We start from the raw sequence: 71,816 nt of genomic DNA on the forward strand, positions 1-71,816 counted from the left end.
TCTGTTATACATATATATGTATATATCTATATTCATTTTTTGGTTCTTTTCCATTATAGTTTATTACAAGATATTGAATATAGTTCCCTGTGCTATACAGTAAATCCTTGTTGTTTATCTATTTTTCTATACGGTGGTGTGAATCTGTTTATCCCATACTCCCAATTTATCCCTCCCCCCCAAGAGAGTTGACTTTTAAACGGAGTGTTGGTGCAATCTGATTTATATTTTAAAGGGATCTTTTTAGGGATCTCTACTGCTGTGTAGAGAACGAACTAGAAGGAAGAGAGAAGGAGCCTATTTCAGTAGTCTGGGCAAGCCAAGATGGTGGTTTGGACTAGGGTGGTAGCTGTGGAAGAGGTGAGAAGTGATTGGATTCAGGACATTTTGCAGGTAGATATAACGTGGAGACTGAGGGTGTGGTAAGAAGTTTGGATTTTATAAGTACAGATGTTTCTATTATAACGATGCCTCTGAAAAGCTTCACATTCTGCAAAAATGTGTGCTAAAAATAATAGGGCTTATGGGAAAATGTAGGGTTAGGGAAAATCACTCAAAACCCAAGGAACATGGTAACCGGAGCATTCAGAAAGCAACAGCAATTCCAACGGTAGTAATAGTGGAGTTATGTCTCTATGGCATTTGTGTCCTGTATCCCCACCAGTTAATCCTTCACAGTATTAAACCCTGGGTCAGCTTCCTCCTCCAAGATGTGAGTCCTTGAGGGCATTCACTTCTAATAAAGACCATCCTCTGTGAAATTAAATAAATGATTCAGGACATAGCCTTTTTATTTTTCATCATTTAACCATGGGAGAAATGCCTCTGCAGCATCTTCCTCTTCGTCTGTACTCACAGCTTGGACAGATAGCTTACCACAGAAAAGACCACAGCCGCTATTGAAAGCACTAAAGCAGCCACACTAGTACTAAAGGAAAGTCTCTGCAGATTTCCTGCTTTTTGCTTAGGGTCTTCGTATATTGCTCAGGCCTTTTTGTGTGCGTGTGCGGTACGCGGGCCTCTCACTGTTGCGGCCTCTCCCGTTGCGGAGCACAGGCTCCGGACGCGCAGGCTCAGCGGCCATGGCTCACGGGCCCAGCCGCTCCGCGGCATGCGGGATCTTCCCGGACCGGGACACGAACCCGTGTCCCCTGCATCGGCAGGCGGACTCTCAACCACTGCACCACCAGGGAAGCCCCAGGCCTTTTTAATGGTGAGGAAGTTGGCCACAGGTCGCTTCAAAATGTTAGCATGCTAGAAAAATGGCATGTTAACTGGCACAACTTCTGTGTTATCCCAACATCAGTCCCCTATTACTTATTAAGTAATTTCCAACACAGAAAAACACACTGTCGGAAACAGGCTATACAAAAGAAAGCCTTTGGAGCTGTTAAGCAAAGGAGTGACGTGATGTGATTTCTGCTTCAGAAAGATCACACTGACTGCTGACAGGAGGACAAACAATGGAGGAAAAGGGCAGCCCTGAGAGACTGTTGCACTGGGCCAGGTGAGAGGTAATGGTGGTTCCGATTAGGCGAATAGCAGTAGAGATGGTGAGAAACGACTGCATTCATTCTGGATATAATTTGCTGGGAGAGGTGATAGCATTTGCTGATTGAGTGGATGTGGGGATTGAGGGCAAGAGAAGAATCAAGAATGACTTTCTAGTGAAATAAGCCAGATACAGAAGGACAAATATTGTATAATTCCAGTTTTATGCAGTATCTGGAGGGGGCAAATCCATAGAGACAGAAAATAGAATAGAGGCTGCCAGGGGCTGGGAGGGAGGGAGGAAGAATGATTGCTTAATAGGTACAGAGTTTTGTTGGGGAAGATGAAAACTTTTGGATATAGATAGTGCCCATGGTTACACAGCATGGTGAATGTATTTAATGCCACTGAATTGTGGTTAAAATGGTAAATGTGAAGTTACGTATATTTTATAACAATAAAAGAATCTCAGCTCACAGACGGCTGTTTCAGGGAAAACATCTGAGATCCTATTATACTCACTCACAGAAGACTATGCTTTTTCTTTCATCACTTTTATCCTAGTTTGTAAATATGTATTTATTTGTGTGGTTTTTGAGGAATGTCTTTCTCTTCTCCAGGACTGTGTGATCCATAATGATTTCCATGTCAGGTTTGCTAACTTATCTCCCAGCAGTGTCTAGCCCATTGAACTAATTTGGTATGAAAGTTTTTATTGAATTAATTTTTTCCAGTATTAAGGAAGGAGACTAAAACGCAACCTTCAGCACCACAGCATCGCAATTATCTAAACCTTTCCTAGCCATGCCATTTATAGAGCTAATCTTAATAGGTCATTTAAAAATATATTTAGCAAATGTGGCATGACTATGCCACACACAAATGCAGAGAGAGGAAGAAGTCTAATTATTCTATTGTTACATCACATAATTATCCATGATCAAATTATAGATTGTAGAAGGGATAATTATTCCTAATGGTCTCCAAGAGCCATCATTTTCGTTAATTGGGATTTGGTAGGGATTAAGTGATTCGGAAGGGGCACGGCAAAACATTCTGATTTTAGGTGATTCACCTGAAGACTGATAATCATGGGAAGTAAACAAAGTTTCCTCTGAGAATCTACATGTCTTGTAACGGGCTTCAAATAAACTAACAGAGTGGGAAATATTATGGACTTATATGCCTAATAACCTGCAATAACTTTTCATGCAATTATTAATAGTTCAAGGGATGAACAACAAAAAAGTGAGGTTTGCTCCTGTTTTTACTTTTCTTTTCTCATTTGACTAGAAAGTTTAAGATTTTAGAATAGCTTCTTTGGCGAATGATTTAGATTCTGAATACCCGGCAGAATACTGACAAAATTTATTCTGTAAGCGTATTTTTTTTTTCTGTAAGCTTATTTAAAAACCAATTCTCCTTCTAGTCAAATGCGTTTTTGTTTTTTAGTAGTAATGATAGTGGTGGTGAGGCTGGTAGATTCAATGCTACTTAAAATGGGAAATTTCTCTAGTTCACATTAACTATATTGAAGTTATTTTACTATGTGCCTATTCCTTCTTAATCTGCTTTGTTATTTATAAGTGTATTCTCCAGTTGTGTCACTTAGTCTATTTTTTCTCCAGTTGTGTCACTTAGTCTATTTTTCCAAATAGAAACAACTTCATGTCTTTGTAAATAAATGATTAAGACTGTTAAAAAAAAAAAAAAGAATGACTTTCTAGAATTTTGTCCCGAGCAACTGAGTGATTGGTAGTGCTATTAACTGTAGAAAGAAAGATGGGAGAAGGAACAGGTTTGAGGAGGGGAGGAGGCCATGTTAAGTTAGAGATGTTCGTATGACATCCATGGAGAGAGGGCAAATGGGCCACTTGATGTATGATTCTAAAACTGAGGGATGACATAGGAGCTGGAGATTTCAACTTGGTGACATCAGCATAGGGATAATATTTCAAGCTAGGGGACTGGATGAGGAGCCTTCAGGAGAGACAGTGAAGAGATGAAAGGAGAGGACCAGACCCAGCCCTGAGACACATGAGCATTTGCAGCTGAGACAGGAGAGGAGGGATCAGAAAAAGAGACTGAGAATGAGTGCTCAGTGATACAGGAGGAAAAGGGGGGGAGGGGTGTGGGTTTCTGGATGCCAGGAGAAGAAGGTATTTCAGGAAGGAACGAGTGATCAGCCGTGATGAGGTGAAAAGGAGGGCAGAGAATTGATCATTGCATTTGGCAAGTTGGAGGTGGCTGGTGATCTTTGTGTAGAGCCATTTCAGCAGAGTGCTGGAGAGTAAATTCAAGTGGAGGGGCTTAAGAAGAGAATGGGAAGCGAGAATGTGGAGACAGCAACCATAGGCAACTATTTTGAAGACTTTTGCTGTGAAGGAGAGCAGAGAATGGGGCAGATTCTGGAGGAGAATGTGAGGTTAAAGGAAGGGTTTTCTGTTTTGTTTCATTGTGTTTTAACCTTCACTTATTCCCTCTCTTCTTTTCTTTATGTACATCCGAGTTTCCTTTTTTATTTTTCTTTTTTAGCTTCATCACACGGCACGTGGGAATCTTAGTTCCCCGACCAGGGATCAAACCTGTGCCTCCTGCAGTGGAAGCAGGGATTCTTAACCACTGGACCACCAGGGAAGTCCCAACGTCTGAGTTTCTGACCTATACCATCTTCCTTCTCTCTAAAGAACTTTTAAGGGCTTCCCTGGTGGCACAGTGGTTAAGAATCTGCCTGCCAATGCAGGGGACACAGGTTCAAGCCCTGGTCTGGGAAGATCCCACATGCTGCAGAGCAAATAAGCCCATGTGCCACAACTACTGAGCCTGCGCTCTAGAGCCCATGAGCCACAACTACTGAAGCCTGCACGCCTAGAGCCCGTGCTCCACAACAAGAGAAGCCACTGCAATGAGAAGCCCTTGCACTGCAAGGAAGAGTAGCCCCTGCTCGCCACAAGTAGAGAAAGCCTGCACACAGTAACGAAGACCCAACGCAACCAAAAATAAATAAATAAATAAATAAATTTAAATAGTTTACAAAAAATAAAATAAAGAACTTCTTTTAACATTTCTTATAAGGCAGGTCTACTGGCAGCAATTCCTTCATATTTTTGTTTGTCTAAGAAGGTCTTTATTTGTCTTTCACTTTTGAAGGATAATTTCACAGGCTACAGAATTGTAGATTGGTAGACTTTTATTCTCAGCACGAAATATTTCACTCCACTCTCTTCTTGTTTGCATGGTTTCTGAGAAATCAGATATCATTCTTATCTTTGCTCCTACTCGTAGGTAAGGTGTTTTTTCCCTCCGGCTTCTCTCAGAATTTTTTCTTTATCTTAGATTTTTTGTCGTGTGCAACTGATATACCTAGGTGTAGTTTTGTTAGCGTTTTTTCTGCTTGGTGTTGTCTGAGCTTTCTGGATCTGTGGGTTGGTGTCTGACATTAATTTGGGGACATTCTCAGTCATCATTGCTTCAAATAATTCCTTTCTTCTTCTGATATTCCCATTACGTGTGTATTACACCTTTTGTAGTTGTCCCACAGTCCTTGGATATTGTTGGGTTTTTCCCGTCTTTTTTTTCTGTTTGCTTTTCAGCTTTAGAGGTTTCTACTGAGATGTCCTCAAGCTCAGGGGTTCTTTCGTCAGCTGTGTTCAGCCTATTAATAAGCCCACTAAAGGCATTCTTCATTTCTGTTACAGTGCTTTCGATCTCTAGCATTTCTTTTTTTTTTTTCTAGCATTTCTTTGTGGTTCTTTCTTAGAATTTCCATCTATCCGCACACTGTCTACTTTATCCATTTAGAGCCCTTAGCAACTTAGTCATAGCTGTTTTAAATTCCTGGTCTGATAATTCCAACATCCCTGCTGTATCTGGTTCCAATGGTTGCTCTGTTTCTTCAAATTGTGAGTTTTGATGTATTATTAATTATTATGTCAGTGTTTTACAGATGCCCTTTATCAAATTAAGGTAGTTCTTTTCCATTCTGAGTTTTCTGAAGTTTTTATTATGAATGTGTGTTGAAATTTATTAAATATTTTTTTCTCTATTGAGAGGATCATTTAAAAAAAAAAACCCAGAAATTGTGTGTTTTGTCTTTTAGTATGCCCTGAAATTTTTTCTTGAAATCTGGACATGATGTATGAGGTGAAAGGAACTCTGATAAATAGGACTTTAGTGGTATGCTGGTAAGGTGTTGGGGGAGGGGAGGCATTCTACAGTCCTATGATTAGGTCTCAGTCTTTTAGTGAGCCTATGCCTCTGGACTGTGAACCTCACAAATGTTTCTCAGCTTTTTCTTCCCCCTTAGGTGGGACAGGATGGCTAGAGGGGGCTGGAGTTGAGTATTTCCCTTCCCTCAGGTCAGTTAGGCTCCGCTAAAAACCCCAGTAGGTTAGGCTCTGGTTAACTAGTCTCTCTTGAGGGTAGACCTTGTTAAGAAAAACAGGGTGCTCTGGTGTATTTCAAAATGGTTCCTTTCCCCCTCCGCCTGTTGGAAGCACGAGGGGATTTTTCTCGGATATTTATTGTGAGAACCTGGTCGAGCTCCTGGAGGTAAAGCTCATAAAATGTGGACACTCACTGATGACTAGGTCCCCCTGGAGTATTTTATCTCTCAGACTTGTCTATACTGAGCCTCCAGCAATTTGTCGATTACAGTTCAGGTTTTCCTGCCCCAGCACCACTTCACTCAGGGGTTTCTGCTCTAGTAAATTGTAATTCAGTCAGTCTCTTCAATTTGGGAGCAGCGGTTTGTCCTGTGACCTCACTTTTCTTATGAATCTAAGAAGAGCTGTTGATTTTTTAGTTTGTTTAGCTTTTTACTTATTGTTAGGATGCAGTGGTGACTTCCAAGCTTCTTACGTGCCAGACCAGAACTAGAAGTATTTTTTTAAAAGTGGGTGTACACACACACACACACACACACACACACACATATCACTTGTATGCTGATGGGATGCTGCAGAGAAATGGATGTACAAGAGAGGAGAGGATAATTACAGGTCCAAACCCTTGAGTAAGCTATTTCAATAGGAGGGATGCAAACAAGTTGCCTTTGGCTGGGCAATTCAATTGATCAACGCAAATTGTAGGGCAGATAATAACATGTTTAGCCTTCCATTGTGACCAGCAGTTACCCACACCTCGAGGCCAAAACACAGTTTGCTCACTTGAGGGACTGGACTAGCTTTTAAGTGGCTTATGCAGTACTATCGGCTTAAAAGTTGCCTACTGAACAGCAATGGAGACCAGGCATATCAGAGGTGAGCAGCTGCCCTGATCAACTCTGGAGCATGTGTGGACACACTCCCAGAAATACTATGGGGAGAAGGGAGCAGACCTGGAAAGGATTTGGGAGTCCTGCAAATGTGGGTGATCGAGGGAGCTAGTGTCATTTGGGCAGTGATGTAAATGTGACTTTATTTGTACCCAGAGACTGACGAGGCTCTGGTCAAGTACACTTAGGTTAGTGCTTCTTAAACTTTAGCGTGAGAAACCTGAAAAACTAGTTAAAACGCTGGGCCTCACCCCCAGAGATTGTGATTCAGTAGGTCTGGGGTAGAGCCTGAGATTCTGCATTTCTAACAAGCTTCCCAGGTTCTGCTGGTGCTGCCGGTCTTGATAGAAGGCTGGCCTGGAAGCAGTGGGGCCATAAAGAAGCAATGATCCTGTCTCCATACGGCAGGGGGTAGTCAGGAAAATCTTCATAGGAAGAGTATGTGAGCTGCAGAGATGCGTAAGTGTCAGGCATGCCAATAACAGGAGAGGGAGGGCGCTTCTCACGGTGGTATCAGCTGAAACTAAATTGATCACGTGGCGATTGACGTTGATTGTTAACTGTAATGAACACATCCGCTTTGCTGGGGAGCATTGCAAAGGAAACACTGATTTTAGATAATGCAGTCTTAATGGATGTGTTAGTTTTACTAAATAAATATGATAGGAAAAGATTTGGATAATACTTGGCTATTATTGGACTGTGAATTTAGATTATGGGAATCCTAATTCGTTAATAAAGGAGCAAAGGAGGAGGGACGCAAGTGTGTTTCATTTCCTACCATAAACTATAATAAAATTTTAATAAATACTTTAGATAAATATCCCCTGGCCCCCCTCCCCCTGAGAATACCTTTGCTTATTTAATAGCTGCAGGCTCTACCCATCCAATAAAAAGAGAATTTTTTACTGTACCTCTCTATAGATCGACATTCTTTAGTTTGGTTTAGTTTAGTTTTGTTTTTAAATTAAGCAAAGGCCAACAGCGTTATCAGTCTCTCTGGAGGTTTGCACAGATGAACAGTGTTCATGTTGAAACTTCACAGTTGACTTGTAGTTATCTCATTATAAATCAGAACGTTGTTTTTGTTAAATGCAAGTTGATCTTTTGAAATAAAATTCACCCTTTTATTTTGTAATTTATTTATTTATTAAATATTTATTTATTTATTTAGGCTGTGACAGGTCTTAGTTGCAGCACTCAGGATCTTCGTTGCGGCACGTGGGATCTTTTAGTTGCCACATGCAGACTCTTAGTTGTGGCATGCATGCAGGATCTAGTTCCCCAACCAGGGATCAAACCCGTGCCCCCCTGCATTGGGAGCATGGAGTCTTACCCACTGGACCACCAGGGAAGTCCCCAAGTTGATTTTTAAATGTCTTCTAGTATTTCTTTAAAATAGATTTCATAAAGTAGTGGTGCTGCATTATAAATCATGTATATATTTTAAACTTTGATTGATTCTGCCAAATTGCCCTATAGAAATGTTGAACTCACAACACCACTCACTACAACGGTGTGTGAAACTGTGCAGTTTCCTCATATTTTTGTTAATACTAAGTGTTATTGACCTTTAAAGTGTTTGCCAATCTGATAGTTGAAAATGGTACTTCATTTTAATTTGTACTTCCCTAATAACTAAGGAAGAGAAGCTTCTGTTCATCACTTGACATTTCTTCCTCTTGGATTTGCTTCTTCATATCCTTTGTCAAGTTTTCTATTGACTTGCTTGACTTTTCTTAAAGATTTGTAGAAGTTCTTTTTCTATTATAGATAGTAGTCATTTGTGATAAGTACTGCAAGTAGTTTATCTCAGTCTGCCCTCGGTCTTCGAACTTTATGTTGATTTTAGTCATGCAGAAGTTTTTGGTGTGTCAATTGGGAAATCTTTCCCTTTATGTCTCCTGAGCTTTGTGGCATGCTTAGAAAGACCTTCCCCATCTCAGTATGATGCTTATTGTAATATATTTCCTATATATATGTTTCTATATATTCTTTTTTGTACTTTAATAGTTTAATTTTTATGTTTCAATCTTTAACTCTTATGGTATTTACTTTTGCATAAAACATGAGAAACAATTGGAGTGAGGGGAATTCAGAGCTCAGTTTTCAACATATGATGTTTGTGGTGCCTATTAAGGGAGAGGGCTGGGCTGGAGATGTAACTTTGTGAGTCATCGTTACATGGAAGATACTTATGACTCTGAGGCTGGGATCATCAAATGAGAGATTATAGCATCAGAGGAGAGAGGCCAGAACTAATCAATCCCTGAGGTAACCCAAGGTTGAGAAGTTGAGCAAAGGAGATTGGGAAGAAAGAGGCAGCAAAGCCAGAGAAAAACAGGAGAGAGCGGTGCCACGGAGGCCCAGAGGAGGATGTTTGAAGAACAGAAGAAAGTGATCAACCCTGCTAAGCACCTCTAAGAGGTCGAGTAAGACAAGGACAGAGAGATGTCCTTGGATTTAGTAACGTTGAGGTGATTGGTGACCTTGACAAGAGCAGATACGTTGGAGTGGTGAGAATGGACACCCTCCTGGACTGAGTTTAGGTGGGAAAGGAAAGGTAAGATGTAGAGATGATGACCAACCATGGACCACAAGTTCAAGAAGTGTTGCTGCGAAGGGGAAGAAAGGAATGGAAATGGAGGTGGTTGGGATAATGATGGAAATGATCCAGTAGAGATTGAGAAGTTGAAGCAGGAGAGAAAGGGGATAACTGAGCTTTAAGATATGCCTCTAAGTTAATTCATTTCCAAACGAATAGCCAATTGTCTTGATACCATCAAATGATTCATCCACCTGTTTCCTACTGATTTGAAACCTATAAAAATATGAAATACTCATTTGTTGTCCATAGTCTGTCCTACTGATCTTCCATGACTTGGCTTCCAAGCTACTAAGACCATTTTCAAGTTATGCCCATTGCGATTGACCTGTTTTATTTCAGCAATTGCTTCCCATTTGTAACTCTGTCTTATTCTCTGACTACTTCTTCTTAGCAGACTAATTTTGTTCTAGGGATGCAATATTCTCTTAGACATCTCTCAAGATATAAGGTAGAATTTTAAAAACATTTTCCACACTAACTTTTCCCTCAGAAGTCAGTTGTTTTCTTGTTCATCCTAGTGTTTCTCCATTGTGCTGTTGATTTTCCTGAAATGTCTGGTGACAAGCCATTCATATGAAGGACTTGGCTACATTTTGGTAACCTGGTTGGAGTCCTCAGCAATTGTGAATCACTATTCACCTGACAGGTTTTCTCTCGGAATGTGACAGAGCTGTGTGGGTGAATGGTTAGGATGTACCAACAGGAGGGTTCCCATTTATGAAGCATGGATGGGGAACAGGTGGCAGTCAGAGGTGGGGAAAGTGTCTTATTGGGTGTATCGTGGTTTAGAGGATTTAACTGCCGTGCCAACATGCCCTTTGTTTCCATATCCTTATGGTGGTCCCCAAATTACCTGGACACACCCCACTTCTCTCTCCAACCACAGAGTCTATGCTGGGCTCCCTTTCTGCGCACAGAAGGGCTTTATTTAGAAAGCTGCTCTCACTGGCTATGGCCAGGGCTGAACACTACAGCAAGACACTGTGCGCAGAGTTGGAGAATGGCCCAGCTGCTTTGGCAGACCTTTAACTTCTCTACTTTCTGTTCCATGACTCACTCTAGCTCCTAGCCCCTGCGAATTCTGAGTTTTTCTGGGGCTCTATTTGGAGGATTCATAATTATTTCTCAAATATCCTTCTCCTATTTCTGTGTTAGCAGGATGTGGGTTCCACAGTATAATTTCTAGAAATATCCTATTGTTTCTGAAAGGTCACAGAATGGTGGTTTAGCGTACGGACTCTAGAGTCGGACTGCCTGGGTTGGACAAGCTCTTAACCTCTCTGTGGCTCTGTTTACTCGTTTTTTTAAATTGGATAATAATAGCGCCTACCTTGTAGAATTATTTAAGTGGTTTAATACATGTAAATTGTTTAGTGCAGTAGCTGGCCCACCGGAAGTGCTGAATAACTTATTAGCCATTATATTTATCTGGTCTGAAGGTGATAACTTTTTGGGCTTTCTAGCACTGCTCTGGATTTTTTTTCTTCTTATTTGTATATTTCTTTGGGCATTTTAGTGGGATTTGGGAGGGAAGATGAGATTAAATACATTGCCTAGGTCCATCACCTTGAACTGGAAGTGAACACTGCATTTGAAAACAATAAAAAGTAAACATTTCAGGTTGTTAATTTTCTACCATTTTGAATTTCACATTCTCTTGATTTACTTAGAATAAGCACAGCTGTAAGAAATCCTAAAAAAAAAAAAATCCTAGAGATCATCTAATAGAGCACTCTTCCTTTAAAAATGGGCAAAGAAATGAGAACTTCCCCAAGGCTGTGAATCTATTTAGGGGAAGATCCTATACAAAAGTCAGGATCTCTTGCCTCCTAGTCCAATTCTCCTCCCACTGAAAATAAGTAGATAAATATCTACCATAGGTACCAAGGTTATAAACTTTGTCTGTCTGGGACCATCCTATGCCCCTTTCCTCCTCTTACGACAAAACAGTCTCTCCTTGTATGTAAAGCCCATCTTTCTACCTGGACTTTGATCCCATCCTCTCCTCTTGCTTTCTCCAATGTTTTATATTATTAATACCTTCTTTTCGTAGTATATTCAGTCTCGTACTCTGAACTGGATCCTTTCCATTGGCCTTTAATCATGTCGAAATCTATCCCTTCAAGAAAAATGAACAACGAAGTCAGTCAACCACTCATACTCTCACTCCCAGATTCTGCTCAATCTTTCCACTCTCTTTCACCTCCAAACTCTTGCAAAGTCCTTCTCACATTGTCCGTACTTTCCTCTTCTCCCACCCCGCTGGAGTCTGCCTCTGGCCTCATCACTCCAGCAAACATCTCTCACTAAAGTCAATTATGACTTGCATGCTACTAAATCCAACAGAAATTTTTCAGGCATCAGATTCTCCCACTTCTCAGCAGCATTTGACCCAGGTGATGGGTTCCACCATCTTGAAACATGTTCTCCTTTGGGCTGTAGGGTCCTGATGTTTATCCTCCCTCCTTTGCCATTCTTTCTCAGTAATGTCTGCTGGCTCATTGCTTCCACCTGGCCGGTAAATGTTGCCGTTACACGAGCAGGTCTTTGTTCTTTTTCTTCCCCCCGTATTTTTAGAGTGGTTTAGTTCTTTTTTATGTCTCACTCTCTACTCTCCCTGGGTGAGTTAGACCGTCTACATAACATGACCGTCTACGTAACATCGGCTTCCAAGTTTATAGCTCCAACTGAGACCTCTCTCCCTACTGACTACTATCATCCCTTCTTAGATAGCTCAAAGATTCCTCAAAATCAACATGTTCAGACAGAAATCTTTATTTCCTCTCGTAAAGAAGACACACCTGCGATGTTTCATAGCTCAGTGAAAGGTGCTCTAATCAATCAAGTTATGCAACCCGCAAACCTAGGAGTTATCCTTGAGACCCCTCATTCCCTATATCCAATTCGGTATCAAATCTGTCGAGTTTATTTTCTAAATACTACATCTTGAGTCCATCCACTTCTCTCTGCTTCCACCTCAACCCCCAGATGCAGCTACCATCATCTTTCCCCTAGACCACGCGAGCAGCCCTCCAACTGGTCTATTCACGGCCATGTGCTCCTTCACGGCCATGTGCTCCTTCATCCTTTCTCTATACTGCGGTCAGACAGAGGTTTTCAAAATGCATATCTGGGGATTTCCCTGGCAGTCTAGTCGTTAGGATTCTGCGCTCATACTGCCGAGGGTGCAGGTTCGATCCCTGGTTGAGGAACTAAGATTGTGCAAGCCGTGGGATATATAAAATATAAATAAAAAAGAAAACAAATGCATACCTGATTATATCACTTCCCACTCCCTCCCCTTCCCCACTCTCCTCAACACGCATCTCCAAAAAACCTTTAAATAGCTTCCTCTTCTTCTGCTGCTTAGGGAAGAGACAAAATTCTTCAGTAGGGCCTGCAAAGACCTTCTCGCTCTGGCCCCCTGCTTACCTTTCCAGCTCACCTTGCACCACGCTCTCTCCCACTGTCTCCATTCCTTTTCCCTGTGACTCATATTTCCCAGGCGCCTCCCGCCACAGGGCTGCTGCACAGGCTGTTTCCTCCGCTTGGACCAGTCACCCCTCCCCTCTTTGCGTGGTTAACTCCTTCTCAGCTTCTTGGATCTCAGCTGGAACATTATTTGCACAAGGAAGACAACCCTACCTTTGCTGATGGAGTCAGGGTTCCTTATCACAGGCTCTCCTGCACCAGATATTGATTCATTACCATTGTGGTTGTCTATTTGTGTCAATACCTGAATAATTTCTCTCCCTCCACTACTCATTCATTCACTCAACAAATATTTACTGAGCCCCTACCATATACCAGGCATGATTTTAGAAGGGGCAACCAACTGTAAATAAATAAATATGCAATATGACGTCCAGAGATGAAAAGTGCTGTGAAGAAATAGGACGTGGGGTAAGAGGACAGAGAGTGGGAGACGCTGCTGACGTGGATAGGATGATGAAGGAAGGCTTCTCGGAAGAAGTGACTGAGCCCAGGTTTAAATGAAGGGGAGGGCAAGTCAGGAGGGTGTCAGGGGGGTGAGCATCCCGGGGAGAGAAAACAGTCAGTGTGAAGACGACAGGGTGTTTAACTTGTTCAAGGACCAGTCAGGAGTGAGTGGGGCTGGAGTGGAGCGAAGGGGACGGTGGTAAGAGATGAGGACAGACAGCAAAGGGGAAGGGGGCGGGTCACGGGCCAGGAACAAACACCACTGGAAGATTTTCAACAAGGAGTGACAGGATTTGATGCGTGTCCTCAAACGATCACTCTGGCTGTCTTGGGGTGAAGGATTAGAAAGGGCGAAGGGTGGAAGTACTGAGTCAGTTAGGAGGCTGTGGTCCGGGGGAGAAGTGATGGGGGTTTGGACGAGGGTGAGCAAGGTGGAGGTGGCGAGAAAGGATGGAAACCATCAACAGGTTTCCTTCTCACTTAGAGGAAAAGCCCACAGCCTAAGCATGGCGGGAGAGGCTGTCTGTGCTGTGGCCCCATCTCTCCTCCCTCCGCCTCTCCAGACGCACTGGCCACCTCGTTCTTCTGTGAACAAGCCAGGTGTGAACCTGCCTTTTGTATTAGATGTTCCCTCAGATATCAGGAAAGCAGGTAACAACATGGTTCCCCCCCCCCCGGGGTTCTGATCAAACGTCACCTTATCAGAAAATTCTTTCCTGACCGCCTTGGATAAATGAGACACTTCCTATTCTCTGTCTCTGCTTCGTTTTCCTGATTAATTTCTCCTTGTACTTACTGCCATCTGACAAGTCCACATAACGTACAAACATAGAACGTGTGTATATTTATTCCAGGAAGGCAGGGATTCGGTCTGTTTTGTTCACTATGGAACAGAACTCCCAGAATAATGCCTGGTATAGAGTAGGTGTTTAATACATATCTGTTAAATTAATATGATTGAAACAGAGAATGGGAGAAGCAAAGGACGGCTCCAGGCTTTGGGGTCTGAATGATGGTGCCACTTACTGAGGTACTATTGAAGATTTTTCAGGACGAGGGCTGGGACTCCTTTGCTCCAAACCTGCAGCTGGAGTCCTGAACTGCTCCATCTCTTGCCGGTTTGGAGAAGTCCTCAATCCCTCTGGGCCCCTGGAAGCCTGAGAAAGTCCAGAATCCTAGGGGGCTGGGCTCCCCTTCTCTTCCCAAGGGGAGAGAGGAAGAAACTAGAGACGAGCCAAACTTCCTCTCTGTTCCAGAGAGTGAAAGTCACATCACTTGGATCCCAGCCCCACCACTGAGGCTTCAGACATTACTACTCTGTGTGTGGTTTCCGGGCAAACAATTGGCCGCCCACTTTAAGAGACAATATCGCTAAGTGCTTTTTTTTTAATGCAAAAAGAAAGAAATAAAAAAAAAGAACTACCTATTTTCCTCATTCCTGCAGGTGCCCAACCCGATTGACTTGTTGGAGTACATTTTCTGCATTCTTAATAGATAGCTAGCAGGAAATGCCTCGTTTAGGCTCTGCTAGAAGGGTAGAAAGTAGCAAGGGGAGGGCACAAGATCGCCAGGCCCTGCTCGGGCCAGCACTGACCTGCTCTAAAACGGGCCAGGCGGCTCCGGCCATCAAAAGGTACGTTTGCCCGGCCATAGCATCTTCCTGTGTCTCCGCCGATGGTCGAGAATTAAGGTAAGAGGAGGTGGGGACTTTGGGGGAGACAGGAGGGATGGGAATTCAACTGGGAAGGAATCGGGGCTGGGGGCGGGGTGGTGGTGGAGGGCATCTCATGCTCTGTTCAGTGAGATACAGTCCGGTCCCTTTGGGGTTTTTGTTCCAGGTGATCACCTCTTTGACTCCCCATCCCACCGCCGGGGTGCTGGGTACCATTTCGCAGAAGGGCGGTAAGCACGTCAAGGTAGGCAGCCTGGTAGAAGTCAGGTCAAACCGTTCCTCTTGGATTCCATGTTAAAATATTTGTGCAGAAGACCGGGCAGTATTTTGATGCCTACTTGGTGTCTTGATATTTTGTGCGTTGGGGAAACTGCAAGTTACAGCGGGCTTTTGTAGTTCTGCTGTTCGGACGGCACAGCTGACAAAGCTTGGACAAGGCCGAGGGTTTTGTCCGCAAGAGACTTTCGCTACAAAGCCAGGCGTCGATACAGAAACATCTTGGCTAGGAAAGTCCCACACTTTCTTCTGCCTCGTTGACCTCCCATTAGTTCCAGCTTTGCGGCCCCCCTTCTAAGTCAGACCCACCCCACCAATTCACTCCCGAATAAAGAAGAGAGCCCTCAAGGAGGCTTCGTGTGGGGATGAAAGAATTAAATCAGATAACAGTTCTCAGAATTTGAATCGCCCGCAAATACAGATCCTCGCCCCTGAGCTCTGAGTACAGTCCGGAGAACTGCTTGTCAGCTGGATCCAGAGACGTAACCCAGGGCTTTCCTTTCGAGTATGTGTCATGTGTTTGGTGAGGAAAAGAGAGGGGCACGGGCAGGTCTTGGGGTTTATTCAGGATCAGCAGTTGTGTAAGGTCTGAGCCCCCCGGGTGAGGGCGCTGAGACGGTGCTCTGACCTGCTCTATCGCTATGGAGCTAGCCTGTGGTCTCTTACCACGGGGGCTGGGAGCGTGCTTCACCGCCCTGATGTCCCAAGGGTCCGGCCGGCTCTTTTCGTGGCTTCAGGGAGACTTAGCAAAGAGAGGTGGCAGGCTGGGTCAAGCCTGAGCTAGAGAAGTGGCCACTGACGAGAGGGTAAGAGGGCAAAACCCACAAAGGCGCCAAGCGGCCCTTGCCGGTACAGGCTTCCAGAAGATGTGTGCGAGAGCGCACGGGCCGCCTGCCAGCACGCCCGACGGGGAGCCAGAGAGCTGGGTTAGGGTCCTGGTGCGAGTCCCGTGGAGGGGAACGGACGGTTAGCCCCACCAGGTGGTTAGAAAGGGATGGGGAGAAAAGGCCAGACACTGAAGTCAGGGAGACCTGAGTTCAAACCCCAGCTTTGCCACCACCGAGCTGCGTGGCCTGGGCCCTCGATTTCCCTTCTCGAAGCCTGAATTTGCTCATCTATAAAATGGGGACAAGAATACCTCCTTGAAGGTTATAAAGATTGGAGAAAGTATATCTGTAGCTTCCGACACAGAGTAGGTCTTCTGTAAACTGCCGCTTTAGAAGAAGGGCTGCGTCCACATTTATCATTACTTCGTCATTCACAACACTGTCGCTTTATTTAGTTATTTATTTGATTTGCTATTTTTTGAAATATATTTGACGTATAACATTCTGTAGATTTAAGGTGTACAACACGCTAATGTGATAAATTTATATGTTGTCTTATGATTGCCATCGGAGCTATTAATTAGCACCTCTATCATGATGCATAATTATCCTTTCTTGTTAGTGGTTGAAATAATTAAGTTCCAGTCTCTTAGAAAGTTTGATGATTATAATACAATATTGTTGTCTACTTTCACTGCACCGTGCAGTAGAACTCTAGGACTTATTCACTACTCATGGCATGTTTGTTTCCTTAAACAACGTTGGTCCTGCCCCCCATCCCCGGGAACGACCATTTTATTCTCTATTTTTACAAGTTTGCCTCTTGAAAGTCTTTGACTTACCGCGTAACGTGCCCAAGGGTTTACACCTTTGCTTTATTTCTATGAGTCCAAGTATCTGACGATAATATGTGCTTTTTCACTGAGGAATAATTTGCCTTCAGTGAAATGCACAGATCTTAAGTGCACAATTTGATGAGTTTTGACAAATGTCTACATCCACGTGTAACCTTCACCCTCTTCAGGATGTAAGACATTTCCAACACTCCTACGAGTTCCCTCTCACCCCTTTCCAAGCCCCACCCCGCAGGCGACCGTTGTTCTTTTATCACCATAGATTATTTGTGCCTGTTTCGTGTAAGTGGAATCATACAATATGTGGTCTTTTGCATCTGGCTCTTTCCACTCAGCTTAATGCTTTAGTGGTTCATCCATGCTGTTGGGTGGATTGGTAGTCTGTGCCTTTTTATGGCTGACGAACATTCCATTGTATGAAAGTGTCACAGCTAGTTTATTTATTCTCCTGGTGACGGACACTTGTGTTTCCACTTTTTGGCTACTATAAATAAAGCCGCTGAGAACATGTAGAAGTCTTTGTGCAGATATCTGTTTTCATTTCTCTTGGTTACATGTGCCTAGAAGTGGGATTGCTGGGTCATATGGTTAAGTGTACGTTTAACTTTAGAAGAAACCGCCAGTTTTTCAAAGCGGTTGCTCCCATGTGTTTTGAAATAAGGATACAGTGGATTCATTTTTCAGGTAGTACCTGTGATGCTTACTTAGCATGGTTGTCACCCGGGGGAAACAGATCGACGTGCTCAATCAGAGGCTTCTGAAGACAAGAGAATCCAGCCGTGACTGAGGCTGGGATTCCGAAAGGAGAACTTTTAAGTAAGGGTCCTCTGCTCACTGCCAGGTTCCCTCGTAATGTTTCATCGTAATCTGTTAGCACTTCTGGCAGGACCATAAAAGAACAGGCTGCAGAATTCATACGCCCCAACCTCTTCATTTTACCCTAGAGGAATCTGAAGCCCAGAGAGGCTCTGTGATTTCCCCCAAAGGCACACACCCAGCCAAGGGCAAGCCCAGGTCCTCTGACCTGTGACTGGTGTGATTCCCTTGCTTTGTGCTTTTACTGCACGAAATGGCATTTCATCACTCAGCCCATTGTTTACTTAGTGTCAGGTGCTAGAGATAAAGAAATGAATAAGAAATGGCCCCCATCCTCGAGGATCTCAGAGGCTAGGGAGGGAGAAGAGCTGTTAAACTCTAATCATTTGCATTATATGCATCAGAATGAATAGATTCAAGGTGTCTTTAGCCAGAGCACAGGGCAAGTCGGATTGGATGGCCAGAGGTGACCAAAAGGACAGCCTCTGCCCTCAAGGAGCTCACAGGCAGAATCCAATGATGGAGGCCAAGTTCAAGGCAATTTAGCCAACGGCTGTTGCGCATTTGTTCAGTATTAAGCTAGACATCAGGCACCGTTCTAGGCGCAGAGGAAGCGTGGTGAACAGAGCGCTTTTCCCCAATGTCACCACAAAATATTAGTGTGAAAAATGTTCTCTGCATTTGCTTCAGGGTATATCTGTCTGGGAGTTCCCTGGTGGCCTAGTGGTTAGGATTCCGGGCTTTCACTGTCGTGGCCCAGGTTCAATCCTTGACTGGGGAACTGAGATCCTGCAAGCCATGCGGCGCGACCAAAAAAAAAAAAAAAGAATATGGGATTCAGAGTCAATTGGACCTGGATTTAAAGCTCTGACATTTTCTAAATGACTCTGGGCAGAGTATATCTGTCTGGAGGCCTCAGAACTGGTGTTGTTTGTAATTGCTAGTTTCTAAGATGGGGTGGGGGTGGGCGCAGGACCCCATCGAACACAGATTATGGCTTCAGAGGGGAGGGAGAATTTGATGTGTTTGATGCTCCTGCGTGGAAGCCGCCAAGGTAGAAAGCAGTGCTTATTAGGAAACCTGAAATTGTCAGTACCCACTGGATTGCTTAGCCAAGCTCTACTGGGGTACTCAGGGCCCTTGTTCAGGGGGATCTACATGTGGTTTTCGTGGGAGGCAGGCACTTCCCCAGAAGGCAAGTTACTCCACTCTTTGGTGTCAGTGTCCCCTCTCTCCCCCTCCTCCCTCCCTCCCTCCCTCTTTCTTTTCTTTTCTTTCTTTCTTTCTTCCTTCCTTTCTTCCTTCCTTCCTTCCTCCCTCCCTCCCTCCCTCCCTCCCTCCCTCCCTCCCTCCCTCTCTTTCTTTTTCATTTCCTGATGCTCTTCTAATCATGCTCCCAGACAATCTTTTTCATTTGTAAGAGAGGGTCGCTTCAGGACTTGGTAGAGCTCTGTCTTGTTTCCTGAACTCAGCAGCTGTGCAGCTACCCAGGGCCCCAGTGAGAGAGCCCGAACCTTAGGAGCAAACTGCTTGCCCTCAAGGACCCTGCTTCTCCAAACTACAGCCAAGCCGCTTGGAAAAAGAGTACCAGTGACATTTTGCGTTTGCTCCGCAGCTTTCCCCTGTGTCACGATGGAAGAAGTGAGGAAGACCGCCGTCCAGATGCAGAGCCCTATCAAGACTGAATGGAATTCCCGCTGTGTCCTTTTCACCTATTTCCAAGGGGACATTAGCAGCGTAGTGGACGAACACTTCTCCAGAGCTCTGGGCAATGTCAAGAGCCCCCAGGGACTCAGCCCTTCCAGCCAGAGCGGAGATGTGATCCTGAGGAATGGTGAGCATGTCGGGAGAGTGGGGCTGGAATTACCTATCGGGCTATCACGGAAAGACCAGTTCTGATGCCCTCAATGCTCTTAGACGTGTGTATATTTCCTGAAGGCACGTCACACTGTCTAGTGAGAAGCCACACCCTTTTCTCAGAAGTTTCACATGAAAATGGACACTGTTTAGGGAATTCCCTGATGGTCCAGTGGTAACGACTCTGTGCTTCCACTGCAGGGGACATGGGTTCCATCCCTGGTTGGGGAACTAAGATCCCCGCGAGCCGTGTGGCACGGCCAAAAAACAAAAAGGACACTGTTTAATCAAACTGATATACCTGTTCCCTTATGTCCTCAATTGTGTTAAGTGCTGAGCTCACTACTCAGTATACAGTAAGAGCGCCACAACTGTTCATTATTAGCACCATTATCTGTACTATTATTATTATTATTACTACTACTTTTGTCTGACAGGTCAGGAACACCAAAGGACTTGTGATAAGAGCATGCGTGTCCCCCGCGTGTACACCCAGCCTCCTCTCAATTAATAGTGGGTGCTCTGGGGAGCAGGGCCAGGGCCAGAGGGAGGCAAATGAACTGTCTGGCGGCATCCCTCTCCCCACCCTTAACAGCATCAGGGGTGTCTATTGCACAAGCTCTTGGGTAATTTTTTTTTTAATAATAAGCATTCTTTCTTTTCAAAACACATTTCAAGACAGCTATGTCAAAAGGTGCCGCGCTCACGTGCTGAATGCCTCCAAGTGGGACCTCTGCTTTCAGACGCCAACACCCTGGCTGGCCAGACTCTTTCAGTCTGGGCAGGGAGTGGGTGTATTAGCTGATATAGCTTTTCAGAATTTGCTTCTCTCCCAGAAATAACTTTTCCAGTCAGGGGACGTGATTTTCTCAGAGACTCTTGGGACTTCAGGAAACATGTGGAAGGGGGTGTAGCAGCAGCAGATCCTAAAGGAAACACTGGGCACCAGGGGCTGGGTGGACAGCGGGGAGGTGTGCTGTCTAACGGTGTGCTGAGCGCTTTAGAGCAGCGGCAGCAATGGCTGCTCTTGAGTCGTTTGGGGAATTGACATGCGGTAAGTGGGATTCACAGGATCTAACTGGCTCCTGGGAAGGGTCAAAACCGCAGGCTCTTCATGCCTAGACAAGTCTGCTCACTTTGGGTATTTGACTCTGGGTTAGTTCTGAACACTTTGGCTTGGATATATTACAATCCCTTCTTTGTCAGCGCCAGCAATTCATAGTCCCTCACTTCTTCTATCCTGCTTGCCTTGTAAACCCAACCTGAGATAAAACCAACTCTTGGCTTATTGTCACATCTCTTCGCTTCATTTTGCAGCAAGACTTACAACTGGTGTCCATGGACTCTCCATCCTCTTCCTCTCCTCTCCTGCTCTCTTGAATCCACTCCACTCTGTTTTTCATCCTCAACACTCCTTGAAACCACTCTTATCCAGGCTAGCCGGGGACCTCCACTTTCCAAAGCCAAATGTTCCTTCTCTGTCCTCATCTTAGCTGAGCCATCAGCAGCAACGTTTGCTGCAGTCGATTGCTCTCTCTTGTAAATACCTCCTTCACTTGGATTCCATAATGTCACACCCTCATGCTTTTCCTCCTGGCTTCCTGGTCACCCTCCTTCTGTCTCCTTTGCTGGATGTCCTCTCCTCTTCAACGCTTCAACTCCTAAACATTTGAGGGCCCCAGAACTCCGATCTCAGACAATTTCTCTCTCTACACTCACTCCCTAGGGGATCCCTTCCAGCCTCTTGGTGTTAAATACCATCTATATAAATACCGTCTATGTGCTGGTCAATCCCAAATGCGTATCTCTAGCCCAGACTGGATTTCAGACCTATCTACACAGCTGTCTACTTGATACCTTCATTTCACAGAGCTAATAGGAATCTCAAACCAAACAGGTCCCAAGCTGAACTCTTAGTTTCCCCGTCACCCTGCTCCGTCCATAAGTGGCAGCTGCATCCTTCCAATTAATTGGAGTCATATTTAACTGCTCTCTTTATCTTATATCCCACATCCAATCCTTCGAACAATTCTGTAAGTTCTACCTTCAAAATATATCCGAGCTCTGACCACGTGTTCTCACCTCCACTGCTGTCCCCTTGGTCTGCGAAGCCGTCTCCACACCCCCGCCCCGGAATTTTTTTTTTTTTTTTTTGAGGTACGCGGGCCTCTCACTGTTGTGGCCTCTCCCGTTGCGGAGCACAGGCTCCAGACGTGCAGGCTCAGCGGCCATGGCTCACGGGCCCAGCCGCTCCGCGGCATGTGGGATCCTCCCGGACCGGGGCACGAACCCGTGTCCCCTGCATCGGCAGGCAGACTCTCAACCACTGCACCACCAGGGAAGCCCCCCCGGAATTTTGCAGCAGCCTTCTCACCAGTCTCCCTGCTGCTGCCCTTGCCCCACTTCAGTCTATACCATTAAATTGAAAGTCGTACCATATGACTTTTCTGTTTGAAATCCTCCACTAGCTTCTCATCTCACTTGGAATCAAATCCAAGGTCTTTAATGGGGACCTCCCTGGCCTGGGCCCCTGTCATCTTTCTGCTCTCATATCTTACCACTTCCCACCTCCCTCACTCCAGTGTAGCCTCCTTTCTCTTTGTAGAACTTGACAAGTACAGTCTTGCCTCAGGCCCTTTGCACTTCCTCTCCCCTCTTCCTGAAATGCTCTTTCCCCAGATAACGGCATGACTTCCCCTTACTTCATTCAAGTCTCCATTGGAATGTCATCTTTTCAGACAGGCCTTCCCTGAACAATCTATTTAAAAAATAGAAGTCCCCACCCTGTCACTCTCTGTCTTACCCTGTTTTATTTCTCTTAGCATTTGTCACCATGTGGCATATTATATATTTATGTGTTTCTTAGCTCTTCCTACCCCCTAGACTCTGAATTCTGTGGCAGCAGGGACTCAACCTGTTAACTGATGTTTTCCAAGTACCTAGCCTAATGTCTGACACATGGAAGGTGCTCAATAAATATTTCGTGAATGAATGAAATTGTGATTTGTAGAGCTCTTTTTTAAAAAAAAAATTATTTATTTATTTATGGCTGCATCAGGTCTTTGTTGCGGTGTGTGGGCTTCTCATGGCGGTGGCTTCTCTTGTTGTGGAGCACGGGCTATAGGTGCATGGGCTTCAGTAGTTGTGGCACATGGGCTCAGTAGTTGTGGCTCGCAGACTCTTAGCGCAGGCTCAGTAGTTGTGGCACGTGGGCTTAGTTGCTCCGCGGCATGTGGGATCTTCCCGGACCAGGGCTCGAACCTGTGTCCCGTGCATTGGCAGGCGGATTCTTGACCACTGCGCCACCAGGGAAGCCCCCTGAAGTTGTGACTTGGATCACAAGGTGTTGATTCTGTCCATTATGGAGTCACTGTAGAGAGAGATTCATTTGGTGTATGGCTTTAGAACCAGGCAGCCTGAGGCGGGGCCTGCTTCACCACTGATCAGCCATGTGATCTCAGGGCACAGCACTTCATCTTTCTGGGCCTCCGTTCCCTCATCTGTAAAACTGAGTATTATTGAACTAGAGAAGGAATCGCTGAGACAACGCATGTCAAGGGGCACATAGTAAATGCCATGTAGGTGGTAGTTACTTTTGCGGTGGTGGTGTGAAGGCTTGACGCATGTTTCTGAATGGCTACAGTGGGTACGAGGGCCCACCTTCAAAACATCAGGATCAAAGCAGCAGGCCCCTCCTGTCAGCCCCCAAGTTGTCCAGGTGCTTCTGCTGGGTGGCTGCTGCCCTGTTTCTTATGCCTTCTGACTTTGCTCTGTGTTCTGTGAAGCCCCTGCCCGCCAAGGGAACTTGGACATGGCCTTATATCTTGCCCAAGCCAGCCTTCCCAGGCCAAACAGAGAGGCAGCTTTCTTCTCCACCTACCTTCTGGGTTGTTGCATTTTCCGTGTGAGAGTCTCACAGATCCCGGGACTGTGAAGAATGTGTCTCCCTCGCAGCGCGTGGTAGGGGCTAGGCCAATGTTCGTTCGTCTAGCTGAGCTGCTTGAACAAATGAAGGAGAAAGCCCGTCTTCCTCAAGGCCTCTCTTATCGCAGTTAGGAGTCAAGTTTCTCATAAGCTCTGCTGCCTCCGGGGAGGGTCCCCTGAAAGAAGGCGGGTCCCCAGTCGTTCTCACTGGAAGTGTTACATGAGATGCACGTAGCTTCGAAAATAGTGGGAAATTCATTACTGACCCTTAGCATCCTCTCAGCCTCTTCAGGCCAGTCCCAGGTTGTCTGGCCCTACTGAGGCCTCAGCTAAGCCACACGGAGAACAGGCTTCCATTCATGGGCTCCCATGGCGGGCTCACCCACATTCTAAGGGTGCTCTGTCAGGCCAAATACGCAAAGCCCAAACACTGAGGCCCGTATGGCTAGGAAATGCCGTTGAACTTCCTGGCTGCTTTTCTCAAATCAAAGTTACTTTTTTATTTACTTAGGTATAATTTATACTGGCCCTACTTGTAGAAAAGAAAACACAAGCTGAAAGTATCTTTGAATTATCTCCCTTTCAGAAGGACGTTGGGGATTTTAGAGTAGGTAACTCGAGAAGCTTCAGAAGTTACTATTTCTGGGGTCACGGTTCTGGTACACTACCACCCTGTATTCTTCCTATCCGAGCCTCGAGCCCAGCCCTAGGCCTGGCAACATGCTCAAGGGCTGCTGAGAAGAAGGTATACGTACAGCCTGAGCCCTCAGAGGTCTTTTATAGCCAGTCTCCTTCTCTTGCCCCCTCCAGAATCCAGTCGGGGTGGGGAAGAAACGCTGGGTTTCTTCCTTCCTTCCTTCCTTTCTTTCTTTCTTTTTTATTTAAAAAATTTTTTTAAATTGAAGTATAGTTGATTTACAATGTTGTATTAGTTTGAGGTGTATAGCAAAGTGATTCAGTTATACATATATATGGATCTATTCTTTTTCAGATTCTTTTCCCTTATAGATTCTTACAAGATATTGAATATAGTTCATAGAGTTCCCTGTGCTATACAGTGGGACCTTGTTTTTTATCTGTTTTATATATGGAAGTGTGTATCTGTTAATCCCAAACTCCTAATTTATCCCTCCCCCCTTTTCCCCTCTGGTAACCATAAGTTTGTTTTCTAAGTCTGTGAGTCTGTTTCTGTTTGGTAAATAAGTTCATTTGTATCATTTTTTAGATTCCACATATAAGTGATATCATATGATATTTGTCTTTCTCGTTCTGACTTACTTCACTTAGTATGATAATCTCTAGGTCCATCCATGTTGCTGCAAATGGCATTATTTCGTTCTTTTTTATGGCTGAGTAATATTCCATTTGTGTGTGTGTGTGTGTATCTCATCTTCTTTATCCATTTCTCTGTCGATGCACATTTAGGTTGCTTCTGTGTCTTGGGTTTCTGTTTTAGTGTGAATATCTACATGAGGTATAGTCATGCTAGTTGTTTATGGCCCCTGTGAACCCTGATGACTTCGTGTCTTCCTTCCCAATGAGGGAGAGGACTCTGAACTAACAGGGAGCCACACTGGGTGCCAGGTGCTGTGCTGTAACTGCATTCATTTCAGTCCTTTAAATCCACTACAATTGATAAGGGTCAAAGCTGTGTAAACAGAATCTATGGTGTTAGGAGACAGGAGAGGGGTTACATTTGGAGGGGTTTAGTGATGGGAAAGTGGGCTGAGGAAGGCTTCTGGAGTGACCGTCATACTCTGTTCCTTGATCTGGGTACTCATCACCCAGTTTGTGAAAAATTTTTCCCCCCAGCTGCACATTTATACTTGTGCATTTTCCTACATGCGTGCTGTACTTCACAAAACCACTTTACAGTGGGTATTAATAGCCTCACTTTACAGAGGAGGAAACTGTAGCCCAGAGAGGGTAAGTGATGGGATGGGTCACACAGCCCAGTGAGTGATAGAGATTGAAGCCCAGGTCAGTCAGACTCCAGAATCAGTCTCTTGACTATTCCACTATGTTGCCTTTGTAGACCCTGACGACACCCCAGCCAGAGAGTTAATGCCTATTAGGACTCTCACTAATCATGTTTATAATGACTAATATTTATTGAGCACTTCCTGTGTGCCAGACCCTTTGCTAGGGGCTGTCACGTGAATTATCTTACTGAATCTTCAGACCAACCTATTGGTTAATTCTCACCATGCCCATTTTCCTGGTAAGAAAACTGAGGCTCAGAGAGGCAAATGACTTGTCCAAGATTCCACAGCTAGTAAGGGGCAGCTGTTCACAACCAGATCATTTGATTCCAGATACTGAGCTCTTAGCTACTTTCAAAATACTAGTACACTTTCTATGTTTAATCTCCTATTTTCAGTTGGGAAAGGGAACCTGGATAATCAGCAAAAGACTAGGTAACCCAGGCAGGAGGCCATGAAGGAGGGGGTGGGACTGAATAGGACCCACCCCCCCTGAACTGGGTGCCCTGGAACAGGACTGTCCTCCATAAGCTGTCTCTGCCTCTGGTGTTGTTTCAGCCATCGGCTAATACAAAGAATATCCTCTTTGTTTCTGGGATGAATGAATCAGAGACAAGTGCCACCAGCCAAGATGGTAGAGAGGGGAGAGTCAGTGCGTGCACATCGGGCAGGTCAAAGTTGGGACCTTCGTGGGGCAAGATATGTGTGTGTGTTCAGAGGGATCTCGGCTTCAACTTCATCATAAAACAGCATTTATATTAAAGGTGGAGACAGGGGACAAAGAAGGAGGAAAAGATGGGTGGAAGGTAATCGGGCAATTATTTCACAGCTGTGACAGGTTCACTGAGTCAAGTGGGTTCATAAATTTTTACTTAACTAAATTTTTCTAATCACAAAAATAATGTGTCAAGTTTTGAAACTTTAGAAAACACAGAAGCATTCAGGACACAAAACCACATGTGCATCTATGTGCACATACTAAATTTTACAACCTAATATCATTTTGCACGTCATGGCTTGTAACTTGGTTTTTTAACCGACAATAAGCCGTATGTATCTTTATTGCCATTACATGTTCTACTACAACATCATTTTATGGCTCAAGAGTATCCTTTTTATAGATGTACCAGATCTATTAAAATTTTCAGACATTTAGATTGTTGCCACTCTTTCGCTATATGTAAACATCACATCGAATATCCTTGTAGCTCAATTTTTGCAGGCATCATTGCTTACATTCTTAAAATAAATTGCTGTAAGTAGAATGACTGCATCAGAGGCCACTCAGATTTTGGGGTTTCGATAGCTACTGACAAATTGCTCCCAGAAATGTTATGCCCATCTGCCCCCCGTCCAGCCACAGGAGTGTGTGAAAGTGCAGGCTCGCTGCATTCTTGCAATTATGGGAGACAGAACGAGTGAAAGAAGTCTGAGGCTGAGAATCAGCCAGTTCTATACCTGCTAGCTATGTGTGGCCTTAGGCGAGTTCTTTTAACCACTATTTTCTCATCTGGGTTCCTGTGAAGCTCACGGGAGATGCATCCAGAATGCTAGACAAAGAGCCTGGCCCATAGTAAGTGCGCAATAAACAAAAGCTCTTCTAGATGTACAGTTGTTCCTGCCCACCTCTGATGGATTATTTCTGGGAATGTACACACCAAGCCAAGGCTTCTGAAATCTCTCTCATAGCCAATACCTACTCCATCCTCCACGTCAGCCCTGAAGCGCTGCGGCTGCCACTGCTTCCCAGACGCCTTGGCTCTGTCCTTTCCTGCCCTCCCTTCTGTGCTGACTGAGGGCAAGGAGGCTCCTCAGGCCTCATGCATTACCAATTTGCTTTTTCCTGGTTGATTCTGTGGAGTGTTGCAGACCAGGGGAGAAACCCGTGAATGTGAGCCTACGCTGCGTTTCTAAACCAAAATAATACTAATAGTAACCACAGCAACAGCTCTCACTTCTTGAGTGCCTACTAGGTCCCGGGCACCGTGCCAAACGCTTTACATGGATTGTCCCCTTCCATCTCACAACAGCCCCAAGAGGCTCCGAGACGGGAGGGGACAAGCTCAGTGTCACACACGTAGGAGGTGGCAGAGCTGGGATTGGACTCCCAGCCTGTCTGGCCTCAAAGTCTGTGCTCTTAGACCCTCTGCGTGCTGCTCTCGTCCACAGAGAAGGATTTAGTGGGGACTGTGTGTGTGCATGTGTGTGTGTGTGTGTGTGTGCCAGCATGCCTGTGCACGTGTGAGGGCACACGTGGGCGTGCCTTCATTACAGTAACGTTTAGTCAGGGCCCACTCTGTGCCAGGCACTGTGCAAGTTCCTGAGTATGTGATGGTGAACAGAAGAGAAGGGATCTCAGTCCTCTTAGAGCTTACTGGCTGGTGGGGAGGACCAATAGTGAGGGAAGGAGGGCAGGAGGGAATGGAATCACAAGTTAGGCTTATGCCACGGAGCGGTAAGCAGGGCATAGTCACAGAGAGTAGCAGGCTAACACCCTGGACATTGGCAGCTCAGGGAGAGCCTCTGAGGGGGTGACATTGAAGTTGGTGTGTCCAGAAACTAATCTGGAACGGGGAGACGGGACCACCATGCAAGGATAGAGTGGAGGGAGGGTCCTCTGGGGTGGAAGCAAACTCTGATGCCTGGAGGTGCTTTCTAGAAGGTTCTGGGGTTCTCAGCAGTGTCTATGGGTGGCATGGGTGGTGCCTCTGGGTTTGCTTAGGACACCAGAGAATAGCTAGCTATTTTCACCCTAAAAGGGCAGGGTGGGAAATGGAGACTTGCGCTCTCTGAACAGGACCTTGTCTTAGGACCAGAGGCCTCAGGAATGCTAGAGGCATGGATGGGACTGAGAGGCTGGGGCTACATGTTCAGAGTTGGAGTAGAGGGGATGGAAGCCTTTTGTATTCCTACTGAAAGAAAAATCCAGCCTGGGAGGGAGGGGGAGGGGCAAAATAGGAGAAAGGGATTAAGAGGTACAAGCTACTAGGTACAAAATAAATAAATTACAAGGATGTAATGTACAGCTCAGGGACTATAGGCGATATTTTATAGTAACTTTGTATGAAGTATAATCTCTAAAAATACACCTGAAACTAAAATAATATTGTAAGCCAATTATACTTTAATTTAAAAAAAAAGACTAAAGCCGCATCCACTTCAAGACATCACAAGATAGGAGGTGGTTAACATTTTACAAACACTGCCTAGTATCACCTTGAAGGAAAAAAAAAAGAATGAGAAAAATCCAGCCTTCCCTAAGTGTCCCCAAAGAGCTCCTTGCCCGCTCTCCATTCATTAGTGTAGGTTGGGGTTTGAGAAGGCAGCGGTCTCTTCCCTAGGGCTCCCTCTCATCTCCCAAGTAACTAAGAGGGGGATCTTGGGTAAGGAAGTGTCACCAGGGCCACTTCTAGCGGTGGCAACCGGGAGCCACTCCAGCGGTCCCCAGGATAGATGGCCGTGGTTGTTGGAAGCTGTTTGCCCAAGCAGCCTGGGAAAGAGGCCCACCAAAATCTAGGGTCTCTGCTCCACGGGACACCGCACCCAAACCTGCTCTGGCCAGGTGCTTTCCCAAGGCCCACCATTGGGTTGCTGTGAATTCAGGATTGGGCCACATACTCCCAGCCAAACTGTGCTCTGGTGCACTCAGTGACCAAGTGTGACCTTGGCCAGAGGCACGCCACCCACTCCCCTTAACGTTTCACTCAGAGAATTCTGGAAGGGAAGCAGTTTTTTAAAATATTCAAAACACGCTGGGGCCTTGCCTTCCACTTTTCAAGCCTTCAAAACCTAGGTCCTATGTATGAGATCTGTAAAGCCAGTTCAGATGGAAACTGCCCAGTTATCAGAGGCTACACATTGTTTCTCATTTGTGTTTAGGACATGTTCTGTACCCTCATTCAATATGAAGCACAAACAGTGATTAGCCTAAGTCAGCTTAATCACTCTGTTTGTGCTACACAGCGCCCTGAATTGCTACTAGCCCGCAGATAACAGTTTTCAAAAGTAACATCCATCCCCAGGAACAAATCTTCATATGTTTCCTTGCCCTTGGCTTCATTAAAAGTAGCCACCCATCGCCCATCTCTCGTGAACGATGGGAAAAGTTGGGCAGAGTATCTGTGCCGTGTAGGTTAGGGCTTGTTTTGCTGCGGTGGTGGGTGGGACACTCCAGTCTCACTGGGCTGACCTCTCAGACAAAATCCAGGCAAATTGAACATGCAGGGGCACTGGGACAGGTGCAGGAGAAGGGGGAGGGGGCCTGACAGCCACACACATGCGCCCCCTGCATTATCTTGGATAGATAAGAACCTCCAGGCTTTAAGCGCCATCTGCCAGAGTTCGCTCTCTCCCTCCGCCCCTCCTCCTGAGTGGGTGTTGAGAATGGGGAAAACACCCGTCCATGTCACGGGCTGCCCGAGACTCTTCGAGAACTCTGATTCAGCAGCTGTTAGAGGCGCAATTTGAACAGTGTCTCTGAGACCAAAGGAGACTCCATCCCCACTAGCTTGTCCACAAGAACTTTGCAAGAAGAAACTGAGTTGCTGCTTGACCTTGAGCATTTTGCTTTCGCAGGAAGAGGTTCAAGCCACCACTTCCCTACCCATCACTGATTCCTCCAGCTCAGATCCCTACTTGGCTAATCTGCTTGGCTAACTTGGTCCAGTCTGTTAACATCCCCATGCCCCAGACCTCTCTTGAAAGTGGGGTTTCAATCCCTAGAGTTGTGTGATGCAAGCAAGTATTAAACCCTTTGTAAAGTTCTGTGGAGTCCTCCTATTCGGTGTGTTCCAAGCACCAGCTATAAAATAAAGCCAAACAACGGCAACAAACACCAATCACCTTTAACCAAGTAATTCTACTTCTAGAAAAGTTTCCTTGAGGGGCTAGTTGGACAAGGGATGTACTGCCTTATGATGGGATACCTGCAGCCATTTAAAAAGCTGGTGTTGGCTCTATTCTTTGCTATGGGAGGATGTTTGCGATATTTTAATAATGCAAGAGCAACCTTGAAAACAATATGTGATGTGAAAACAATGCATACATGAATAGAGACAAATCTTAGAAGTACACCTAAAGGTAGACGATGGCAGTCTCTGGATGCTATGCTTAGAGTGACTTTTTTTACAATTAAAAAATAGTATATATTAACCAGAAATAAATTAAGCTAATTCCATTTTGAAAACAATACATAAACCTGTCTTCTAAATCTTTCCTTCCCAGATAGTGGCATGCCTCCAAATCAGTGGCGTTTCTCTTCTCAGTGGACAAAGCCACAGCCGGAAGTATCTTTTGCAAATGGTGCCGCCAGCTGCAGCTTGAGTGGATCTGGTCCCATGGCTATGGATCAGTATCCAGTGTCCCTGACCGGGAGCCCTTCCATTCAGCCTGGCGAGCTGAGGCATTTCTCCTCCCTCGCCAGCTCCAGCTTCCCAGAGCTTGGCTACCCTCATGCCTTTTCCACTGGGCACTCGGTTCCAGAGACCCAGCCTGATGGGAAGTATGAGCCCCTCCTAAGTCTCCTCCAGCCAGAGAGATGCCTAACCCATCCTCAGGAATCTGCCTCGTGGGAGGATGGCAACTCTGCCCAGACGGCCGGAAGCATGGGATTGCTCTTCAACCTGCCTTCCGGCTCAGCCCACTGTAAGGAAACGCCTCCAGATACTTGGAGGATTGCCTCTGATTGGATGTGGTTGAGAGTGAGTTGGCGTGAGATGGGATGTGAAGACTACTTGCTGCCACTCCAGCTACGGGGCTTCTGAGGGATAGAATGTTTTGCTTAAGTTCCATCTGTCTTCACTAGGCTGCGTCGATAGTCACCGTTTAACGACTAAAGGGTTGCATAGATAGCCAGACAGATGCACTTGGCTCAGAGTATTCACCCTGGTCTGCTGACTTGGACTTACCCTAGAAAAATGGGCTGCTGCCTAAAATCTTAGGGTCCTGCATTCACAGGGATATACCTACAGGCTCAAAACTCTATCCTCCAAACAGGTTGGCAACTTGCAATAATGCCAGACCCCTAGGTAAGAACAAGGGCCATCTATACCATCCATCTGCTCCACACATTAAAATTCAAAGTGACTGTGGAGGCAGCCCCCTTGCTGCCTGGAGAGCGTCACGGTGCCTGACTGTCTGGGGCTTCTGCTCCCAGACCCACACCCCTCCACAAACGAAAGCATCCTTAAGGCTCATTCACCATTTCATTTACTCACTCACCCAACACATATTTAATCCTCTGGCTTTCTGTACCCTAGATGAATTTTCTTTCCATCTCCCTGGTCCATACGTATCTGGTTCTAGTGTTCCATGCCTAAAAGAAATTGCTAGAAGCTGCTTTTACTTCTGGACCAAGTATATATATTACACAAAGGGCCTGTTCAGTCTAGCCCTACCCAGGTCAGGTGCTGTGCTCCATCCTAATGTCGAAAACCAATTTCCCATTAAAATACCACTCCATCATTCCCACAGTTTGATTAGGAATGTACCTAAAGAGTAAATCATAAAAATGTCATGCTTGGGAAACCTATGAGAATTCCCACCCTAGTCCTCTTTTTCAAAAACCTGCTCCTGCTGGATTCAGAGGGACAGATGAGGCCAACTGCGTATATATGCTTGTGCACACACACAGCAGAGCCCTGTCTCAACAGATGGTTAGAACACAGATGGCTCAAATCATCACCTCCCAAACATAACAAGCCCGTGCAGTTCAAATCCAATTCAGCAAAGATTTAGTGAGCATCTACTATATGCCAGGCAAATCATGGCAAAGCCACCATGCAGGCATTATCCAATTCCTGAAAGTTCTAGACACATTCTCAAACAAATGTTGATCGCTAAAGTCTCGACTGCTACCGACTCTTCAGACTCTCCTACTAATGCAGATATCTGTCGGATTAATTGGTGACCGATGGTCCAGGATCTGTTGAGGAAGTCAGTGACCCTTGATCAGAAACATTGCCTGTAACATGGGAACAAAACCCACAGGGCCTTCAAAACAGAAGCTTCTCTGTTTTTGTAGCAACTGATAAAATGTCAGGTGTCTATAAATTGAGGACCAGGCGATTTGGGGTTCCCTGGGGGGCTTCTGGGCACTTTCTAACCCAGTCCCCGATTTCATTCCCAATCATGTTTTCTATTTTCCTAGGTAAGAAAATCTATTTCCCCCCTGATGGCGGACCTGCCAGTTCCAGCCTTGCAGTTGAAAGTAAGTATCTGCTTCTGCCTTCGATAGCATGTCTGTATCCTGCGAACAAGCTTGTAGCATAAAAACCAGGATCTCCCACGCTCGACAGACACATCAAGGCATTTTTATGGGTATCATGACATTTGTTTCTAGTTTTTGTTCCTGAGAATTGGGCTGCCCAAACCTTTTAGTCATGTCCAATTTTGTCATCATCGTGTAGATGTGGATAAAATCTTTTCATCATGGTCAATATGTTCTTTACAAATGTAGCAATTTCTCATGGAAAACTGCCCTCCTGAGGGAACATAATAGACTTCATGGTTCCCCAATGAAGAGGGAAGGTGCTAACTAGCCGTGTGGCTCCAAGTGCATCATTATAGTAACTGCTTCCCTTTAAGGAATAAAGAGCTGGTATTACAGCCTTAAAATTCCCTTTTAATACCAATAAAAAGACATTATCACACTTACTCTGTGAATAAAGTTTTTTCAGTAACTCAAAAAAAAAAAAAAAACCCAGGATCTCCAGCAAGTGAAATGACCCCCATTTCTACTTAGTATTTTCATCCCTAGAATAGGTTTCATTTTGGTCTCAAAGAGCCCGTGCACCTGGTATCTTGTAAAATGTTTTGCCCATTTTCTAATTTGGCTATAAAAGCAACTCTATTGAGTTCTTTGAGCTGGATTTAAGTGAGATAACCAAGGTGACGCAGGAAAATGAACAAATTCATGAGGGTTAGCCTGCTCTTTCCCAGATGTTCAGTTTTCAGCCTAGAACATAGGGCCACCCCGGGACTCTGCAGTCAGAGAAAATGCCACCTGATACCAAAGGCTAGGAGTCTGTCTGGGCCCACGCTCAATTTGAAAGTGATGCCAAATGAGGACAGTCTCAGGGGTTGACATGAGGATTTTCATGACCTGGTGTCGAATCCAGCTTCAACTAGCTTTAGGAACTTAGCCACGTTTCTTCACCTGTCCATACCTCAGTGGCTTCATTTATAAAATGATGATTAAAATAATGCCCACCTCATCAGGCTTCTGTGAGGATTAATTGAAATAATATATGTAAATGCTTAGAATTTACATTCTAATGGAAATTCGCTCCAGTGAGCCCGGCACAGCATAAGTGCCTTTTGGGAGGGCATCCTGTGTGCCTTCAGCTGTTCTCCTGCTGTGTGTTTGAGAGGCATCAAGGGAAGAGCTGCCACCACGGCCCCAGATCTCAGGCACTTTACAGTTTGGTGTGGAGTGGGGGTGAGCACGATATATAGGCCTCCCTAGGATGTCCGGGCTTCGAGGGCCGAAGCTTTGAGGGGTGAACCGCCCCATCCTTAGCACCTGCGGCAGTGCTTGGCGCAGAGGTCAGTACATATGTGTCAGATGAATGAGTGCACAGATGCTGGAAACAGTAAAAGAACATCGAAAAAGGAAATGGTAAAAATCTATCTGCCAACAGAGTACAAATTAATTTTGTTTGACACCATTTTGTAAAACAGAAACAAGCAAGCCGCAAATCACCCTCAGGGAGGAACTGGCGGTGCCCAGGTGAGGAGGTAGATTTAAGGTAGCACGGCTTTGTCAGCCTTCATGGAAGTCTCTGCCTGAGGGGATGAGCTCTGCTGGCCTTCTAATGAATGATATCAGGGTTATCAAGTCTCCTAAGTACTTGTTAAGAGTTTATACATTTAAAAATTATAAGCCTTAGAATTACTAAAAACTTGATGATTTCCGTTGTTCACAGGCCCAAATTAACAGCAACACCACCTGTGGGTGATGGCTGTGAGCCAGATCCCACACACTGCATCCCGCTCAGTCCCCACAACGACCTTGTGATACGTGTATGAGGACATCCTAGGTGCCTTATATGAGAGGTAGCCAGTAAATAGGGATTGACTGACTGAAGGAAGGAATGAATATGCCCATTTTATAGATGAGGGGACTGAGTCTCAAACAGGTGAAAGGCCTTACTCGCCTTAAGATCACACAGCAGCAGGCAGCAGAGGTATTCTCTCTCTGCTCTTGCCGTGTCCTACAACGATCAGCATCGAAAATTACACGAAACATAAATCATCGAAACAATTCCAACTTAAATCAAGTGTACAACAGTGAAGATTAGCAACTGGTACGGTTGTTTCACTGTATATGGGTTCACTGTCCATCTGTGGCCAGGACACCATCCTGGAATAAGAGGAGTGGGCGCAGAAGACTTGGAAAGCATGCAAAGGAGCAGTATTACCTTGAGAAAGGGCCAAGGGGATGAGCCTTCCATGCGGAGAGTAGTTGACAGGAGGTGGGGAATGGGTACCTGGCTATGCCAATAGCCCCCATCCCCATTGGCTAAGCTGCAGCTGTGGCTTTGGGCAGAGGAGGCAGCAGGGCGTGGGGACGGGGAAGTGGGGTGACTCCCTAGGTGGATAAAAGGACCAGGAAACCCCTTCAAAGCCCATGCTCTTAAGAGGGCACACTGCCAGTTTCCCCATCTTGCCTGATGCTGAGAACCAAAGGGGAGCTTGTGAAATGCCCAGATTCTATGCCATCACTTCCTGGTTGGTAGCTTTGGCGTGGGACTTGGTCGCCTCTTTATATGTTTGATTCTTGATATATTTTATATTAACCTGATTTGGGGGGCTTGGTTTTTTGGGGTGTTTTTTGTTTTTGCCCACGCGGCTTGTGGGATCTTAGTTCCCCGACCAGGGATTAAACCCAGGCCCTGGCAGTGAAAGCACTGAGTCCTAACCACTGGACCACCAGGGAATTCCCATATATTAACCTGATTTTGAAGTGAGCTGGATGAACCTTTCAGGAAGGATTTTGGTAGTTCCGAAAGATTTCCTCTGTGAGACTCCAGATAAATATTTATCAAAGGAAGGAAGGAAGGCCGAGTCCCCTCCTTACCCTCCAATATGGCCTAGTCCCCTCATGCAGGTGTCCCACACCCATGAGGCAGAGACCTTGTGGAGAGAAGGGCAATCTGCTGGAAGGGTAGTTAGTTGGAGAGACCTTTCTGGAGGGGACTCCCCAAAACTGTGGTGCCGAAATTTTTAGTGAATTTGATTTTTTAAATCTGTACAAATAGACACTGATTCCTTGTACATTTCTTCAGTTTTTACAGGTAATAATAATATTGACATTGCTATTTGCCAGACACGGTGCTCTTTTATTTACATATATAAATCCAATAGTGTATAAAACTGTCTTTGCCCCTGCTCCCCAGAGAGTTAAGTCTAGTGGGGAAGGTAGACTCCACCAAAAAAACAATAAAGAAGACAAAACAAAATATTTGCAAGTTATGGTAAGTATGAAGGAAGCATACCAAGTGTTGAAATAGAGAAAGATGGAGACCAACTTTGGATAAAGTGGTCAAGGGAGGCTTCTGTGTGGAAGTGATGTGCAAGCAGGGACCCGAATGAAGTGAGGGATGGAGTGAGCTTCAGGAAGAGCTGGAGTGGAGATGGAGGCAGCTGCCCTGCCCAGGCCCGGAAGTGAGTGAGGAACGGGCCAGAGCCCAGCCTGGAGAGGTCGACTGGGGCCAGGTGACACAGGGCCTTCTGGGTCATGGTGGGAGGTTGGATTTTCTCTTCTAAGTGACTCGGTGAGCCATGGAAGGGTTTGAAGTGTGAGCCAATTTGCATTTATTTAAAATATTTTTACAAATTTTATTTATTTATTTTTGGTTGCACTGGGTCTTCATTGCTGCGCTCTGGCTTTCTCTAGTTGCGGCGAGGGGGGCGGCTACTCTTCCTTGCGGTGCACGGGTTTCTCATTGCGGTGGCTTCTCTTGTGGAGCATGGGCTCTAGGCGCGCGGACTTCAGTAGTTGTGGCACGCAGACTCAGTAGTTGTGGCTCGCGGGCTAGTTGGTCCGAGGCATGTGGGATCTTCCCGGACCAGGGCTCGAACCCGTGTCCCCTGCATTGGCAGGCGGATTCTTAACCACTGCGCCACCAGGGAAGCCCCCAGTTTGCACTTAATAAGGGCGCAGAAGCCTGCTGTGGAGAGGAATGACTGGAGAAAGGGATGGGAACAAAGAGACCAGTTAGGAGGCCAGAAGCATAGGATGGTAGCCTGGAACAGATGGCAGCAGTGGAGGCCAAATGAAGTTAATGCATTTGAGATCTATTTGAGGGGGTTTAGCTCTTCGGTTTCCTGCTTGAGCAACTGGGTGGATACATGTATGGAAATGAGGAAGATTGTAGGAGAACAAAACTCTGACCACGTTCAGTCTGGATGCCTACAAGACGTGCAAGCGGATATCCCTCTTCAACAGTTGTGTGTGTAAGTGTGGAGTTCAAGAGGGGAGTCTGGATAAACTTCTGAGATTGTTCAGTATAAAATGACATTGAAAGCCATTGAATGATCACCCAGGCAGAGAAGAGAGAAGGGCAGAGAGCAGAGTCTTGGAGTGTGCCAATATTTACAAGTTGAGGACATAAGGACCCAGAAGATGATACTGAGAAGAAGCAGTCCCTGGGTGGGAGGAGAGCCAGGAGCGTGAGGTGTTACAGAAACTTAGAGAGGAGAAAGTTCCAGAGAGCATGATCAACTGTGGCAAAGGCTTCCCAGAGATCAAATAAGAGAAGACCAGGGAAATTTCTATTGGATGTGGCATCAAAGATTTTGATAACCTAGTTAAGAGCAGTTTTCGTTATAGCGTGTGGATGGAAGCGAGGTTGGGTGGGTTGAAGAGGGAATGGGAGATGAGAAAGTGGAGACAGTAAATGCCAGTAGCTTCTCGGAGAGCTTAGCATTGAGGGGGGTGAACAGAAATAAGGTGGTAGCTACGGAGACTAGTGGAGTGGAGTGGGTCTTTTTTTTTTAAAGAAGGCAAATATTACAGCCTATACAAAGATGAAGAGATGGATGACAGGAGGATGAGGATAAATTCGTAGTGGAAGTCACTGAGAAGTTTTTTTAAATTTTTTTACATCTTTATTGGAGTATAATTGCTCTACAATGGTGTGTTAGTTTCTGCTCCACAACAAAGTGAATCAGTCACACATATACATATGTTCCCATATCTCCTCCCTCTTGCGTCTCCCTCCCTCCCACCCACCCTCCCTATCCCACCCCTCTAGGTGGTCACAAAGCACCCAGCTGATCTCCCTGCTATGCGGCTGCTTCCCACTAGCTATCTATTTTACGTTTGGTAGTGTATATGTGTCCATGCCACTCTCTCGCTTTGTCACAGCTTACCCTTCCCCCTCCCCACACTGAGAAGTTTTGAAAGGGACGTGTGGAAGTACTGACATTTGCTAAGAGGAGGGGACCTTCTGCCATTGAAAGCAGACAAAAGAAGGAGAATAAGGACACAGATGCAAGTAGATTTGCAGGCTTGTTTGTGGGGAGTCTGAAATGTACTAATTACACAGTTTCTCTCTTCTCAGTCAGCTGTGAAGGCTGAGATCACCAGTTTAAGTGGAAACAGTCTTGGGTGACTTTTGCCAGTGCTATTGGGTTAGTGTAATGCAGAGAAGGCAAACGGTGAGGCTCATCCAGGGTTGAGATTTTGATGAGTGAGTGCGATGGGTGGAGAAAGAGGAACAGGAGTTGAGGGTATTTGCAAGCGAGTGATTGTAAGAAGGGACCAGGGTATGTAAGCTGCTCAGAGAAGGAAACGGAGGCAGATGGAAGGTGCCGGGTAGTGGAGGTTGGTGGATTGGAGGATGAGGTTATATAAAATGCGGTGATAAGACTACGTAAGCCGATGACATTGTGACATGGTGGTTGGAGAGCGGATGTTCGAAATTGAGATGGCAAGGATGCTACCTGTGTAGGCCATGATGAGGTCTAGCGTGTGACCGGGGCAAATGGCTGGCTGAAGTGGCATGAAGTAAAGATCATTAGAAGGTGAAGAGAATGACAAGAGCCGTGGAAGTGAGGCAAAATAAGAGCCAATAGCTCCCTACACCACGGGTGCTGTTTTTATCCTCATTCACAGATGGGAACATGGAGCTTTAGGGAGGTTAAGTCACTTGCCCAAAGTCAAGGTAAGTGTCAGCGTCAGTTTTCTCTGTCCTTGGTCTTACCCACTAAGCTAAGCTACAGCATGACCCCACAATAATTCTACTCCCTATAAAGGCACTGCCTCTTTAACAAAATAAGAGCTAATCTTTATTGAACATATCTGTGCCACACACTGTTCTAAGGGCTTTACATGTGTGTAACTCATGTAGGAGGTAGGGATCATTAGTGTTCCCATTTACCAGTTGAGGAAAGTGGGGCTCAGATAGGCTAGGCAACTTGCCCAAGGTCACACAGCTAGGAGTGGTGAGATAGGTCAGAATTCAAACCTGGGCTTCTTGGACCCCAAGCTGGCTTCTTTCCTCATCATGCTTATCCTATTTTTCAGAAAGCCAGTCTCCAGAGAGAAGAAAAGATCTGTTCTTTTACTGAACTCCGGTTTAAAGAAGAGAATTCCTTTTTCCAAACCTGCTTATGGTTTTCTACTGAGAATCCAGAGGGTCTAGAGACATCGCCGTCCTTATCTCTTTCTGCCACAAAAGAGCACTGAGTCCAAAGCAAGTTTCTGTTCTCCCTGAAATTCTATACTTTTCCTTGGCACCTATGCCCCACGTTAGGTTTTTTTTTTTTTTTAACTTTTTAAGCATGTAAGATGGTTAAAAGAGATGTTCCGCGGTGGGGAGCATAGAGGCTCACACCCCCTGCACCCACTGCCCTCCTACTTAGAAATCAGCCGCCTTACCCTCCATCAGCTGGGTCTGCCACATCAAGACTGACGGCGTGGTACCCGATGGGGTTGTCCCACTCTTCGAACTGAATAGAGGTTCCAGGAACAGCCTGACACTTTCTAGCCTTAACCAGACTATTTCCATCTTCCCTCTTGCCTCTACAAAAAGCAAAATGGAAATGGGGTGGGCAAGACCCACTGAGAGTGGCTGGAGTCTGAAAGGAAGCTGAAAAGGTCTCAGGCTGGGCCTGATGAACGAGATAGTCACCTGGAAAATTTGATCCCTGAATTCTAAAAAAGTGATTCCAAATAGAATGGCTGAGCAATCTGAGAAGTAACTTGCAAGTCGTTAGTAAGCAAACCACGCCATCCCAAGTGGGGCCTAGAATAAGCTCTGTATCCAGAACGTTTCTTGGATGAGTTGCAAGACTTGCTGGCTGCCTTCCCTCTGAGGAGGAGGTCATCTGCACCTGACAGCCTTCTGCAGGGGCCCGCCTGGCTGCCATGAACACGGAAGCTTTCCTGTAGCTCTTCCCGCTGTTAGTGACATCGGGAAAATAGTAACTTTCTTTTCAGCACAGAACCGTTGGGGCCACCAGTGTGGATGCCCACGTGGGTCCAAGACTTGGTAGCAGGACTTCCCTGCAGATTGTTCCAGATGAGATGACAAATTTCTCCAAACTCATTCATCTCTCCGATCTGATAGACAGCTCATGGTCCGGTGTGAACTCGGTACTTAGCCCTGACAACCCTGGAGGCCCCTGCCACCAGCGTTCCCCACGCACACCCCAGTTGCTCCCGTGTAACAGCTCAAAGGGTGAATAATGAAATGACATTTTGGGATTATGCTATTCTTAATTCTAAATTCTTTCACATCCATGATCTCATGCAAACTTCTCAGCAACCGTAGGATTGACATGATTACCTTCACTTAATACATGTGGATACCGAGGCTTAGAGTTGGCCAATGACTTGCCCAAGTTTACACAGCCAGCGCTGGAACCCGGGTCTGATCTCGGGGCTCTTTTCTTTCCACCACAATATTTATCAAAGGTTACCATCAGGGTGGCTCTTGGATATTTTGTTCTCCCATCTGCTATGTAAATAAAGACCACAGCTCTTGCACGAGTGAATTGGTAACTTTGGCAGTAATACAGTAATTCTCTTGTCTCGAGCAGTTTTTCCAGTGTGTTACATAGGTTTCTGAGATTTACTAAGAGAAAAAAAAACTTAACCAGTACGTTTTCTCTCAAAGTTATTTGCCTTCAAAAGCCGTGTTCTATTTTAGGTGATGGTTGGGAAAATTCAGGGTGGAGGCTGATTCCAGCACTTAAACAAGTGTGTGTTTATCTTGGCTCGCTGTAGAAAGATTCATCTGTTAGAAGATAACATGCCCATCAGAACCGAACTCAATGTGCTATTTAGGGAAAAGAAAAATGATTCCAAGAGGGCTGGCATTTTGTGTAGCCTGGGTAACCTGATAATATTTCCCTGCAAATTCCTCAGCCTGGAAGCTCTTTCTTGAATAAAGTTGAAAGCAGTGATCAATTTTCCCACGTTAATAAAGAGGGAAGAAAAGGTCTCCTGCCTCTGAAAGACCCCTGCTCCTCTGAGGCAAGTAAATCCCTCCCCAGATCATCTCCTACTTAATCCTAGACTTTGGTTTCTGTCTTTCTAGATCCATCCTTTTTAACTTTCACACCTCACCTCCAAAAAGGTAACTTGAAAAGCATTTCCTTGGCTCACTTTGGCATTTTACTCTTGCTAATTACACACACACACACACACACCAGCCCCCTGTGCTATCTGTGGGGTTTCATCTACACTCCTAGTTGATAATCTTGTGAGATGCTAGTTGGGGAGGGGGTGGAATTAGCAGGTGGATCAAGGTTTGAAATTGGAAAGTCAGGCCCAATAGGGCTACAGCCCATAAACCTCATTCACATTTTTCTCTACAATTTTCAGAAATTGACAAGTGGCCGGATTGACTGACTCACCCGCTGCCACATCTCCCCCAACCCAAACACACTCATTCCTGAACTTCACAGTCTGAAAGAATGGAAATTGTTTCCAAATGTGCTGGAAACTTACATCCTTGAATGATACCTGGGCTAAAACAAAAGGTGACAATTTCCTTTTTCTGGTAGTAAAGACTATCAAGAATTCCAAATAAGGATGTTGTTTGCAAAGCCAATTGAGACCTGTGTTGAAGCAGTTTTCCATTCTAAAAATCAATATCACGTGTAAGGCTGAAAAAGTCACCTCTCCAGAGATAAAGCTAAGTAATCTTTATATCACATCTTTCTCCCGTACAAACAATAGTTTCTGCCCTTTCCATAACTGTTTCTCTAGCTTGACATAATTGAAAATCATTTTGTAAACCGTCTGTATTTTCAAAATAATGCAATGGTCCGTACGAATTCCTTTAATAAGGTTAGTACGATTTTAAAATAGTATGTCACTGAATTTTTTATAGATTAGTGGTGATTATAGAAATGAAATGGGCTATAGAATTTTCATAAGGATTACAGCTTTATCACTATTTCTTATCAATTTAATTGAGATTAAACTAAGCCTCAGAGATCTTCTCAAAGAGAAGTTTGGTTATTTTTTCCCTTCATTTTAATGATTCCGCATACTTGGAAGCAAGTTTAGTCTTGATTTACAGCAGTTACAATTACGTTTTAGGTGAAGACTGACCCTCCACTCATCTTTCAAAATGATCAGCCTTTTCTTAATGTTAACTGCAAACCGGAATTGAGCGTTAGGACACTTGGGTTCCAGTCCTGGCTCTGCCACCAGCTAGCTGTGCCATCTTGAATGACTCACCCTCCCACCCCGCCCAGGTCTCGGTTTCTCAATATGTAAAATGAGATGATCCCTAAGGACATTTCCAGCTCAGACAGCCTATATCTTGAAATACATGTAGTGGTTATGACAAGACCTGTCAACGGTTGCCATACGAGGGCTCAAAGAAAGGACAGGGTCTGGCCAACTGGAAAACGGAAGAATTAGCAGCCATGGGTTTGCCATTCAGCTCCAAGAAGTGCTGTCCGCTGAGTGCCTCCACCTATCAGCACCTTAGGATCTGCTTCAGTCATGCTATTCATGGGCAGCCAATGACTGAGCATGACAGGAGTGTTAGGACCTGGCCATTACTGCCCAACATGGGACTCCTCTATTGGGCAGTATTTGTTCCAGGGTTCCTGTTGAGTTGGCTGAGACTTTGTCAGATCCGCATCCTAGTCTGAGTCTCTTCCTCCTCAATTCTGCTTCCTTCCCTTTTTTAAAAAAAATAAATTTATTTATTTTAGGCTGCGTTGGGTCTTCGTTGGGTCTTCGTTGCTATGCACAGGCTTTCTCTAGTTGTGGCAAGCAGCGCTACTCTTCGTTGTGGTGCGCGGGCTTCTCATTGTGGTGGCTTCTCTTGTTGCGGAGCATGGGCTCTAGGTGCGCGGGCTTCAGTAGTTGTGGCACATGGGCTCAGTAGTTGTGGCGCACGGGCTTGGTTGCTCCACGGCATGTGGGATCTTACAGGACCAGGGCTCGAACCCGTGTCCCCTGCATTGGCAGGAGGATTCTTAACCACTGCGCCACCAGGGAAGCCCTGCTTCCTTCCCTTTTTATCTTTTGCAGATGTTTCGCCCCAAGCCCCTATATACCTCTCACATCTTTAACTCTTTCTCGGAGCCTGCTTTCTGGACGACCCAGCTGACAATAGGGCAGTATTTTAAGAGCAAAGACAAATAAATCTCAAGACTCGTTGGATAGCTGACGATTAGACTAGTCTGACTGGAGTGGAGCATTTGGGTTGATAAGCAGTTGAAAATCAAGCTGGAAAGGTAGATTGGGGTCAGATTAGTGAGGTTGATTGACACTGTCACGTGGACATGGAGTTAAGGTTGGTGCCAGATTGGAGCCCCAGGTCAGCTCCATCTTCAATCAGCTACCTGGACCATCCGCCAGGCCAGCAAATGACTGTCTACGTAACAGGAGATGGCTACTTCTGCAGAGCCATGTGGTCTATATCAGTGCCTCTCGAGAGCCCCACTCGATGCGTTTTATCACCTGGGGAGCACGGTGAAAAATACTCCTCAGTTCTACCCTAGACTTACTGAATCAGAGTCTCTGGGGATGAGACACCCCCATTCTCCTACCTTTCCCCCATCTCCTCCCTGCCCCACACCCCGCCATTAGTTTTGGGTGTAAACAAGTGTACCCGTTTCCTATTGCTGCTGTAGCAAATTACTACAAATTTAGTGGCTTAAGACAACACACTGATTCTCTTACAGTTCTGGAGATCAGAAGTCCTTCTACATGGGTTTCACTGGGCTGAAATCAAGGTGTTTGCGAGGCTGCATTCCTTCCGGAGGCTGTAGGGAAGGATCTGTCTCCTTACCCTTTGCAGTTTCTAGAGGCTGCCCACATTCCTCAGCCCATGGTCTCCTCCCTTCATCTTCAAAGCCAGCAATATTGCATCTCGTTGATCATTCTTTCATAGCCCCATCTTCTTCTGACTCTCTTCTTTTGCTTTCCTCTTCCATTTTTAAAGATCCTAGTGATTACACTGGGCCCCAGATGATCAGAATAATCCCCCTGATTAGCAGCCTTCCATCTGCACCCTTAGTTTCCTTTGCCATGTAACATAACATATTCACAGGTTCTGGGGACTAGGACATGGCCATCATTGGGGCTATTATTCTGCCTACTACATCAGGTTTGGAAACCACCGACCTACATGATATAAATGTTTCTTCCTGAGGCTATATATCTGAGGACCTCTGTTTAGCAAATCTGTGTGACAGAATTGGCGTTTTCCTTTTAAATGAAATGACTACTCAAAAATATGTGTACTCCTTGACCTGGCAACTTCACCTCTAGGAGTACGTCCAATGAAAATAATTTGACAAATGCACAAAAATTTAAGCACGCAGATGTTTAACATTGCGTTGTTTATACTAGTGAAAAATCAGGAACAGCATAAATCTCCAACAGTAGGGCATTCATTAAACAAATTATGTTCCATTCATCCAATATAACATAATACACAGCCCTTAAAATGACGCTATAGAGACTTCCCTGGCAGTCCAGTGGTTAAGACTCAGCGCTTCCACTGCAGGGGGTGTGGGTTTGATCCCTGGTCAGAGAACTAAGATCCTGCATGCTGCACTGTGTGGCCCAAAAAAAAAAAACAAATGATGCTATAGATCTATATTTATGCATGAAAATGCATATTATTAAGTGCAAGAGGTATACACATGCACTGCACACACACACACACATATACTTTAAGCTCATTGTAAAATATACATAGATAATTAAAATAGGTTAATTGTTTATTACAGTATGGTTACTAGTAGCAAAAAAACTAGGAGTGATCCCAATTCCTGTCAAAAGAATTGGCTAAATAAATGATAATACATCCGTACAATTGAACACTATGGACCAGGTACAAAGAATCAGGTAGATTTATATACACTGGTAAGGAAAGACATCTAAGATATATCATTAGTTGAGAAAGGCAAGTTATGGAATAGCCAGCTTCTATTATCCTCTTTGTGATTTTTGCAAAAGGACATGTTGTGTGTGTGTGTGTGTGTGTGTGTGTGTGGAGTTGTTATTCCCACCTTGCAGATGAGAAAACTGAGGTTGTGTGAGCTTTCCTAACAAATTACCATAAACTGGGTGGCTTAAACAACAGAAACGTATTTCTCATAGTTCTGGAGGCTGGGAAGTCCAAGATCAAGGCACAGGTAGGCTCTCTCTGGTGAAAGCCTGCTTCCTGGTTCATGAACAGCCATCTTCTTGCTGTGTCCTCAGGTGAGGGAAGGAGAGAGGGTGTTTTCTGGGGTCTCTTTTATGAGGGCATTAATCTCATTCATGAGGGTGCCACCCTCATGACTTTAATTACCTCTCAAAGGCACCACCTCCAAATACCATCACCTTGGGAGTTAGGTCAAAATATAAATTTTGGGGGACACAAACATTCAGTCCATAGCAGCCATAGAGCTTGAAACTTTGCAGAGCCAGAATTCCAAACCAGCTCTCCTTTTTGTAGAGGAAAGTGTGCTCTCTATTCCTCCACTGGGATCTCTTTGCAACTTTTCCCTGGTGAGCCTTAAATTCCCTTGACTTAATCCTTCAATTCAAACAGTAATTAATTTTAACTTTTTATTTTTACAGAATACAGAATCCTGCATTTCAAGGTCTCAAAACTTCTGCTCCCAGCCCTCGCGGGCAACGATGGTGGGAAACAGGAACTCAGCTCTGAGATTTGGGGTTAACAAAAGATAAAATGTCACTACTTCAGAATCATTCTTTTGTTCCCAAGTAGTGGGCAGGGAAAGGGAGGGAGCAGTTTTTGCGACAATTATTCCTTTTAGTAAAAACACTGACCCATAAAGGATTGGCTATGAGTGATCCCTTGATAAAACCTGTTAGAGGGGGTAGGAGGAACGGGGAATTGTTGTTTAACGGTTACAGAGTTTCAGTTTTGCAAGATGGAATGTTCTGGAGATATGCTCCACAATATTTTGAACATACTTAACACTACTGAACTGTACACTTGGAAACAGTTAAGATGATAAATTTCATGTTATGTGCTTTCTACCACATTTGAAGTTTAAAAAAAAATTTCTTAGTTCTGGGAACTTTTAAATGATGTCCCAGAAAGAAAAAAGAGAGAGGTTATGCTCTAACAGTGTATTATGCTCTAACAATGCACGCTTAATGCTGGCCCTTCTCCCCCCCGCCGTGCCCCGACTTATAGTCAATGCAGACCGAGATTCTTTAGATTGCAGACCCGAATCTATCGTTCTCCTGACAAGGTAAGGAGTCAAGCAACAGAGCTCGTAATAATAATACCAGAATGAAGGAGCTGACCATTTCCTTGCACCTAGAGTCTCTCTATGAAACAATCCACAATGACCTGAGCCCACAGAGATTCTTTTAAGGAACAATTCACTTAAAAAATAACTATGTGTCAGATATATTTGGATGCACCACTAGATGGTACAGAAACCTAGTTTTCTGGTAACGATTTCCTCATATTCTGAAGGCAACAGCAGAGGATCTCATTGGAAATACTCTGAATATATTCTTTGTGAAGTTGGAAAGTGAAATACATTGAAATAGTATCTGGCCAAGATAGCGTGACATTCTCATTTTCTGTTAGTTTGCATCCAACTTGCTAATGACAGAAAAGGGACTTTGGGGAAGACAATTGGGACACATTTTCAAAATTTCCCAACCCTTTCACGAGGATTTTGTGTCCTCAAACCTAATCGCAATGGCGATCTGTCCACTCTAACTGGCTTAACCTCAGTAACTTCTAGAATTATTGAAATTATGATAGAAGCAACTCCATCTCTGGGTCAGAAGAGCTTGGTACCTTGAGATAATATTTTCTTTTTTACTGAAAAGAGAAATGCTTTGGAGTTCCAAAAGAAAAGGTAGCAGGATTCCATTTATATATGGTTAAAAAAAACCACAAGCAGAACAAATCTATGGTGCAAAATGCCAAGCCTCTAAATGGAATAAAACTAGAATTTAAAAATGGAAGCCAAAAACCAAAAAGACAAACCTCAATGTTAACATGTCTGCTCATATCACTGACATTGAGTTTGATTTCATCCTCAAAAGGTGAAGGTCAGTCTTCAAGACTTCATTAGTTAATATCATAACCTATTACCATGCAGGAAGCTCCAGAAATTCAGGTGCACTTTCCTGCTCACAAACTAACACATTTTTTTTGGGGGGGGGCGGGCTGCGTTCGGTCTTCGTTGCTGCGCACGGGCTTTCTTTAGTTGTGGTGCACAGGCTTCTCGTTGCTGTGGCTTCTCTTGTTGTGGAGCACGGGCTCTAGGTGCGTGGGCTCAGTAGTTGTGGCTCGCAGGCTCTAGAGCACAGGCTCAGTAGTTGTGGCGCATGGGCTTAGTTGCTCCGCGGCATGTGGGATCTTCCTGGACCAGGGATCCAACCCGTCTCCCCTGCATTGGAAGGCAGATCCTTAACCACTGTGCCACCAGGGAAGCCCCAAACTAACACATTTTGTGATGCAAAAAGAACAAATAATCAACAGATGTTTTAACCAGGCAGAAATCCAACCAATGAATTTTTCAGACTTAGTTATCGTTACCTGTTACCTGAAGCTGATGGAGTTGATAATTCTGAATAAACTGCAAAGCACCACGGCTACCCATTTCCTAAAGGAAAGAGCCAGCTTTCAGAGGGGCAATACCCAGGGCTGAGTCATCTCTGTATTTTATTGTGCCTAGCACAGGGACCTCATTCTGTAAATGTTTGTTCAAAAAATGAATGAAAATAGCACTGTGCCACTGACCAATTGATGTTACTCTTGGCCAACAGAAAGAACAGATGAACTTTATAGATCCTTCCTGGACCCACACCCTCACTCCCACCCAAGTCTGGGTTAGCTGCCCTCCTCTGAGCTGCCTCGGCTCCCCAGGCATCCCATTACAGTGTTGGTCACCCCGTGTTTATCCCCTTGTCTGTCTTCCTCATTAGACTGTGAGTTGGGTCTGCCCTGATCATCACTGTACCCCTAGTGCCATGTTTATGAATGACTGGATGCCTGGACTATTAATTATACTCTATGTTCCAGAAGTACAACATCAAGGCTAAGGAATAATGGATTTACCACTCTTTCTCCAGGTCTCCTTGCTCAGCCAACTGTGTGACCTTAGGCAAGTAACTTGGCTTCCTGGGAGCCAGCCTCAGTTAGAGCAGTGGACTTGAGGATGGACCCTGAAGGGGACGCAGGGCAGACTTTTACAACCTGGCTCTGAGAGATCTCAGGCTGGAGGGAAGAGTCGATTGCCCTTCCAGAACAAAGTTGACATGGGAGGCTTAGTTCTAGCCTCAGACAGACAGGGCTTAAGGTCCATCTCTAGCACTTTCCTACCAACTTTGGGCAATTACGTCATCTCTCTGAACCTCATTACTTGATGAGGGTTTGTTTCGGGCATTTTATCATGACCATTGACTGTCCTCAGTGTGAATTCATGATTGCGTGCCCGTGTGTTTTAGCATTCTTATAGTATTTGTGTTTCGGGCATTTTATCATGACCATTGACTGTCCTCAGTGTGAATTCATGATTGCGTGTACCCTGCTCTGGGCTAAGTGCTTTAGATGCATCATCTCATTGAACCTTTACAATTACCCTTTGAGGCAGGAATTAGTGTTGCTGTTTTACAGATAAGGAAATTGAAGCTTGGAGAGGTACCATAAGTGGCCCAGCCCGGGCAGCTGGTGAGCTGTTAGAGAGCCGGGATTCAAGCCCTGTTTTGTCTGACTCCAAAGCCCATTACTCTTAACCCCTTCACTCAACTGCTGTAGAGTAATTAAGGGGTATTAAAATGGAACCCTGTAAAAGCCAGAGAATAAAGTAAATAAATAGAAAGCTTTTGCCTTCTCTTGAAAGGCCATTAGTTCCAGCAGCCTTTTGGTGTCAAATGGAAAAAATAATAAGGTTGGCCCATCAATTAGTAGAAGCAGGCCACTTCACCAGTATGCTGGGCCCTACTTTCCATTGCTAGCTAAAATAATTACCATCCATTCAACCACTTTAAATGACTCCCAACACGGACTTGTGGGGCCTTCTATTAACGACAGAACATCAAAATAATATGTAGACAGCAGCTCTCTCTAAGCGACCTTTGAATACACTATTTTAAAAAAAGGGAAAGAAAGAAACAGAAGTTTCCAGTTCTCAATCTTCTAAAGCCAGGAACTCTTTCCAAATTTGATAATACCATTTGTCAAACGCATTGAGCTCTGTGGGAAGGAGTTGGGAAGCGCCACCGTCCCTCCCTGAAGAGTTTCAGGCCTCATGGATGTGGTGGCTTAGCAAACTTTGGGAATGGCCTTGGTGACTAAAACGACTCCTGTTGCCCTAGTTTCAGGCCGAAATTTGAAAACTTCTAAGGTTTGGGGAAACATTTTAGTCAAACGGAGCACAATTTATACCCTTGGGAGAGAGGCCAAATGCCACGCAATGTCAGAGATGCACGGAGACTGGCCGGGTACCCGGGCTTGCGCCGACACGGTCTGGGCCTAGGGTCTCTGCTGCCCTCTGCTGGCCACAGGCTGGTGCGGTAGGACTGTAGTCATTCCTTTGAAGGAATGACTTTGAAGTCATTCCTTCAAAGTGCTGCTGCTGGGGCCTCTCCTCCTATTGCCGCTCTCACTGTTACCCCCAGAAACTAGTACCAGGTACCAGGCGCCTCTCAGGGCCAGGTACTGAGCCAGGTGCTGTGGAGACAGAGATGACAAGTCCCAGACAGATATCCAAACAGAGAGTTACAATAAAGTGCAGTTAGGGACTTCCCTGGCGGTCCAGTGGTTGACTCCGGGCTTCCAATGCAGGGGGCGCGGGTTCCATCCCTGGTGGGGGAATTAGATCCCACGTGCCGCGTGGTGCGGAAAAAAAAAGTACAGTTAGTGTCGCCAGAGAGCGTGGATCAGGATCCCTGAGTTCCTCCCATCAGCGGTTCTAGGCTCCTACTTTGTGTCCACTGCCAAATGAGGTTCTGGGAAAATAAGAGTACCACCTACTTGCGTCTGCACAGAGCTTTATCGTTTTAAGCATTCGCTTAGTACACATCTCAATTGCTCATCACAACAAACCGGTGAGGTTCGCAGAGCCGGTATTAATATCCCCATGATATAGATTACGAAACCCAGGCTCAGAAAGGGTGTGTAAGTAGCCAAATGTAGCACAGCCTGCTGTTAGATTACAGAGCTTGGACTTGACTGGCTGACTTCAAATCCACTCCCTTTACTCCTGCACCACGCTGCTACCTGCTGCTCCTTCCTGAGAGGTCGGTAGATCTTGGTTAAGGCCAAGTGCTCTTAGAGCCCTACCATGCTCTAGCTAGACAGCGGCAGGCAAGTCACTTTACTTCTCTTTGCCTTGTTTCCCTCATCTTTGAAATGGGAAGAATAACTGTACTTGTAAGGTTATTTTGAGGACTAAATGAGTAAAGGCTTATGCCAGACATATAGTTAGCACTTAATAAACGTCAACTCAATATCACTGTCAACATGTGAGGCAGACAACTTGGGGCACGTGTGACGAGCCCACGCCGACAGCTCATTTTTCAGTCTTCCGGGGACCACACCTCTTCCTGTTGTCTCCAAGAGGACCTGCAGGAATAACGGGGCTGCAGAGGGTGGAGGAACTAATTCTGCCCTGGAGAGATGACCTCTGTCTTTCTAGGGGCAGGGGCGGGGGGGAAACGGGACCAGGGACCAGGACTCGTAAAAGAGACTTTTATAATGTTCTTGTTAAAAACATTCTCATCGTCGGGTGATGTGTTGACATAGCTCTGGACTCATGAGTGAAGGGTCGCAAGCCACCCATGTCAGTGACCAGTCGCGTGGCTTATACATTAGCAGTTTAATTAAATTATATTTTAAGAGACAAAGATATTTGTTTGCTATGTATTTTTTAAAATTTTTATTAAGGTATAGTTGATTTACAATATTATGTTAGCTTCAGGTGTACACATAGTGATTCAAAATTTTTATAGATTATACTCCATTTAAAGTTATTATAGAATATTGGCTATATTTCCTGTGCTGTACAACATATCCTTGTGGCTTATTTATTGGTAGACATTTTAATAATGTATTAAATGTCCTTATTATCAGGACATGTATCAAAGAAGGACCTTATAATATGTACCATATATGCAGTTGGAGAATTTTATCTGGCTGTAAATACAGGCAGACCTCATTTTATTGTGCTTCACTTTACCGTGCTTTGCAGATACTGGGTTTTTTACAAATTGAACGTTTGTGGCAACCCTGCATCGAGCAAGTCTACCGGCGCCATTTTTCCAGCAGCATATGTTCACTTCATGTCTCTGTCCCATTTTGGTAATTCTCTCAATATTTCAAACTTTTTCATTATGATTCTATTTGTTATGGTGGACGTGATCGTTGGTCTTTGATGTTAGTATCAATGCTATGACTCGTGAAGGCTCAGATGATGGTTAGCATTTTTAGCAATAAGGTATTTTTAAATTAAGGCATGTACATTGTTTTTTCAGACATATTGTTACTGCACACTTAATAGACTACGATATAGTGTAAACATAAATTTTATATGCATTGGGAAACAAAAAAAATTCATGCGACCCACTTTATTGCGATATTCGCTTTATTACCATGGTCTGGAGTCAAACCCACAATATATCCGAGGTCTGCCTGTAAATGCATTTTGTAGCAAAAGGGGGAAAAAAAGAATTAAAAGGTGTTCTTGTTGAAAACATTCTCTTCTTAAAGAGAACTTTTTAATTACAGAGAATTTATCATTGCACAAAATTCATCTTACCCATACAGGCAAAACAGGGTCAGTATGGGCTGGTACTAGGAATGTGGGCAACGACTTAATTATATAATAGTATTTACATTGGATTTTGTATCTCAGTGCTCTGGGATCCCATGACAATCCGTCCTCTCACTTGGCTGCTTCTCCTCAAATCTTCCTGAGCCTCCTCTTTTGGCTCCTGCATGAGCTCGTCTTTCTCTACCATCCCCTAAATGTTAGTGTTTTCCAGGGATCTTACCTTGGCCTACAGCCCTCACACACACCACAACCTCTTCCTCAGTGATGGAATCCTTTCCCATAACATCAATGACCATTGATGACCAAGTTGATGACTCCAAAATCACCATCTCCTACCAAGACCTCTCCCAGGAGCTTGAGACTCACCATCTACCTGGCTACTGAACATCAGTACCCGGAGGTCCCACAGGCACCAGTCCCTCTGAAATGTGTTCTGCCAGGATTTCCCTGGCGGTCCAGCGGTTAGGACTCCATGCTTTAGCTCTGAGGGCGTGGGTTCGATCCCTGGTTGGGGAACTAAGATCCCGCAAGCCGGGAGGTGCAGCCAAAAAAAAAAAAACTGTATTCTGTCACCTGTTTTCTCTGCATCATTTAACAACACTCTTATCCATTACTAGTCACTCCCCATTCCCCCCTGCCATTTTACAAGCCCATCAGCAAAGTATGACGGTCAAATCTCTTGGGGAGTCATGCCTGATCCCTCCTTCTCCTTTTTTTTTTTTTTTTTTTTCTCCTTCTCCTTTAGTTCACACAAATAAGCACTTAACACCCCAGCTACAGTGATCTGCACGTGATCTCCAATAGAAACATGCTTTTCCTTCTCTGTCTCCTCTGCCTAGAATGTCCTTCCCAACTCTCTTCACCTAGGGAGTGCCAACTCATTCTCTAAGATTCAGTACCTCTGGGAACTCTTACTATATCACGTCCCTCTTGTTCTGTGGACTCATTGAGCCCTGTTGGAGCTGTCTTCCCCAGAAGACTGGGACACCCTCACCCCCATCCCCAAGCCCCACTTAGCTGATTCAGTCCTCTCTCACAAGCACCTGAAATTTATCAGGCACGCTATGAAGAGTTGTCAGGTGAATGAATGTCCTCAAATGAGTTGCAATACAATATTTACTGGGTGCCATCTTAACAGTCAGACCCTGAAGGCAACGAGGACTTCAACCTGGAGGAATGGCCCTGTGTACCCAGTCCCACCACATCAGCACACAGCTCTCCTAGCCAGGAGAATCTTAGGCACCTCGAAACTTTGTCCTCAGTCAGATAGGTGGCTGTTGACTAGAACACAACGAACATGAAACTAACTCAGACCTACTGGAAGCACATGCCGTAGCAGATCCTTCCCCTCAAACTCCAAAACCCCTGCCAAAGAGAAGGGTGGCCACTGCCTGAGCCTGAATAAAGAACTCTAGCGTGGGGCAGAATGAAGCTACAACCCTCTCTGAGTCTGTTCTAGTGCGCCATCCCATCTCAGGGACTTCCATGTTTAATGCCTCTCCACACTGTCTCCACTCGAATCCCAGATCCACCTGCCTGCCTGGCTCTCAGACCTTGGTGCCACCTTGATCACTTGGTAGCAGATGATTGGCCAAGCACACCAAGTGCCCAGCCCATGAGCTCAAAGGAGCCCATCTCTCTGAGGAGGGCATCAGCCTTGCCAGCCTACTGTCTGCTCAACATCAGGCCCCAGACCTGGCCCCTTGATTAGGTATTCACTTTACACGTATTTCGATACTGAAACGAGATACCAACGCTAACGTTAATTGCCCATTTGCATGCCAACTATAAGAGAAAGCATCATTTGAAAAAACACGGACTGTGCACACATTAGAATACTTTATTACTTTAGCTATGCTTTATTGCTGTTTAATTCATGATTCTCAATCTTGGCTGCACCTTGAAATCACCTAAGGAGTTTTTTTTTTAAATACCGATACCTATAAGTAAATCAATCAATCAACAGTAACTTATTAATTAATTAATTGATTAATTAACTCGCTTAAAACAACTGATTCCTGAGTCTTCCTCCCAGAGATTCTGATTTAATTCATGTGGAGTGCAGCCTGGACACAGAGTTTTCAAAGCTCCCCAGGCGATTCTAATACGCAGACAGCACTGAGACCACTTTCCTTCCGTTTACTTTCTAGACCACAAATCCCCTCCCCTTGACTTGGTTCTGGGCAGTGGTGATAACTTGGTCTTACAATGACTTTAGTTCCCCCACCCAGTGGTGTCCAAACCGAAAGCCCAAAGTGAGAGAAACCCACGCTACAGAGTGACTCGCTGGGGTTTGGTGCCAGATCTTACAACGCCCACTTTCCAGCCCAGGGTGACTAAATGCTGAAGTAGTACCGCCCCACCCCCTCCTTTTTAGTCCCTCACAGCGCCTGCTCTCACCTATTTTATAATTAGTAGTTGATTCGCATGAAAAGATCTTCCTTCCTGAATGAGGCCTCGCAGTCGTGTTTTTCAACTTCTGATTCAAATTGCAGGACCACTTGGGGTTTTTGTTTGTTTGCTTTGCTTTTTCTTTTCACTCACTGAATTCTTAAAAATCCTTTTTTGTTGTTGTTGCTGTTTTTTGTTTTTCATTTTTATTGGAGTACAGTTGCTTTACAATGTTGTGTTCCTTTCTGCTGTTCAGCAAAGTGAGTCAGTTATACATGTGCACATATCCACTCTTTTCCCATATAAACGATTACAGAGTATTGAGTAGAGCTCCCTGTGCTATACAGTAGGTTCTTATTCGTTATCTTTTTTACATGTAGTAGTGTGTATATGTTAATCCCAACCTCCCAAGTCATCTCTCCCCCCTTTCCCCCCTGGTAACCATAAGTTTGTTTTCTACAACTGTGACTATTTCTGTTTTGTAAATAAGTCCATTTGTACCATATTTTTAGATTCCACATGAGTGATATCATAGGATATTTGTCTTTCTCTAACTTACTTAGTATGATAATCTCTATGTCCATCCATGTTGCTGCAAATGACATTATTTTGTTCTTTTTTATGGCTGAGTGATATTCCATTGTATGTATGTGCCACATATTCTTCATCCACTCCTCTGTCAATGGACATCTAGGTTGCTTCCATTGAAACTCCTTTTGAAAAAAAGCAGCTTGGAAGCCGAGTTAGGTTGTTTCTGCATACAAATAGAAGAGCGCCTATACCCTGTGTTTTCACCAACGGTAGAAAAACTACTTTTTTCTTTTTGCAGGAAAAATAAAGATTAACAGCCACGGAGGACCAAGGCTCAAGTTTCACTTAGAGGAAACCAGATTCAATTTTCCATGTGACACTGAGAGTTTGTATTCCAAGGTCAGGATTTACCTAATCAGGGCTCTTTTTTTTCCAGGGAGAATGTGAATTCTACACGTTGGGTTTTAGGGTGCACATGGTGGGTGGTTTTGAGACATTTCCTCAGCAGTTTATTACTGGCCAAGACAGAGGTACCACTGCAGCTCTCTCCCTGAGAAGGGTCCTCCCACAAAGCTTCTCACTTCCTTTTCAAAATTTACTTATTTTGCTCATCAGCAAGAAAATGAAAATGTCTTTTTCACTTCTCTATGATCTTCTCCCCAACTCAGCAACTTAATGCGCCTCTGTAACTTTGATTTATTCAAATGATGTGAAATGTCAACCTATTGAAGATCTGTAAGGACCGTGGGTAGTGTCACCCACTGCCCTGAAAAGCCAACGGATTTCAACTCTCTGAACGGATGTCAGACAGGGGCAAAGCTGAGCCCGCGGGATGTCTTCCTGCTGTGCTTCTCACTGGAGTGAGTCGAGGTGACTTGGGCACATTAATGAGGAAGCCACACCTCCTGCCAGTTTTAAAAAATTATTTATTTATTTGCTTGTTTATTTTGGCTGTGCTGGGTCTTAGTTGCTGCACGTGGGATCTTCGTTGCGGCATGCGGGATCTAGTTCCCCGACCAGGGATCGAACCGGGGCCCCCTGCATTTGGAGTGTGGACTCTCAACCACTGGGCCACCAGAGAAGTCCCTCTCCTGCCAGTTTGAATGACACCATCTTGGCAAAAAGGAAAATAGTCCCTGAGAGACTTTTCCCCCCAACTGTGATTTCTTAGAGAGCCACGACAACATTCTGACACTTAATGAAGCAGAACCTTTTGATCCCAGCCACAGTCTGATCTCACTGGATTGGGAACAGCCCCAGACAATTTAGATGAGGACGCCACCAGTTGAGGTCTTTATGTGAGGCCTCATTAATTAGTCTGTGAGGATGGCCTTACATGGTGCTTGGCACAGAGGTACGAAGCACCCATTGTGTGTTAGGTATTGCTATGATTATTAAAAGTTCTTTTCCAGAAGGTTTCACCAGTGCCTGAAAGGTAGGCTTATGTCGACGAAAAATTAATCAATCTAAGAAAGAATTGGAAAATTTTATTCGAGCCAAATTTGAGGATTATAACCCAGGAAGAGCATCTCAGAAGGCTCTGAGGACTGTTCTACCTGTTAGAAGTCAAGCCACAATTTATATAAGTTTTTTGAGACAGAGGGCTGTATATCAAATGACATATTATTGACAGTTTACGTAATCCAGATTTAAGCACCTTTGTGGTGGGTCATGTGACCTTTACAAGATCAAGAAGGAATGTTATCTTTTTTTAAAAAATAAATTTATTAATTTATTTATTTTTGGCTGCGTTGGGTCTTTGTTGCGGTGTGCAGGCTTCTCATCATGGTGGCTGCTCTTGTTGCAGGGCACGGGCTCTAGGCGCGTGGGCTTCAGTAGTTGTGGCTCACGGGCTCAGTAGTTGTGGTGCACAGGCTTAGTTGCTCTGCGGCATGTGGGATCTTCCGGGACCAGGGCTCGAACCCGTGTCCCCTGCACTGGCAGGTGGATTCTTAACCACTGCGCCACCAGGGAAGCCCAGGAATGTTCTTTAAGGAGTTGTCTTGTTGATGCTGAGAGAATGTTGCACTTTATGGTTGAGCAGGTCTTCCTCTCGATGGGGGAGGTTTGTTTGATCCATAATGCAGATACACAATGCACAGTCGGGGGAGAGAGGAGGCCAAAGGGCGGAGAAGAATTTTTATGTTTAAATTTTTCTCATTTTACCATACATGTGAATATTATTTTACACTTACTATGACTTGGATTTGGCCTGAAACATACTGTGACTATTTCTGTGGTTCTATCCTGCTGGTGGCCGGCCTGGTGCTCTGGGGTAGTCAAAACCATTCCAAGAAACCTCAGGGAAATGTCTAAATTCTCCCATTGGGTTGGAATTCTGTGAATTCTAATGGGTCTTGAAATAATTGGATCGGTGTCTGAGGCTTGGAAAGGCAAGAATTCTCTTTTGCTGAACGGGATTTGGTGTGAATTTGGCCTTAAGATCAGAACTGCGCTATCTTGCTTGCTTCCTTAGGAAGAAAGCTGGTGCTTTTTGCCCCTCAGCCTCAAGGTAGCTCAGCGGGTAGGAAGCTGGTCGTGAGGTGTTATATGTCAGAGATCTGACCTTGTTCTTAGCTGAGGTCGGAAGGCTTCCTCTAGAGCATTTGCCAAGTGACCTTCGTAGGGGAGCAAAACTTGCCACCCCAAGATGTCTCTTTGGCATGTGGATTATTTCGAGCTGAGAACAATCAAGGCCTGAAAGACTCAGGAAGAAATTTTCACCTTCCCCGTAAGTGCCTAATAAAAGAATGTACACAGAGGGCCTGTTCCCAGAATAAAGCTATCAGCAGAGACATCTGCAGAGAATATGGGCTGGGGGCAGGGGATTGGGGGAAGAGGACCTAGAGATCAGAGTCCACTCTGTGTCCCACTGTCTCTGCCTGGCCTGGCAAACATGTATTTACCAAACATTTGCTTTTCCATCTCTATGTCAATTGCCTTCCCACCCTTCTGAAGTCCCAAACCCCTACCCCCAACATCCTCTTTTGTCTTTAGCTGAAGTTGGTATTTAAGGTGAGGGTTTCGTCCATTTTCGGAGTTACTCAGTTTTCCTGGGGCTCTCTCATGTATACATGTTCCTAAACTTTGTGTGATTTTCTCCTGTTAATCTGTGTCGTGTCAGTTTAAGTTTTAAGCCAGAAGAACCTACAAGGGGAGAGGGAAATCTCTTCCTTCCCAACACCTTTGTGGTTAAAGAGCACAGCGAGCTCTCTCTGAACTTCTTCGATGGGGGAACCAAAGGTTGGATTCGCCCGGCTACTTCCAGGGAACATGGGTGAGTGTCTCCTCCGAGCTGCGGGGCAGGAGGTACGGTGAGGACAAGATGGTCCTGGTCTCAGTCCTCAAGGAGCTGACAGCCTAGTCTGGGAGACAGAGAATGATGTGCTGGCGTGAGCTCCTGCTGGCTCGGGAGCGTGGATAAACAGAAATTTTGCAAACCGATTGTTAAACACACTGCTATTAAAAATTAAATTATGTAAACTTACAATTAAAGCAAATATAGTTAAAACAAAGCTAATAAATACTCAAAGCGGGCTTCCCTGGTGGCGCAGTGGTTAAGAATCCGCCTGCCAATGCAGGGGACGTGGGTTCGAGCCCTGGTCCGGGAAGATCCCACATGCCACGGAGCAACTAAGCCCGTGCGCCACAACTACTTAGCCTGTGCTCTAGAGCCCGTGCTCCACAACAAGAGTAGACACCGCAATGAGAAGCCTGTGCACCACAATGAAGAGTAGCCCCCGCTCGCCACAACTACAGAAATGCCGCACGCAGCAAAAAAGACCCAATGCAGCAAAAATAAAATAAATAAATACTCAGGCACTTCTTCCCAAGTAGGTGTTGAGTGACCTCACACTGGTAGCTTGAAATTGACCACGGTAGGAGTATTTATACTATGGGAATCAGCAATCACTATCAACCAGGAATATTTTTTCAGAAAACGTTATTAACCACTTACCAGCACGCCACTGGAGATAGACTAGCAAATATGGGGTTTCAGTCAATCCAGGAGGCCACATGGGCTGTAGGAATTCCGTCTAGGGTGGAAGAGTGTGGAGGAGGCTTCACACAGGAGGCAGGGCTTAAGCAAAAGCCCTGAAGGATAATTAGGAGTGAAGACCCAGAAGCAAGAGAGGGCAGAATGATTGACCGGAAAAGATGTGTTCTTGCCTTCAGGGGATCTAGGTCCAGTGGGAGAGACAAAAGAGGAAACAGGCAGAAGGAGGTGAGCAGTCAAGTGCTCTGCTGGGGCTGCTTTGGAAGCACAGAGGAAGATACTCTCTTGGTGGGGGTGAAGGAAGGCTTCCTGGAGGAGGTGATGTGGCATCTTAAGCTGAGATCAAAAGATCATTAGAAGCGGCCATGTCTCTCGGAAACTGAGGTAGAAAAGCAATGTCTGCTTATATATTAAAATATGTTGCCCACATATTCCACATAAGAGTAGAGTAATAATTCTTTTTAAAAGGAGTTCTCAAGAAGTGCCTCAGTCTCTTTTAGAGCTTATGTAATTCTTGATATGTTGCCTTGTGGGTATGAGGGGGCCTCAGTTTCTAGAACAGCCTCGCATCCATTACAGGGCTTTGCTTTACAACAGGCCTGATGGCAGGCTTCCAAGTTTTGCCTAAATACTATAGGGGTTGGGGCAGGTAGAGAAGGAAACTGGGTGCATTTGTTAAGTTCTGAACTAAATGGGAGCAAATCTCTCATTTGGGGGAGTAACTCCTAAGTCCTATATTCAAAAGCCTGGCATTTGCTAAGTCCTTGGGTTTCCTGAGCAAATTTTTAAAAATTAATTAATTAATTTTTGGCTGCATTGGGTCTTCGTTGCTGCGCACGGGCTTTCTCTAGCTGCGGCGATCAGGGGCTACTCTTCACTGCAGTGTGTGGGCTTCTCCTGTTGCGGAGCATGGGCTCTACGCACGTGGGCTTCAGTAGTTCTGGCACACGGGCTCAGTAGTTGTGGCACATGGGCTTAGTTGCTCTGCAGCATGTGAGATCTTCACGGACCAGGCCCCGAACCCGTGTCCCCTGCATTGGCAGGCAGATTCTTAACCACTGCACCACCAGGCGAGTCCCTCCTGAGCAAATTTTAAACCACACCATTCTCTTCTCAATAATCTACATTCATATAAACATCTCAGCCTAACTTTTCTGGGGAAAACTGGCTTTGGGATAAGGATGGATCCCCTTCTGGCACTTGTATGGGGAGCAGGAACTTTGAACAGCAAATGGGTCTCTAACTACAGAGACTCTAAGAAATGATGTGGTCTCACTTTGGTAATAATACCTGGGGAAAATACCTACTTTCTCTTTGCATTTGGTGACTTTAAAAAAAAAAAACCAACAAAAAACTAAAGGTCAGATTAGCAACCTAGAAATGAAACTAGAATGGAGGTGAGGAAAGAAGGAGTAGTGTAACACTTTACTCCACGGCTGAGAAGAGGAAACAGATCTAGTTATCCAAGCCTCTGGGAGTGAAATGTGGGCCCTTCATTAAAAACAGAAGGAATCCCTTTGCAAATAAACTCTTGGAAAGAAACCTGGGCTAAGCCTTCTCAGAGACTGAGTTTTCATTGATTCCTTTGCATTCTATTCAAGTTTCTTGTTTGCAAGGCACAGAAGTTCTTCAGGCTAGTTCAGATCAAGGATGGTGGGGAAATTGGATTAACTCAGAAATATTTACTGAGCATCCGCTATGCTCAATGTGGATTGAGCATGTCTGTGATATAAGCAGACATTGCTCCACTATGCGCCAGGTTGTGAGCTAGTAGTCCCAGAAGCAGTGACCAAACTGGACACAGGGCCTGTCCTCATAGAGTGTATAGTCTAGCAGAAGAAAAGCACTACACTCACAATTACACGATTTGTTATCTAATTCTTAGTGTGATGTGCACTGTGAGGGAAAGGTACGGGAGACTGTGAGATTTACTGGGGTGGAAGAAATTTTCCTCTACCCTTTTAGATTCTTCTAGGTTCTTCTGGCTGGTCTAAGAATTAAATTGACATGAGACAGATTAACAGGAGAAAATCAAACGAAGTTTAAGAACACGTATACATGGGAGAGACCCAGGAAAACTAACTCCCAAAATGGATTAAACCCTCACCTTTAATACCAAACTTCAGCTAAAGACAAAAGAGGATACTCACGGTAGTGGTTTGGGGCTTCAAGGGGGAGAAAGACAATTCACACGGAGGTGGAAAAGAACATATTTTGTACAAAAAAAAAGTTTGCTGCTTCGTGCAGAGACAATGGGACACAGAGAGTAATTATAACAGACTTTGCTGGGTTCCTCCCTGTCTACACACCTAGTTCTCACTATAGTTACCAATGATGGTAGCCTCCTGCCTGGAACTGGTCCTCTATCTACACTCTTTAGGCAGTCAGGGGGAAGGCCAAAGCTTCTTCCTGAGTCTTTTTTGGACCTTGATTGTTTTCAGCTCGATATAATCCACATGCCAAAGAGACACCTTGAGGTGGTAAATATTTCTCTCCTACAGATCCCATAAGGCCCCAACCTAATGAGACTGGAGGAAAGGTCAGAGAAAGAAGTGATATTGAAAAGACTCAGGAGGGGACTTCCCTGGTGGTCCAGTGGTTAAGACTCTGCGCTCCCAATGCAGGGGGCCCGGCTTCCATCCCTCATCAGGGAACTAGATCCCGCATGCCGCAACTAAGACCTGGCATAGCCAAGTAAATAAATAAATTAATTAAAAATTTTAAAAAGCGCTCAAAAGTGTGCCTTTAGCTGGGATGAGGGGGGCTTATCTGGTACCTTTGTTTTTCTTCCTAATTCCCTTATCAGACAATGCATTCCAAAATCTGCATGGAAATTGAAAAATTAAAACTCAGAGACAATGTCAAAGAATAATCCTCCAAATGTATTTTATATTCCCAAGATCCTTCAACCAGAGTGCTCAGTTATTTTCCCTGAACAGATGTTCCTGGATCTTCCATTCACCCAGGGGTTTATTTCTTGGCTGCTCCAGACAAAATGCTGTTTAGCCTGACATTTAAAATGTGTGCGTCTATAGCACTATACCCAGAAGGCACCCCAGAAAGGAATTTTCATTGGTAAATGCATTGCCTTAGTCATGGGAATGGTATGACTAACAGGTTGTGTGAGTGCTGATTACTTAAGTATGACATTATTGAATTTTCAAGTTTTAATTTTCTATCTTCACAAACAACTGTCTTAGTCTGTTCAGGCTGCTATAGCAAATTACCATAGACTGGGTGGCTTAAACAGCAGAAATTTATTTCTCAGATTTATGGAGGCTGGGAAGTTCAAAGTCAAGACACCAGCAGATTCAGTGTCTGGTGAGAGCCTGATTCTTGGTTCATAGACATTCTTGGTTCACAGCGTCTTCTTGCTGTGTCCTCACATGGTAGACGGGGCAAGGGAGCTCTTGGAAAGAAACCTGGGCTAAGCCTTAGTTAAGAAGTTGGTCAAAGTTAGTTAAGAAATGGTCAATGTAAGAGGGACACTCTGACCTCCTTTCTGTCTCCTTGAAAGCAGGAAATAAATCTCATGTGAAAGGTGCACGCTTATCACCAGAGATGGGGAATTCAGGCCAAGAAGACTGTAGAAACAAACCTTGTTACTTCTTTCATTGACTACCTCAAGCTCATACTCTGTTTAAATTCTTCTCTAATTGAGCACCCAAAATCTACATTTCTTTGTCCTGTCAATTCCTTACAAATTTATTGTTTCATTGTCTAAAAAGTATAAAAGTTGCCTGCTTTGGCCACTTCTCACGTTCCATTTCTATGAGACCTCTGTGCGCATGAACTGAAATTTGTTTCTCTTTCTCCTGTGAATTCGTCTTGTGTCAATTTTATTATTAGTCCAGCCACAAGAACTCAAGTGAGGGAGAGGAGGAAATTTCCCCCTCCCCGACACTTTCCATCTGGGAAGTTGGAGAGGAGGCCCTTGCATTGACCCCTGCCCACTGCAGCCCCAGTCAAACATTGCCTCTGACTAAGAGCAACTGCCTAAAGGTGACAAAGCATCCAGCAGACACTGAGCCTCTGGACAGGGTCCCATTTTACCCTTCCTACAACCCTCTCTCCGTTATATCCAGGATAACTACTGGATAGAGGAGGGGCCTCTTCTCTTCCCACAGCCGTTTCTCTCTTGCACGCTTATGGCGCCACCAGTACAGGCAGAGTTGTCTGGACTAAGAAAGCAAACTTACCTCAAATTTGCCCAAAACTCAGCACTTTCCATTTTGCAGAACTTTTTTCAGTTATAGTTGCATAAAAGAATATTTCCTCTTTAAATTTCACTTTGAACTCTACCTTTGGCTGAATCTAAATATCAGAATGAAACTCAGTGAAAACCACAGTGTAGACCCCAAAGAAGTAAAGGTTTACTTGAAACCTGAAGATTTTCTCAAAAGTTTTTGAGAGGGTGCAGTTAGAAAGAACCAGCCTCACTCAGAATTACAATAAGGAGTGACATCTAAAACCACAGGTTCTAGGTCTTGGCCACCACGAGAGGTGGGTGGTGAAATAAGAATCATAATAATGATAATAATAATAATTATCACTACTACAGCTACTCCTGTGTATTAAGTTTTTACTGTATGCCAGAAGGTGTTATGCTGAGCAATTTTTCAAAATCTCATTGGCTCATGCCAGCAACCATCTGGGTAATTGTGATTAAGACCTCACTTTACAGATGAGGAAATGAGGCTTAGCGAATTCAACACAAATGGCCCATATTCTCACAGCCTGTAAGTGTCAGAGCTGGGATTTAGACCTACATTTACGTTATGTCAGTGCCCGTGTTCTTAACTGAGGCCAGGTAAAGTGGGAAATATTTGAAGTCATAATAAGCTGATTTCCAAATCAGGGGAGCAGAGTGTCCTTATTATGTCTGGATTCCTATAAATTAATGACAAACATCACACCCGTTATACATATACAATTGTATACATATATACTCTCTGAAGTTGAGGATGCTGGTGCTCTGGTTAACTCTTATTCTGACTACACGTGAGGCTCACCCTTATTGAAGTGCTTCTTACTGTGTTAATAAAAACGTGTTTTATGGCCTGACCAGAAATGCTCTGTCTTGGAGCAAAGAAGGACTAGGGGGAGGCAGCCTGATAGAGGACTGTAAGCTTCAGCTAGGTTAACAAAAGTATCTTGGTTTTCTGTGGAGTGACTACAATGCGCAAAACTGCTTATTTTGACAATACACTTTGGGGCTGTTGTACATGGAGAAAAGCTGGGACCAGGAAGGTAGATGAGTAATAATAGCACTAATAATAGGCATGTATGCAGCCCTTCTCAGTTGACGAAGGACTTCATATATGGAATCTCTCACTTGGTACAAATGTTTTTTATAATGGTTTATGTTGAAATAATTATAAATTCACAGGAGGTTGCAAAGAAATACACAAGGAAGTCCTGAGCAGCCTTCCCCTAGCTTCCCCCAAAGTTAACATCTTACACAACTATAGTACAATATCAAAGTCAAGAAAATTGCTACTGGTAAAATCCAGAGATCGTATTCAAGTTCTACTAGTTACATACATACACTCTTGTGTTTCTCTGTGTGTGTGTGTGTGTGTGTGTGTGTGTGTGTGTGTGTGTGTATGAGTGTGGGGGTAAGACTCCATGCAATTTTATCACATGTGAAGGTTTGTATAACCATCACCACAATCGAGACGCTCAACTATGCAATTACCACAAAACTCTCTTGTGTTACACTATTATAGCCACACCCATCCTCTCTCTCCATCCCTGGCAACCACAAGTCTGTTCTCTATAACTATCATTATAGTTTTGTCATTCTGAGAATGTTATATAAATGGACTTATACAGTATTTATTCTTTTTAGATTGGCTTTTGCTCCCTCAGCATAATTCCCTTGAGACTCATCCAAGTTGTTGCATATATCAGCGGTGCATTCCTTTGTATTGCTGAGTTGTATTCCACAGTATGGTTGTACCACAGTTTGTTTAACCATTCACCCACTGAAGGACATATGGATAGTTTCCAGTTTGGGACTATTAGAAATAAAGGTGCTATGAACATTTGTGTACAAGTTCCTGCATGTGAATTTAGGGCCATAAAGTGGTTTGTAGTATTCCTTTATTATCCTTTTCATGATTACAGGATCTGCTGTGATATTTTTATTTTACTCCTGATGCTGGCTGTTTCTTCTCTCTCTCCTTTTTTTTTTTTTTTTTTTTGCGGTACGCAGGCCTCTCACTGCTGTGGCCTCTCCCGTTGCGGAGCACAGGCTCCGGACGCGCAGGCTCAGCGGCCATGGCTCACGGGTGCAGCCGCTCCGCGGCATGTGGGATCTTCCCGGACCAGGGCACGAACCCGTGTCCCCTGCATCGGCAGGCGGACTCTCAACCACTGCGCCACCAGGGAAGCCCTGTGTCTTCTCTCTTTGTACCTTTTCAAATTTGCTAGAGGTTTATCAATTTTATTGAGTTTTTTCAAAGAACCAGCTTTTTGTTTCATTAATTTTCCCTATTGATTCCATTTTCAATGTCATTGATTTCTGCTCTTATTATTATGTGCTTCCTTCTGCTTTCTTTGGATTTATCTTGCTCTTCTTTTTCTAGGTTCTTAAAAAGATTAACTTATTGATTTGAGACTTTCTTCCTTTTCCAATGTAAGCATTTAGTGATGTAAATTTCCCTCTCACCACTGCTTTAGATCCAACCCATATATGTTGCTATGTTGTATTTTCATTTTCATTCAGTTTTATGTGTTTTTAAAATTTCCTTTGAGACTGTCTCTTTGACTCATGGATTATTAAGTGTGTTGCTTAGTTTCCAAGTGTTTGGAGATTTCACTTTTATCTTTGTTATTGATTTCTAGTTTGATTTTGGCCAAAGAACATATGCTGTATGATTTTAATTCTTTTAAGTTTGTTAAGGGTTTTTTGTTTTGTTTTTTATGACCCAGGATATAGTTATATTTTTGAATGTCCCATGAGTGCTTGAAAAAAAAAAGCGTATTCTGCTGTTATTAGTTGTAATGTTCTATATATGTCAATTAGATCCTGTTGGTTAATTGAGTTAACATTGTCTATATCCTTGCTGATTATCTGTCTAGCAGTCCTATCAATTGTTAAGAGTGGGGTATTGAAGTCTCCAATTATTATTACGGATTTGTCTAGTCCTCCTTCATATCTATAGATTTTGCTCACATACTTTTCAGCTGTGTTTTTTGCTGGTTTTCTCCATGGAATGACCCTTTTATCATAATGTAACATCCTTCTTTGTCTCTGGTAATTTTCCTTGCTCTGAAGTTTACTTTATCTGGTATTAATATCGCTACTTCTGCTTTCTCTTGATTAATATTTGCAAGGTATATCTTTTTCCATCCTTTTACTTTCAAATTGACTATATTGTTATATTTGTAGATTATTGCTTAGAGACAACATATAGTTAGGTCATTTAAAAAAATCTATTCTGCTAATCTTTGTCTTTTAATTGCTGAATTTAGGCTATTTACATTTAAAGTAATAATTGAATTGTTAAGACTTAAGTCTGTTTTTTCAATATTTGTTTTATGTTTGTGTTTGTTCCCTATTTCTTCTTCTTCTTCTTCTTTTTTTTTTTTTTTTTTTTTTTTGCGGTACATGGGCCTCTCACTGCTGTGGCCTCTCCAGCTGCAGAGCACAGGCTCTGGACGTGCAGGCTCAGCAGCCATGGCTCACGGGCCCAGCCGCTCCGTGGCATATGGGATCTTCCTGGGCCGGGGCATGAACCCGTGTCCCCTGCATCGGCAGGCAGACTCTCAACCACTGAGCCACCAGGGAAGCCCAATTTCTTGTTCTTCTTTTTCTTTCTTCTTTTCTTCCTGTGGGTTAATTGAACAATTTTTTGAATTCCACTTTATTTATTTATAACGCTTTTGAGCATATTGCTTTGTACAGTTTTTTTAGTGGTTGCTATAGGTATTACTACACACATACATAAATTATCACCTACCAATATTGGTGATATTTTACTACTTTGTTGACATTTTACTACTAATGTTGACATTTTACTACTTTGAGTGAAGTACAGAAATTTTAATTCCATTTAGGTCTCTTTACCCTCCTCGCTTTTCAAATATAATTGTCTTAAATATTTCCTCTGCATGCATTGAGCTCCATATCCAGTAGTGTTATATCATTTGCTTCAGTCATAAAATATAATTAAAGAATCATGTGGTGAAGGATAGTCTATAATGTTTACTTCTAGTTTTACCCATTACATGTTCTTTTTTCCTTCCTGAAGATTCCTGCCTTCTTCCGGTATTTCCTTTCTCTTTAGAGACTTTATTTAGCTACTCTTTCAAGGAAGGTTTGCTAGTGGCAAATTCTCTTAGTTCTCCTTAATCTGAGAATGGCTTGATTTCTCCTTTGTTCCTGAAGGATAATTTCTCTGGATACAGAATTTTTGATTGACATGTATTTTCTGCACTTGAAAAATATTGCTTTATTTCCTTTTGGCCTCCAGGCTATCACATAAGAAGCCCACTGTGATTTAAATTGGTGGTCCCCTATAAGATTACCTATAATCCTGTGATCTTCTTTGGTTGCTTTCAAGACTTCATCTTAAGTTTTTAGGAGTTTCATGATGCTGTGTCTTGGTGTGGACTTTTTTGGGTTTTATCCTAACTGATATTGGCTCAGCTTCTTGAATCTGTAGGTTTATATCTTTTATCAACTGGGGGGCATTTTCATTCATTACTACTTTGAATGTTTTTTCAGTCCCACTCTCTCTTTCCTCTCTTTTTGGAACTCATAATTTTTTAATTTGTTTCAAGAGAATTTGTAAATTCAAGAGAATTTGTTATAGATTGTTGAAGCATTTTTATGACATCTGGTTTACAATTCTTGTCAGATAATTCCAACATGAGATTCATTTCAGTATTAATGTCTATTGATCGTTTTTTTCATTCAGATTGTAGTTTTCCTGGGTTTTGGTATGACAGGTGATTTTTTAAATTGTACCCTGTATGTTTTGATTATTATGTTAGGAGACTCTTGATTTTATTTAAATCTTCTATTTTAACATGTAGTTGCCCTGCTTAGTTTAGTATGTAGGTTTTGGCCTACATGTATGGGCTTTAGTTCCAATGAAAGTTAGTTTTCTGAGCCCTTAGAAGCCATAATCCTGTGGTCATCTGCTCTGGGTTTAGGCCATCTCTCAAGATTTTAGAAACCCCTAAAGGAACCTGATTGCAGTGTTGCGAGCTTCTATGAAGTCCCAGGGGTTTCTATTCAACTACAATTTTCCAAGACCAGAGACATAGCTCAAAACCCACTGTTCTACTACTATAGTTACTACTATTTTGGCAAATTATATTGACTAAAGAGAATGTCCTCACAATGGTTGATGTTGACATTTTTATCCTTTCTACCTAAAATGGGTCTATGCTGCAAATTATACCTTCCTAAACGGCATGCATATACCTTTTCCTTACTAATATATTTTCTTACAGAGTTTGCTTTGAAACAGTTTTCTCTGTCAACTTCATGAAATGATGCTAGTTCATCTGAAATATTTATTATAACAAATACATTTTAACTTTAACTAAGAATTTTAGAGGATAATCTTTTTTATTATCTCTAAGAATTTTATAGGATAGTTTCGTTGATGGACTAAGAGAAGTAGTACTGTATAACTTTCCCATACCATTTTCATTTTTAAAAAGTACTTTCCTCCCTGTCATAAACAAAATGGTGGGTGCAGTTTTAGATAGGGTAGTCAAGGAATGCCTTCTCAAAAGAAGGTAATATTTGAACTGAGATGATACAATGAGAATCCAGCTATACAAACATCTGGGGGAATAGCCTCCAAGACAAAGGAAACAGAAGTGCAAAAGCTCTGAGATGGGAACATGATAAGTGTATTTGAGAAACAACAAGGAAAGAAGTGTAGCAGCATGAGTAAGGAGGCAAGTAATAGTGGAAGAGATCAAAGAGAATGACAGGAGTCATTCCTGTAGGGCCCTATAGGCTATAGTGAGGACATTGGATTTTATTCCAAGGGATTCCACTTAGATAGGTAATAAGGCTTTGGAGGGCTTTGAAAGGATTTTGAATGACATGATCAGATTTTCATTTTAGAATGATCACTCCGGCTGTGATGTAGAGAATAAATTGAAGTGGGGTCAAGAGTATAATTAGGGAGAGCAATGAGGATGCTATTACAGTGGTCCAAGCAAGGATGACTATTTTCTCTGGACCGTGCTTAAACATATAGCCCATTGGTTTGGATGTAAGTGATGAAGAAAATGTGAAGGGTTAAGAATGACTCTTAGGTTTTTGCTTGAGCCACTGTTGAACGGTGAAGTCATTTACTGAGATGGGGAAAACTGTAAGAAAAACATGTTTGTGATGATAGGGAATCAAGTGTTCCACTCTGGCCATGTTAAATTTGAAATGTCTTTTAGACATATAAAGGAAGTGGTTAAACAAGAGGTAAGATATATGAATGTGGAGCTCAGAGACGAGGTCTGGACTAAAGATGAAAATGTGGGAGTCATCAGCATGCATGGATAATATATAAAGCCATGGGACTGAATGAAATCATTAGAGAGTGCAGACAGATGAAAGAGCCCAACCTTCAAACTCTAGAACACTCCAACATTTAGAGGTGGGATAAAAGGGGGAAAAGTAGCAACAAAACTGAAAAAAGTAACCAGTTGGGTAGGAAAATATGGTTCACTGAAGTTAGGAGAGGAAATTATTTCAAAAAAGAAGAAGTGTTCTGATGGCGCAGTGGTTAAGGATCTGCCTGCCAATGCGGGGGACATGGGTTCAAGCCCTGGTTCAGGAAGATCCCACATGCCGCGGAGCAACTAAGCCCGTTGCACCACAACAACTGAGTCTGCACCCTAGAGCCCACAAGCCACAACTACCCAGCCCACGTGCCACAACTACTGAAGCCCGCATGCTCCGCAACAAGAGAAGCCACCGCAATGAGAAACCCATGCACTGCAATGAAGAGTAGCCCCTGCTTGCCACAACTAGAGAAAGACCACACGCAGCCAAAAATTATAATTAATTAATTAATTAATTAAAAAGAAAGAAGTGTTCAATCATGTTGAATGCTTAAGAGGTTGAATAATATGAAAATAGCAAAATGACTATGGAGTTCAGTAATGTAGAATTTATTAGTGACTTTGACAAATGTATTTTCAGTGGCGTGGTGGGGAATAAAAGCCCAACTGGGGAAGATTGAAGACTGAATGGGTTAACAGATGAATGGATAAAAAAATATGGCATGTCTGCACAATGGAATATTATTCAGCCATAAAAAGAAATGAAGTACTGATACGTGCTACAACATGGATGAACCTTGAAACATTACACTAAATGAAAGAAGCCAGTCACAAAAGACCACATATTATATGATTACATTTAAATTAAATGTCCAGAATTGGCAATTCTACAGAGACAAAAAATAGATCAGTGGTTTCTTAAGGTGTGGTAGGATGAGGGATATGGGGGTGATAGAAAAAGGGTACAGAGTTTGTTTTTGAGAATGAAAATGTTCCAATTCTATGATTATACTAAAAACCATTAAATTGTACACTTAAAATGGATGAACTGTATGATATGTGAATTATAGCTTCAATAAAGCTATATTTTTTAGAAAAAAGAGTGAATGGGAAATGAGAAAGTGGAGAGAGTATAGACAATCCTGTGCAAACATTTTTTTGCAAAAATTTTGCTTTGAAAAACAAATTTTACTTTAACAGGTAATAGCTGGAGGAGTATATAGCATCAAAAGAGAATTTGTTTTAAGATAGGAATTATTAGAATGTGTTTGTATGTTTATGGAATTGATGCAATAGGAAGGGAGAAATGAGTGATGCATGAAAGAGAGGTGATCTCTGAAGGTATTTCCAACTACCTGTAGGGTAGATCCACCTGGAGGTTCTATTGGCTTTAACTCAAAATTATATCCCAAATCCATCTAGCTCTTTTCACCTCCACCACTACTACCTTGGTCCAAGTCATCATCATTTCTCAGTGGACTACTGTAACAGCCTCCTAACTTGGTCTCTTGGCTGCCACTCTGGGTGCTCTCAAATTCATTCTCTACCGTGCAGCCAAAGTGATCTTTCTAAATCTTGATTCCCCTGATTAAAACCCTTCAATGACTCACCATTTCCCTTACGATATAGTCCAAGCTCCTTAAGTTGGCCTACAAGAATCTCCAAGATCTGACCCCAAGTCTATGTCCTCATCTCTGACCTTTCTCCCCTTTACACATTAGATTCAATCATTGTGACCTTCTTTCTGATGCTGGAATTCATGGATATCCTCTCCTCTCACAACCCACTTCCCACCTCATCACCCTGTAGCATGCCTTACTTCTCCTCATCTTTTAAGACATTTTTTCTAGGTTGTCTTCTTTGACCACCAATATTAAATTATGCCCCCTTCTATGTATTCCCATAACCCCCTGAGCTCCTGCTCTCACTGTGCACTGCATACATTTTTTTATCTGTTCAATGATCTCTCTTCCCCAGTAAAGTATAAGCTCCAGGGTTATGAGCAGGGTTAGTTTCTTCTGTGGGCTGTGAGGGTGAATCTGTTCCAGGCTTTTGGTGGTTTGTGGGCAATCTTTGGTGTTCCTCGGCCTGTAGAGCCATCACTTTGATCTCTGCCTTCATGTTCACATGGCATTCTCCCTGTGTCCAGATTTTCCTCTTTTATAAGGACACCTGTCATGTTGGATTAGGACCCACTCTAATAACTTAATTTTAACTATTACCTTTTTAAAGATCCTGTTTCCAAATAAGGTCACATTCTGAGTTAGTGGAGGATAGGACTTCAGTGTATCTTTTTTGGTTGGGGGTGGGGTGGGGAGAAGCACACAATTCAACACATAATACTGTTCTATCTCCAGTACCTAACCCAGGGCTTGGCTCCTGGCCTCTAATTCCCACAATGAATACTGAATGAATGAATGCATACATGCCTGCATCCATGGACGAGCCTTAGGGCATCTGTGAAATGATAAGAAATGTGGTGTGTGTGTATGTGTGCATGCACCCACAGGTGCATGTACTCACATGTGCATGTGTCCATGCGTTTTACTGGGGAGAGGCCCCCTAGCCTTTAGTCCAATTCTCAGTAAGCTATGACCGT

General features: G+C 44.1%; 1 protein-coding gene across 4 annotated transcripts; it reads left to right on the plus strand.

Moving 5' to 3' along the window:
• The first annotated feature begins 14,950 nt into the window (after positions 1-14,950).
• Positions 14,951-40,804, plus strand: VGLL1 (vestigial like family member 1). Of its 4 annotated transcripts, XM_029240818.1 has the most exons (6): positions 14,951-15,003; positions 15,152-15,229; positions 19,374-19,592; positions 30,745-31,164; positions 32,669-32,728; positions 39,053-40,804. In XM_029240818.1, exons 3-6 carry the CDS (start codon positions 19,391-19,393, stop codon positions 39,094-39,096), a joined length of 726 nt encoding a protein of 241 aa, XP_029096651.1. In that variant the 5' UTR covers positions 14,951-15,003; positions 15,152-15,229; positions 19,374-19,390; the 3' UTR covers positions 39,097-40,804. The 4 variants fall into 4 exon arrangements, with proteins under 4 accessions (XP_029096651.1, XP_029096648.1, XP_029096649.1 ...); XM_029240815.1 differs by lacking the exon at positions 39,053-40,804 and having other exon boundaries at positions 32,669-33,218; XM_029240816.1 differs by lacking the exons at positions 15,152-15,229; positions 39,053-40,804 and having other exon boundaries at positions 14,966-15,003; positions 32,669-33,218.
• The last annotated feature ends 31,012 nt before the right edge of the window (positions 40,805-71,816 follow it).

This window comes from Monodon monoceros, unplaced genomic scaffold (assembly GCF_005190385.1).
Source record: "Monodon monoceros isolate NGI ecotype Baffin Bay Population unplaced genomic scaffold, NGI_Narwhal_1 Super_Scaffold_22, whole genome shotgun sequence".
Lineage (NCBI taxonomy): Eukaryota > Metazoa > Chordata > Mammalia > Artiodactyla > Monodontidae > Monodon > Monodon monoceros.

What these genes read in the sequence shown, in the direction of transcription:
- VGLL1 (XM_029240815.1), top strand. Translation starts at nt 19,391, where the DNA reads ATGGAAGAAGTGAGGAAGACCGCCGTCCAGATGCAGAGCCCTATCAAG. An exon ending in AGATGTGATCCTGAGGAATG is followed by an intron (nt 19,593 to 30,744) that starts GTGAGCATGTCG and finishes TTTCCTTCCCAG; the next exon opens with ATAGTGGCATGCCTCCAAAT. An exon ending in GCCTTCCGGCTCAGCCCACT is followed by an intron (nt 31,165 to 32,668) that starts GTAAGGAAACGC and finishes CTATTTTCCTAG; the next exon opens with GTAAGAAAATCTATTTCCCC.